This window comes from Centroberyx gerrardi, chromosome 16, assembly GCF_048128805.1.
Source record: "Centroberyx gerrardi isolate f3 chromosome 16, fCenGer3.hap1.cur.20231027, whole genome shotgun sequence".
NCBI lineage: Eukaryota > Metazoa > Chordata > Actinopteri > Beryciformes > Berycidae > Centroberyx > Centroberyx gerrardi.
Window position 1 is genome coordinate 25,957,970 of NC_136012.1, and position 53,237 is coordinate 26,011,206.

The 53,237-nt window shown below is 42.2% G+C and overlaps 1 protein-coding gene and 1 long non-coding RNA gene across 2 annotated transcripts; one reads left to right on the forward strand and one right to left on the reverse strand.

Annotated features, from left to right (window-relative positions):
* Positions 1 to 9,816: 9,816 nt before the first annotated feature.
* arhgef37 (Rho guanine nucleotide exchange factor (GEF) 37) lies at positions 9,817 to 41,441 on the forward strand. Its single transcript, XM_071920241.2, has 14 exons — positions 9,817 to 9,838; positions 12,441 to 12,988; positions 19,496 to 19,625; positions 22,314 to 22,461; positions 23,194 to 23,393; positions 24,018 to 24,148; positions 26,715 to 26,819; positions 28,962 to 29,075; positions 29,721 to 29,890; positions 30,529 to 30,676; positions 31,731 to 31,859; positions 34,997 to 35,192; positions 36,941 to 37,110; positions 41,223 to 41,441. Exons 1-14 carry the CDS (start codon positions 9,817 to 9,819, stop codon positions 41,439 to 41,441), a joined length of 2,430 nt encoding a protein of 809 aa, XP_071776342.2.
* A 4,268-nt stretch (positions 41,442 to 45,709) lies between these two features.
* On the reverse strand, positions 45,710 to 46,058 carry LOC139927947 (uncharacterized). Its single transcript, XR_011785365.2, has 2 exons — positions 45,953 to 46,058; positions 45,710 to 45,893 (listed from the first exon to the last, which is right to left on the reverse strand). It is a non-coding gene; the product is annotated as an uncharacterized LOC139927947 (long non-coding RNA).
* Between the last annotated feature and the right edge of the window lie 7,179 nt (positions 46,059 to 53,237).

Sequence of the window (53,237 nt, forward strand, 5' to 3'; positions counted from 1 at the left end):
CGTGCGTCACTTAAATGTTTAATTTGAGTTCGGATCTGTGGTTGGATTTAACACGCAGGAAAAATGGCATTTGGTGCATTTGAGCCCTCTGAAGATTATGGGAGGCGTGCTTGAAGGTGTCCACAATGCTCTCCACACCCTGTGAAATCCGAACACAATGCGAACCAGACCACCTCAGAATGTGGTTAATGCGTCAAAGCGTGATGGGATGCTAAAAGTCACACTGAAAAGACAAGTGTAACCACGGTCTTTGTTCCAAAACAGAGCATGGACTGGGATGTGAGGTTTGAATGAAATCTCAGCACCTGGCAAAGTCATTGGTATTGATCAACAACCTGATCAACCCTGCTGATTTATTATGGTAATTCTGTGCTGTGGCGCAGGAAAAAACGTACTTATATCTCCTTAAAGGGAACTGAACCTTGCCCTTCAATTTAACCTCCGGAGAAGCTCCTACGAACAGAGACCAAAGAAGAGGATGAGAAGTCAACAGAATGGTTCAATTAAAAGAACAATTCCACCGCTGGGTAGAAATACCACTACTTTATCCAGGCAAAGGTCCATGGACCAAATAACTGATGAGCTGTTTTCATCAAGACTACAGCTCTGCTATGATGACAGTCTGGTACTGATAGGAGTTCAGTCAGTTTCCCCTCTATTTCCAGCACAAGCAAGAATAGAGCTAATGTTAAGAATGAACACTTTCATAGTTCGATATCTAAATGAGAGCTGTTTGGCTCTGCAAGAGAAAAATAGTCTGAGTTCAGAACTTGAGAATACATTGTCTTTATAAGAGAGGTTATATTACTAATAATGTCTTTGGTCTGACTCCTACAGCTCCCCGTCAAAATGCTGGCATTTGGATAAAATGTCCTTGCAAGTCAAGAGACCGTTATAAATGAACTCCAAATAAAGCTATGCTTATATGTTTAGTTGTAATCAATTTTATTGTCCTTATCCTACAGAGAAACAAAGAGGTTATATGATGTCTACAATGTCCACATACACTGAAGTGGTTATATACAGTATATGCCTGCCTGCCAGGATATATCTGGGTTAGGGTTAGGGCTTGTATTTTGACAGCCTAGATGATGAGAATCATGAAAATTTCAAAATATTGTTTCAGGAGTCATTTTTCCTGACAAAATCACACACTGCAACTTTAATTAACTTTAAGAGCAAATATAATTTCACAAAATTTTGACAGTGTACATTGGACTGTAAGTTAAACCCACTACATGCAGAATGTTTACCTCAATATATCATTCTCCAATTAATTTTGATAACATAATGACTGTAGAAAAATGATACCACCTTGTAGTAAAATTGGTTTATTCTGTGTTGCTTTCTCTGTGTTCATTCTGTGTCTCCCTGGGAACGACTGAAGTTACTACAGTCCTGGAGTAATCAGGATAAACACATCATGTATGTCAAGAATAGAGCATTCCACTGTATTGCAGGTCTGGTAGATTATCTGTCTTTCAGCAGTGTATCATAGTAACCTGTTAGCCAAAATGTTTTGTTAGCATTGCCCAAACTTGATCATTTCCATGTGTTAAGCAAAACTGCTAAACTGCTTTCCCAGATAAAATTGACCCGTCGGCATGCAATTGTGAGCTCAATCTAGTTGTAACTAAATGTTCAGCAGCAAATATATTTTTTTATCACACAGGTACAAATACACACTACTAGGCTACTAAAGTTACTACTAGTAGGCTACTGCTACTAGTACTTTTACTGCTGCTACTACTACTATTGCTTCTACTACTACTACTACTTTTACTACTATTACTGCTACTGCTACTAGACTCTACCCTGTTAATAATGATTTTTATTGGTTAGTCATTTCTCAACAGGAGCTGTAAGTCTCCTCTGAAACACTAGATGGCGCTATCAGACAGCTCCACCCTTTTCTTTTATCAGTATGAAGCTGAAGCCTCAGAAACAAACTCAACAGGCAGAACTGTGTCAAACTACAAGGGCCATGGATTAATGGTGCAGTGTAGGAGCTGAAAACTTAATTGTAACTGAATATCTTCCATGATAAATGTTTGAAGATGGACCCCAAATATATTTTTTTCATGTGTCATTTCTGTGTTCAATTTGCTCGGTATGGTTGCATGATTTCATACTGTATACTGATAGTAGTATTTATTTATTTCTATTACCTAATATTTACTTTTACATCCCGGTTAGGTCACAGCGACTGCTAGTCCTCATGGGATCCACACCCATATTAATACCCTAATTGTTTTCTTAGGTTTTATGGTGTTAAATGATCACTGAAAGCATTACAAGTCAGTGAAAGCAACATACACTACCAGTCAAAAGTTTTGACACACCACATATTTCATTATTTCTACTATTTTCCACATTTTAGAAATAAATAAAGACATCAAAACGATGAAATAACACAAATGGAATTATGCAGTGACCAAAAAAAGTGTTAAACAAATCAAAACTATCTTATATCTGTCTAAGAAACACATTTCAAGCATTTAAGCATAAGCCTTTAGATAAAAATGGCTTCATAGCATCAGGTGTGTCCAAACTTTTGACTGGTTGTGTATGTTCGTGAATAACTCACGCAACATCAATTAGGCTTTTATTCTGGAAAATCCCACGGAAGCAACATATTTTCGTCAATATAAGGCTTTTATTTTGAAAAGCGCTGACCGGAAGTCGTCTTGTTCATTGATCCTTGTTGCGGGATTGACGCACCGGCTGACAGACAACAGGTGAGCGCGAGTTCAATGTCATCGGCAGAAACACGGAGCTCGGGAAAATACAGCGGGATTAAATACGTGACGAGAGGACGGAAACAGCAAGGTATTTAAATGTTTTCTTACATTTTCTTGTCAGGAGCTGCTGGCTTTTCTCCAAAACACAAGGCAGCAGCAGCCAGCACGCAGCAGGCTTTACCTCAACGGTACACACTGTCAAACGAAACCAGGTTTATCCCCCTTTTGTGGCTTTTTGTTGACGAAATCCAGTTTAAAATGACATTTCCATGAAATAGCCACCTGTTGCAGTTGCACCTGAGAGCGTTAATTGAGGAAAATGCCGCCGCCATACGAAACATACATTTCACATAGGCTATACTTCAGAATATAACACATTTCATATACAACAAATGTATATTTTGGATATACTTGCTAATGTATGTTGTCAACATTAGATGTATTTCAGTCTCGAAGATATATCTCCAATATATCTACATGCCCAAATGCATGTTTTACCATTTTTTTGCACATTTTGAAACATATTTTGAAACATATTCTGAAATATATGTGAATATATTGTTTTGTGGTATGGGCAGCTATTAAATGCATTTACAGTTATCCAGTGAGTGGGATTTTCCAGTGTGATTAAAAGCAAGTGTATAACAGCCTAAAGACAGACTAAAACTACATGAGAGATAACCAGAGGCAGACACAGATGGAGTGGTAAACAGACAGTGTACTGACGTGTAAAAGGATGTTTAGTCTGTAATTTTGTTTTATTTTGATTCTCCAGAGATCAGGCAGCAGATGCAGCCATGTCTTCTCCTCCTCCCACTGCTGCTGCTGTCCTGAATGGAAGTGGGTTGAGAGAAGAAACATAACACATATGGGTAAGAATGTTATTATTGATGATGATGATGATTTTGGGCACCAGCCTGGTGGGTTTTGCTGACTGCCATACCTTATTCCTTATACCATAGTCTTTCCTTCTTTGTGTTGTTTTAGGATTCCCAAATTTAAGTGCAACCAAACCACAAATTAATTTATCCCTACCGCCGTAATTTGCTGAATATGCATAAATAACCTTTATTTATTTATTGATTAGGTTTGGTTCAACTTATTGATGTTGAAATATACAGTATGTTTGGTATACTTGCATGTATATCGGCTATTGACCCAGACCCAGTTTATGCACTTTTACAGTTAGGTGTCTCCTGTTCGTTTTTAATCTCATGACTGTTGTTGACTATTTGCTGAGTCGTGTTGTGTGTGATTTGTGTACTGTGTTCTTTAAACTTTTGTAAACCTGCTTGCAAAGCAAAATTCACCTTGGGCACAAAACAAGTATTGAATTGAATTATACATGAACCTCAGTTCAAATGCTAGCAGAAAGGACACCAGTTAGCACGAGTTCAAACAAAAAAAAAAACTGGGCTGGAATCAGTCCCCTTGCTGCCAAAATCTCTAACCTGGCAGGATGACAGGTTACCAGTAAACAAGCTACTTTTGAGTCATGTGACTTTTGTTTACTAGCCCTGGTTTGCTTGCAGTTGGGCATTGTAAACGAACCAAATGCAACAAATGCAAAAACTTCTCCACTATAGTTCGGACCAAAGAGACCAAAGACCAAAGAAAACAAACTGTAGGTGTGATCGCACCGTAATCTGCCGTCACTCACGGTCGTCTTTAAAATAATCCTTTACTCAGTTTGACCCGCTGAGGAGAATCCCTCGTTTGATGTAGTGGATACAGGCAACTTTGCAGCAAACTGAGAATGTAACAGGGAGGAGATTTAACGCTGACAGAGCAGACAGGACGCTGTCATCTCTGCCTTCAGCTTCAACATGGTCGTCTTTCTTCAGGCTTTAGCTGCCAACATGGCCATCATACACACTTGCCAACTTTTCTGTAAATCGTACAACTGACGATGCACGATTTGCAGAAGTGGGGACTCGACTTGAGTCACATCACGTGTGTTTTTTCTGGCTCGCTCCCTGGTGTGAATCATAGCAGCTTCTCTATAGCACATCACCACAGTCGGCCTATTTCTGTGTGTGACGACACACGTGCGATAGCCACGAACCGGTCCAACCCTACAATTACAGTAAACAGACTTTAGCTCTCCCTTCAATCTGCCGGCCCAGTCATCACTCCACCCAGACTCTTCTCTTCTCCCTCCTAGCTCTCCTATAGCAGATTGATCTCCCGACTCCAGTCAAGACAAACAGTCACTCTCTATTTGCTGCTGGAACCTGAAAACACACCTTTTTCAAGAAATACTTAAAGCTGTACTCGCCAACGTTAGACCTTCTCCTCTCTCTCGTCACTTTGGTTTCCTTTGGTATAAAGTGACGTTTACTGACCTCACCGTAAAGGATTTCTGGGTATTGAAGTCTGCGATATTCAGTTTTAACATCCCCCTCTCCCATAAAAAGCATTTCTTGCCTCTCTCCTCAGCTCTTAATTCTCTTATTCCTTTCCCTATCACTTCTCTATCATATATGATCATTCTAGGGTTGCGGGAATATTTTGTTTCATCCGTTATTCAGGGGGCTTTGTCTCTGACTTTTGACCTTCTTACTGTTGCTTCCTCTTCCTTTTTGTAATCTAGGAATATGGGTTTTGCACTGCTTCTAAGTCACTAGATAAGCATGTCAGCTCTTCGTCATTATCATCACTACCGTGAGTCAGCTGATCAGGAATCCCGCGCTGCAGCATTCCTCCCTGACATACCGATCTGATGAACCGGATCAGCTGCCTCGCTGCAGGCTGACCGACTCTCCCTGCACTGAATTCCTTCACTGTCTCAGGCCTTGTTGACACAATTCTGATGTATTAAACACTCTTGGGTCATAGAGATATACTAAGAGGGCCATTTGAGTCTCTGTGTGTGTTGTCCACCATTGTTTTTATAGGGAAAAAAGTGTAAAAAATGTGTGTAGTGTATGTGTTGTGGGGATTACAAAATGCATCCTCCTTATTCTTAAAGTCCTATATCATGGAAAACAGGATTCCCTTTGCCTCTGTGATGATAAAGGAGTTGGATGGTCTATCTAAACATGGTGAAAGTATCAAAACGCACGGTCGCCAACTAAATCCACACAATCCATATTAGAAAAGCGAGCCTCTAAACGAGCCGTTTGGACTTCCGTAACTTTGTGGCGTCACAAAGGTTCGCTCATTATCATTTCTGTAAGAAATAATAGACTAACAAAGTGTTTTTTTCAAAGCGGTTGAGCGGTTGTCATCGTTTATTAACCAGAGAGTTTTCCCTACCTGTAGCCGCCGGGCCGCGGCGTCTCACGTTTCACTCTTGAAACGGTTAGCCAATCGGAACAGAGGGGTCGTTAATATTAATGAGCCTTAAAGACACGGCGACAGAAACAGCCTGTTCTTGGTAAGGCTCAGAGAGATGCTGGAAAATGAACGTGGAGAAATGGATTGAGAGTGTTTTTGGTTCATGACACCACACACACAGCTTTGAATGGACCTCAAGACAGAAAATAAAACACATATGGGACCTTTAAATGTACAGGAACACAGTTTACCTCCCTACCTTCTCTGTTATTAAAGATGCACTAGGCAACTTTCCACATTGGCAGCCCCAAATTATACTTTATATAATAAAGTAACATTTCAAACAATCATGGAAATATATATAGTAAACAAATTACAGTGTTGCCCTGAATTAGGTTTCTCAGCAAATATGTGCTGTTCCTTGGCAACAACCAGATTAGCACTATGTTGGAGTTGTGGGGTGAAGAAACCCACTTCGACAAACAATGTGCGTATAATGTAAATTTTTAAATTAATTTGTTGCCCTGGAAAAGTTGGCAAGTTTGTATGACGGCCATGTTGGCGTCTTCCTGCTGCCGGCCCGGTGACAAACAGCTAAACACTGCAGAGAGATGACAGTGTTGAAAATGAAGGCAGAGATGATGACAGCGTCCTGTCTGCTCTGTCGACACTAAATACGAGAGATTTTCTGGATTACTGCAGGACTACCAGGAGCGATGACAGGTTCATTTTACGCTGTGCAGCCAAACTATATGAGATCGCTGAACCTGACTGAGGTGGTTACACTTTGCCCAGCTGAGACCTCGTCGTTACCCCTCGACAGATCATTTTTTACTTTACTTTCAAGTTTGCCATGAGGTAAATCAAGGATTTTTTTCTATAACTTTGCATTCACTTCAATAAGTAAAAGCATAATTTAACCAGGCTGTTGGTGTCAATGTTAAGGCATTAAAATAGAATTTGTGGAGTCATGATTTTATTACTGTGGGGATATTTGATTCCCTCTGCACTTTGGATATTCTGAGTGAGACAGATTAGTTTAATCGAATCAGTCTGTTTTTTATTTTGTTTTGAAGATGGAGAGTGTTGCTGTTTGGGTTTCTTCCTGAATTCTGCTATTAAGATGGATCAAGGATGTTGTAGCTTGTGTTGTTGCACCTAACCTAAACCTACAACCCATCGCTGAATGCAACAAATCCAGGCTTATCAAAAGGCATTCTGGGAAACGTAGGAAATCACTAACTGAAGTAGAAGTAGACGAGACAGGTTGAGGGAAAGTGGGTTCACTAAGAAGGTAAATGAGAACACTTCATCACAAAATAACTCCTGGAATGCACTGAACATCACAAATTGATGATATAGAAAAGTGTAAATAAAAGTGTTTATCTCCCCACTTTTTCCCTACTTTTGAAATCTAAAATGTGAAATCTAAAATGCAACTTTTTGTTCAGTTTGTGTAATATTGCTGTGTTGATATGTTGAATACAAAGTGAATGATGCTGTTGTCCAGTCCTGACTGATTAACTGTATACTAACTAGTTGCTGCTCAGTGGCCATATGTTTTCTAAAACAATAAACTTTTTTCCTGAACTAAATAAACTTTTAAACACTTTAAATCTGCCATAAATCTTTTTGTTCCAATTGAAAAAATCCAATGCAAGGAAACACAGATGATTTTATCTTGAGCCAGAAAATCCAGACAATTACTTGGCAATAGGTTGAGGATGGGACGTCCCGCGGTGCCTTTGTTTCCTGTGAGAGGGGAACTTCAATCACTCCGTCTCTCTGTCTTCAATGGTCGGTTTAGTCTCTTTAGTTTCTTGAAGCCTCTCAGGCTCTCGTCTGATTGGTCCGTCGTTCCAGAGTGAAAGCTTCTCAGCCAATCCGCTACCGCCTGGGCAAGCGTCACTTCCCATTCCCACCAGCTGCTGCAGTCAATCAGCTTATTCAGCAGCGTGTGTGTGTGTGTGTGTGTGTGTGTGTGGCTTAACCATCCTGCCAAAGCGCCCCTCCTTCCTCCCCCCACCCCTCTTTTTCCTCTACAAAACAGCTTGCTGACCCTCCTTTCCACTCCCATCCCCCTTTCCTCTCTCACACACACTCACACACATTCACAAACATTCACTCACACACTCCTGCCACATGAGGCCCAGCAGCAGCCTGCTGTGTGTGAGTCACTGGAGAAAGTTACACCAGCGTGTGTGTGTGTGTGTGTGTTTGTCTGTTTGCCAGGCAGGCGGCCTCTCCACTGCAGCAGATTCTGCTTTAGCGCTGGGACACAGCAGAGCGAGAGAGAGAGAGAGAGAGAGAAGGGAGATCGAGGTCTGCTGCAGCTGAATCAGGGATTCTGCACAAGGTAATGATAACAGGGTCTCATGTTATGGTTGTGTGATGATACTCTGTCACTCACACACACACACACACATACACACACACACTGTTGTTGCTGGGATGAGCTTGCTGTGGTTTCGGTTTGGATGATGACTTGTGGGCAACAGATGTCGCAACCTGGAGTTGTGGCTCTTGTTTGGGGATGTGAAGAAACGGCTTGTGTCAGGGTGAGGCTTACCTCTATCTGTTTATCTGCTGTGTGTTTGTAGCAACTTTTACATCGAATATAGTTTACAAGCTAAAATTCTGTTGTGTTCACTCAAATCTCAACTCGACTTTGGACGACCATTTGCTGCTAAAACCAAAAAAACTTCATGGAGGGAAAAAGGCAGATAAATCAACTTTGTGAGAGAAGGACGGGACAGTCTGCAGTTTGTACTTTAAATAAACTAGTTAAAGTACACCAGTGTCATTTAGAGTTATAACCCATTTACTACATTTAGCCCAATCATTTTGCAGTGCATGAGGTATGTCATTAGGTCATTTTTAAAATAGAAACTTTACAAACCTAGCTTGAAATTAACTGCTGTCCCGGCTAAGAAAGATGGTCGAAATAAGAAGATTCGGATGTGACAGTAAAGTGTGTAAGGCGACATGTTTTTGAGGAATTATTTCCATTTCTTCCTGTGGATGTCAGCTGATTGACAGGAAGCAGAGCGAAACGTAACGCAGCGCTGAGATGAAAACACTCAACTCAGCTCAATGAAATAAGGAGAAAACAGAAAGTTTGACCGAACCAAATTCTGGCTTCATGTTCACTGTGATGGATTCTCTCGCTCTGTGGAAGTTGTTTTTCATACTGGACAAGAATGAATGGCAGCAAATGGCTTCTTCTGAAGGGAAGAAAACAAACGCTGATATCTGCAACTATGCTGACTGTGTGCAGAAACCAGAGAGGAACCTGCACCGCTGGCACAAACTTATAAAAAACATCCGTACTATCCTTTTAAATGGAATGAAAAGCTTGTTGTCTTAGCCACAGCGGCATCAGTAACAGCTTTAATAAGCTTCCTCAAAGTAAATCAAATTAGAATCACTTTGTGCACCAAGTACAGTAAATGTACAAGAATGTGTCTTCGTGACATCGGTGCAGGAACGTATCGAGACATGTCATGTGTCATGTGGAGACATAAGTATATAGTTACAAGGACAACAGGAAAAAGGAAGTAAAGTAGAACCCGCAGTCTGCTCACATGGTACCTTTATTTTTTCTCAAGTTACAGAAACGTTTCCTTGGATTCTATTTCAGCCCGGGCAGCTTTAAGTGATGTGCGGAAAACAGGACTTCATATTCAGAGCAAGGGGACAGACAGATATAAGACAGATGGCAGATTATACATTGCATGCTACATTCATACAAAGTAAAGCATTCTTTTGCTGTGTGCAGCCAGTCAGGCAGTGTGGTATGCAGTGGGCTGCAGCTGGAGGTGAGAGTCCAGCAGTGCAGTGGAGCAACATGCTGTCAGACAGCTGTGCTGAGTAGTAGGAACGGGACAATATGTTTATCTCACTATACGAATGGATATGTGATATGTATGGAAGCCCATTCCCGCCACTCAATAAAATAAAAAACGACTCAATTCTGACTTTATATCTCGGAATTCTGACTTTATTTCTCAGAATTCTGACTTTTTTTTCTCACAATTCTGACTTTTTATCTCAGAATTCTGACTTTATTTCTGAGAATTCTGACTTTATATCTCAGAATTCTGACTTTGTATCTCGGAATTCTGACTTTGTATCTCGGAATTCCGAGATATAAAGTCAGAATTCTGAGAAATAAATCAGAAGTGGAAGAACTAAAGTCAGAATTCTGAGAAAAAAAGTCAGAATTCTGAGATATAAAGTCAGAATTCTGAGATATAAAGTCAGCATTTAGTCACTTTTTATTTTATTGAGTGGCGGGAATGGGCGTCCATAGATATGGGGTTCAGGATTTGACACAATCACAATCCGATGAAACAAATATTCAGAGTGTGACTGTGCAGAATTATGTTTATTTCTGAGCTACACATCTTTTTAGCGATGGTATTGGCTTGCTAGAATGTAAACAACAATTTAAAAATGTCATTACAGAGTGCAAATAATATAATTTGGATGGAGAGCTTGTGAAATTGTGAAGGGCAAAAACGATTCATTTTTCTGCCCCACGAAACGTATTGTCACATTTTTGTACTGTGATATATTGAATTTTGATGTATAGTTCCATCCCCTACTGAGTGGGATGGAAATACATGGAAGACGTTCTGAGCCCTGTGGATCATAGGCAGAGATGCTAAGAGAGGCTAAATCGGTGTCGTGAATAAAGCCTTACACAGACGTTATAATTAAATCACAGAGTCGAGGATGGAAGAGTCATCACAGTTTGTCCTTTTAAACTACCAAACGCTGTTCAGCTGAACCATGTAACAGCTAATTGTCAGAACTGAAGCAGCATTAGCCGCTCTGTAAGCAGCTTGCTGGCCTCCTGGTGGGCTGAACACATGCTGTTCCAGCTCACAGACTCCATGACAATACATTTCCCTTCCCTGCATGTTTCTGTGGAGGCAACAATACAAACAAGGCCATCTAATCCACACTCTGCCTCTGTTTCTATTGGCTTATGCAGTTACAGAGGCGGATTTACACAGGCAACACTTTAAAGTTGTAACCCGTGACATCTTTTTTTATTTTTATAATTTAGTCTCCATCTTTACTGCTCAGCGCTCATCTCTGTGGTGTTTCTGCACTGCACTTCCCAGAGATCGCCTGTCAATCAAACAATGTGGGCGGAGCTTAGATGTTCTGTTGATGCAGTTTGAGTTTCTCTTTTCTCTGTCTGTTCAGCCATGGTGGCTATCACTGCTCATGGTAACCACCCAGTTCTTCTTCTACTGTTTATTCCAAACAAACTGCTAACGCTGCTGCTGGAAATGTAAAACGCTTCACTTCCTCTGAGCTAGAGGTTTTTTCCTAGGAAAGACCGGGTGTTTAGAACAGCAAATGTAAAAGTTTTCATGAACTGGATATAGGTTGAATCACCTTTATGTTATATCAGTTGGTGATAGAAAGTAGCAAAACGAACATTATTTATATGAAAATGGCATTAAAGGCATTTTAGATGGGTAGTTTTTCATGACAACTTTTTTTCCAAAGTCTACTAAGTTATCCACATTAACTTTGTCCTTGTTGTCCATGTGATATGTTCCTAAGAATTGGAAACCGTATTCTTCGAGCAGCAAGTAATGCCACACTATCCGATAGCAGCAGTGCTGATACAGGATAGATGCAGCGTTGAAGTGCTTCTACAGTGGCTACAACTGCAGTATCCCTCCTGACTGTTGCTGGTTGCCTTTTCTCATCATTTTTACTATCTCTGTATGGAGTTGTGCAACACAGCCCTTCCCTTCCTGACTCAGTTAGTCTATGTTCACACCACAGGCCTTCATGTGTCTGAATCGCTGCTCATATCTGATGTTTTTGGCTGACGTTTCATATCTATTCTAGGATGTAACAAGGTATCTGATGCACTTAGAACTGACGTCAACAAGACATGCATGCACAGAGTAACGATAACAAAAGATGTCACATTTTTTTGTACCTACGCTCAAACTAATTTTGGTGTGACTTTGAGCTTTGACTGAATTCCGGCGTCTTAAAATAACAATCAAGTCGGCTATCTGTCTTTCTTTCCGTTGTTGTATTGAAACAAGTGTAAATATAGCCAAAGAATGATGGAGGAAAACTAACACTTTAAGGCTCAATACAAAACTACATTAATTCTTAAGATGGCTGTTTATTGCATGAAATTGCAATCCAAACCAAGACCAAGGGGTTCAGCTTTTGTTTGTCCACGCCTGACTAAACCCCAAAATTGCTGATAATTTCCTGATGATAAAATGCTGTTATCTTATTGGAGATATAGACTTGGCAATAAATGTAAAGAAGCCACAGACCCTGTTTCTTATGATGTGGTATTATCTGCAAGTGCAAAGTATAATTGTCCAGCATTAACACGGTGTCTAAACAGTGTTTTTCCTCTCCCAACAGTGATCTCCTCCATCATGGAGGTTCCCCGGAGGCCTCAGCCAGCCTCCCTCAAACTGCCTCTCCCCAAGCCGGCCTCCTCCGACCGCTCTCCCCTCGGAGCCGTGGAGAAGCGCACCGAGAAAGATCCGGTGAAAGAAAAACAGCGAGAGAGGAAGGACGGCAGTGTAGAGGAAGAAGCGGCTCAAGTCGGAGAAGCGGCGTTCAATCCGGAGGAGGAGACGATAGAGTCGGACGTATCTGTGTTTGTGGAGGCGCCGTCCGAAGCCTCGGAGAGAGACGAGGAACTTTTAGATACAAACATTTCCCCTGTGGAGGCAAATTCCAAACTTTCCTCACATGATAGATGCTCAGTAGCAGAGGAGGAGAAGTCACCGGAGGAGGTCGAGGAGGCCAGAAAGCGATCTGAAGAGGAGGAAGCGGCAGCTAAGGAGCGGGCGGCCCAGAGACAGCTGCTGGCTATAGAGGAGCTAGTCCAGACCGAGAGGAATTACCTTCGACTGCTGCAAGTCAGCACCGTCACCATCAGGAGCAACCTGCAGAAACTACAGGTATGGATGGAGTGTGTGTGTGGTCCTGTGTAGCTGAACAGGTAGAGCGTTGCAACACTGGCATAGACACAGTGCCATGTTAGTGCCATGTAGAGCTGCATGATTACGGGAAAAAAATGCTAATCCTGATTTTTTTTCTAAATGTTATGAACACGAATATTTGCCTGGGTTTCAGGAAACCGAGGCAAAGTTGTAGTGTGTTTTAAAGTGTTTAAAACCGTTGTCACAACCTGGCTCGTAAGGCCATGACAAAAGTGGGAGACACACCGTTTTCAAAGGTTAAACAAAGTAATTTATTTTAACAAACTGAAACCAATTAAACTCATACCAAAACATATGGAGTGTGGAGGTCAGTGAAGTCAGTAGTGTAGGGTGTGCATGAGTGCAGGTAGTGTGTGAGTGTTGAGAGGTGCATATAAACAAAGTAAAAGAAAGAACTAAAGAGGAAACTAAAACGGCCACAGCCAACCGGGAGCCTGCAAGGGAAAAAAGAGAGAGAGAGAGACGCCAACAAATATATATACACTGGAGACATCGGGCCCAGGTGTTCCCAGTTGATGCTGACGATCCCCTGCCCCTCCCACCAGGTATCTGAAACACAAATAGTCAAGACAGATGGCAGGAAAGGGCAGGGATCGTCACACCGTATAAACCATTTCCAAGTGCCATTTCCCACTATTTATATGGGATGGGTGTTTTAAGGGAGCTAAGCTAAATATTATGCTTTAGGTTCCCAGTACCAAGATGGAAAATCTGAGCAGGGAGGGAGCATGAGCCACGTTTTCCTCTCCCTCAGCAACTATCATCACAGTTCCCTTGAGCAAGGCACCTAACCCCAAACTGCAGCAGTGGAGCTTCTCAGTGACCAACAGTAGTGTGGTTGTGCTGAGCAGCTCCAAGGTGTGAATACATTGAGAAGTGTGAAGTAGAGCTTTGCATGCTCAGTCAACTTCGACACACTTTGAGGCTACATCCACACTAATATGTTTCGTTTTAAAACGCATAACTTTTGCTACGTTTGCGCCTAGCGTCCACACTACTCCGGCGTTTTCAAACCCCTAAAACAGAGACTTTTGAAAACGCTGCTGACGCCCTTTTTTTTTTTTTTTTTTATTAACAAAGGAATAATATACAAACATTCAGGTAAACAATAGCAGCACATATAGATCAAATTTAAGGACACAAATGTATATGAGGAACATAGAGGGAAAATTTAAAAGACAAGTACACATATACACAAATATAAACATATTTAGTCAGAGGTTTCAGGAAAAAAAGTTCCATAATGTTTCAATAGCTTATTACTTTTTTTGTTGTTTAATAAACTGAGTGATTTAAGTAGAGAATTCAGTTCTAGGAGAAAAGGTGAGATCTTAGGTAGTGATTTAGAAAACTTTTGTTTGTGAATAAAAAACTTTGCATATAGGATAATTAAATTAATCAGATATTCAAGAGCGCCATCATCTGGATTATCATAGTAACAGATAATATCCCTAAGATTAAAAGAGTAGACAGAGTTAGCAGCTTCAAAAAAGTGAGACTCTAGACCTGTCCAAACATTTCGGGATATTTCACAATCAAAAAATAGGTGAGAAATTGTTTCTATATTACGTTTGCAGAAAGTACAAGAAATATCAATGTCTGTAAATTTAGCAATAAAACAATTAGCAGGGTAACGCTGCTGACCCCGTTTTAGTTGGAAAACTTCGGGATTGCGTTTTAGTCTGGACGGGCGGAAACGGAGACTTTTGAAAACGATGGATTGACGCAGACACCCACGTTCGCTTCCTGATTGGGTCTTATCAGTCATGACGTGTCCTTCCCTGATTCGCCACGCCCCTATCACGTGACCCCTTTCCGGAAGAAAACAAACAACAACAGCCTTGACTACCAGTGGTTAATTCAACATGGAGAACGAATTACAGGCGTTGCTGACCTTGTTGTCTATGCTAGCAGCTGTTGTGCAGTTAAATTCAGAATTTTATAAAGCTGCTACAGCCTACATGCGCAGGAGGAAAGATATTATTCGAGCGATTTGCGACAGTTCCCGTGTCCAGCGGCGTTATCAGCCCTACATGCAGCGCCGGTTTTGGGTGAAGCCGGGAAGAACCAGTGCCTGGTGGGATAATTTTATCAATGAAGTTGTGGTTCCTGAGGAATGGCGAGAAAACTTTCAAATGTCCAGATCGGCCCTGATCAACCTCAGCGAAAGACTACGTCCGCATGTGGAAGGAGCAACGACAAACATGAGGGCGCCCGTGGATGTACTTAAGAAGGTAGCATGCACGTTGTATTACCTGAGTGACGAGGGAAAACTCCGGAAAACCGCTAATGCATTTGGACTATCCCGACAAGTTGTTTCAGTCATCATCCGGCAAGTCTGTAAGGCCATCACCGTCTTCCTGGGTCCAGACTTCATCAAAACACCGACTACAGAGCCCGAAGTGAAGGATCTTGTCGTCAACTTCTACCAAACACACGGTATGCCACAATGCTTGGGAGCAATTGACTGCACGCACATCGAAGTAAAACAACCCCAAGCTAAATCCACAGACTACATCAACAGAAAGGGGAAGCATACTTTGAATGTGCAAGCGTTGTGTGACTACAAGTGCTGTTTCATGGACGTTGTTGTCAAATGGCCGGGTAGCGTGCACGACGCGCGCATATTTGCCAACTCGAAATTGAGCGGCGACCTAAAAGATGGGACGATTCCCTCCTGCCCTGAAGTATTGGTGGAGGGCGAAGATGCTGTCCCTGTGTTTCTTCTGGGTGATCCGGCTTATCCCCTGATGCCGTACCTCATGAAGGAGTACCCCGGTGGCGGAGTTACCCCACAGGAGCGGTGTTACGGGCTGTCACTTCGCAAGGCACGCGTGGTGATCGACTGTTCATTCGCACGTTTGAAGGCGCGGTTTGCGGCTTTGAGGAGGGCGATGGACATAAACATGGAGGATCTTCCTTTTGTTATCTATGCTTGTTTTGTTCTGCACAACTACTGTGAAGTTCACAAAGAAACTGTAAACGAACAAAGCCTACATGCTGCTCTCCAGTACGACAGGGACTTCCAGCCACCCAGCAGAGCTGCTACTGTGAGAACAGACAGCAACGAAACAGAGGGGAAACGAGTGAGACGTGTGTTGACCAAATTTCTTGACCCATAATGTGGTAAAACTTTGATTTGTAACTGTTCATTTTTTAAAGTAAATTTGATGTGTGTGAGAGAGAGATAGAGCAAGACCTAGGCTATAGTAAGCTAGTAGTATTGGAGTATCTTTGTTGGTGGCTACTGTGTGCTACTGCAATTTCATTTACTGTTTCCATATTATTCCAATGTATCAATATTATTTTCTATATCAATATGTGTTTGTTGTTATATCACTACTGTAAATAAAACCACTTTTTTGTAACTGCATTTTTTTGTAACTGCGTTTGAAACTTTTTTTTTTTTTTTTCACTAAATTCATCTGAGTGAGAGTGCGTGTGTGGGAAAGATAGAGGTAGATCTTAGGTTAAGCATCAAACAAGACCTTTTATTATAGGAAGTACAATAGGAAGTATATAGAAGTATGAAAACAAGTGTCCAATATAAAGCAAGTGTGACAAAAACTTTGTATACATGTGCAAACTTTGTATACGTGTGCATCAAAATCAAAATATCAAATAACTATAAACATGCATTAAAGAGCAAAACAGGATTCAAAAGGTGCAAATGAACACCGCTTTAAAGTGTGAACCACAGCAAGAAGAGCTCTTTGGTCATTTACAGATAGGTATAGTCTCTGTAATCACTGTCCAGTGCAGGCGAACTGTACTCCCGGAGGGGCCTTGTTGTGGGCGTGTGCCCGTATGAATAGGTGGTCTGGTGAGTGGTGTGCGGTGGGTGTTGAGTCATATAATGAGTGGTACCTGAACCCACAATATGCTGCACCAGCAGCTCGATATTAGAGTTCAGATGGTCCATCGTAGATGACCACCGGCCCATTGTCTGCACAAGCTCCTCGTCGGTCGCCTCTAATCGTTGAAGGAGCCGCCTCTTAATGTCCAGATCCTCACATGCCCAGTGTACGTGAATGGTCATGTGATATGCGTTTTCAGGCGTGTTAGTATGGACGGAGATTATTTCTGAAACGCTCGTGTGGACGGAGATCGTTTTCATTTTAAAACGCCGTTTTAAAATGAAAACGTATTAGTGTGGATGTAGCCTGAAGAAGGCTGCTGGCCAAAACACTTGTGTATTTTGTTCCCCTTTTTGTTCTTTGCATACGCATTGTTTTGTGTGCGAACCTTTCTGTTTTTACCTTTAGCTCAGTCAACCTTCCTTTGACAAATAAAGGTTATAAAATGTCAATGTTTTACCCATACAGAAATTAGCTTAGTCTGATCTGCAGTTCAGTTCATGTGCATCCCAGCAACATCAGTCTCACCAGAACACCAGACCAGCTTTGGCCTAAATCATAGGATGGAAAGGGACTAAGGACTAGGAGAAATTCTCATTTTTGTGGACTAGGGACTAGGAGAAATTCTCACTTTTGGAAATCTTAGCCTGTGTCCGTACTCTGCAGGGCGGACGCTTGTTGTCCGGTTGAAGGACAGTCTCCCTCCTCCCTGCGCCCCCCTGCTGCCCCCCCCCCCCCGCTTCATGTATATCCTTCTGATAATGCAATACATAATTTAAAATCGAATAAATCCCATTGCACATTAAATAAAGAGTCATAAATTGAATGTTGAATTGGCGCAGCAGCATCCAGAGGAACTGTTAATGTTGAAGCTGTTCGGTGGTTTATTATCATTAGCTTTCATCACCTCTAAGGTATTGCCCATTACTGTTGAATAATCTTTTATTATTGCTGCGGTAATAAAACGAGGACTCGTAAAACAGAATGGAATTGGGCTTTATGGGGTGGAAGGACTGAGCTATGAATGAGCGCATGAACAATAAACCACCGAGAGAGAGGTAGATGATGGGAGAGAGAGAGAGATGGAAATGAAAAGGAAAAAGGAGTGGAAGTGGTAAACTATGGACTGATGAGGTAAGGAGGGAGTGGAACAAGGGGGAAAATGGGCGAATGGATGGTGAGATAGGACATAAAGAGAGAGATTTGTCTGGGTTATGTGGCGTTAGTCAAAGGTAATATTGAGAGAGCAAATGCAAATGTGTGATACAGTAATGGATGGGTGGAATTAAGGAGATGGTGATATGAAAGAGAGAGAGAGGTGTAAAAAGGTGAAGGACAAATACATGTAGAGGAATATGATTTTTCAGGGTTTTTTTTCAGGATTTTGGTTCTTTAACATACACCTTCCATTGATTTCTAATGGTAAATGACTATTTTCTGCCTTTTTGTGTCCCTTACCACCTCCCTGGTTGTAGCCGGAGAGAGAGGAGATGATAGATAGAGGAAAGGATCAGGGTCAAGGAGAGGGAGGGACGGCCGGGCGGAGAGAAACGTAGAATAAATATGGATGAATGATGCCATTGTCAGGCAGGAAAGTCGCTGGTTTGTTCTCTGTGGCGATGTGCAGATTGTTCAGTCTTCCAACACTAAGGGTGTCCACTGTTCTCCCATTAGAATAGAATGGAATAGAACAAAATGGGTCTTTATCAGCCGTGCGTTAGCATTTTTCTTGCACATCAAGAGAGCAGACATAACATGCATACATACATGCTCATTCATTGCATTAGTTAGACATTTATTATAACGTGTAAATCCATTTATTGCTTAAACTATACTGCAATTCATTAATTACACAACAGTTCATTCAGAAAGCATGACAACATCCTCAACAAAATTCACAAGTCGAATGTTTGTGTGAGTGAGGTGGCAAATCATAATCATACTTAAAAGTTAGCTTACATTTCACCAATGATTTTGCAGTCTGTGTAGATGAGTGCGTTGGTGCACATCATTTAGCCGGATGTCTGTGTTGTTTGTGCTGCGCTGCTGTAGCGTTCAGCCTCTGTTTGCTGGACAAATGTTTTGCCACACTGGACAGTCAGTCTCCCTTGGCTGCTTTGCACCAGTGAACTTATGCCAGTTGCACCCCAGATGTGATTTCACAGTTAACAGTTTGCCTCCGTTCAAGCGAGTGATTGCGTGCGCACGGCGTGATGGGATCGGTGACAACGTGAACCAGGCCCATGATGCGACAAGCAAAAGATGAGATGAGAGAACCAATCACATTTGGGCAAAAATCCAGTTGTCAAATTTTCCCCATCAGTAATTTTTTGTACCATGACAGTTTTTCAATTCTATTGTCCTTCCAAAAATACTAATTTGTGCAGGAAGAATAAAAATAAAATTATAAAAATAAAATTCCCAAGAGTGACAACTTATGATAGAGCAAAGCGAAGCGACCATGCCGAGTCTGCATGTACGGTTGAGTGCTAAACTACACGTGTAGGCAGAATGTCAGAGAGTTGGTTGTGAGTGTGCATGAAGGATATATCAGTAACATGTTTTTGGTGTGTGTGTGGGTGCTCCCCCCCCCCCCTCCCCCCCCCAGCCTCCTCTGGCCAACCTGGACAGCATGTTCCTGTACATCGAGGAGGTGATCGACGTGTCGGGGCGACTGCTCAGCCTGCTGGACCAGAAGCAGGTCCAGCCTGGAGATCCGCTCTTCCTGGAGACGCTCTGTAAGGGACACAACTGTCTTTGTTACACACACACACACACACACACACACACACACACACACACACACACACACACACACGCACGCTTGTCCCCCCATAATACACATAGCACATACCTGTAGGCTCTGAGCCACGCCTGAAATATTCATACAATCAAACCCAAATCTTTGTATCTGTGACTGGAAGTATTTTTATCTGGCTGGAATCCCATTTTTACCACCTGGACCTGAAAGTTTGTTGCCAGGCAATATCAGCCAAAAACTCCCCTCTGCTTATTGGCTGGAATTACCTTTGCTGCCTGGCAACATGAGCTTGTTCAACATTCCGCCAGGAAGCAGAGAGAACGCTGCTGATCTCAGGAACGCTGTTCTCTCTCTAGACAGATCAGATCGCTCTGTCCACACCAACAGGAAGGAAGTGAAGCCTTCACACCTCCTGTTATCACACATGCATGAGGGTATCTAGACGAGTTCACACCTACAATTCACATTCTGAGAAAGCCCTTTACACACACACACACACACACACACACACACACACACACACACACACACAGATCATTGTCAGGGCCATGGATACTTGGCAGCGTTCATTATGCCGTTTATTGCACAATAAAGCAAAGTCAGAGTGACAAAGTCGCAGCAGTAGAGTTTCTCTGTCCAAGTGTTTGACTAACGCAATATTTAATATTGTGGTGACAAGGGTATACTCCATGTTTTTAAGTCCAAGGAACACAACAGTAATAAGTCTTTGCATTTTTCTGCTAACCTTGATAATTTTGAGATGCATGTAAGTTTTTTTTTTAGACGTGTTTTAAAATTGTCAACTAAACTAAACAGGGAAAAATAATCCTGGCAGTCTTCTAGTTCACCTCACATGCAACTTCCTCGAATAAATAGGTGTGCCTGCATTCTTTCTGGAAAGATCAAACATGCTAGACTGACACATTCTTTATGGCTGTCTTAAGGGACATGACTTCCTCTTACAGAGAATACCACTCCTTTAAAAAAAAAATCACTATACTGTTGTCATGGCTGTGGTGAGGGACACATGGATGATTTTGGTAAATGGGTAAATTGACCAAAGGGCCAATCTGACAAAAACTTGGCGTAATCCTTTAAAGTGTAAGGGTCAAAGCAAGTGTGCCCCGACAAAAGACTTTTTTCACAAGCTGCCGTACTTCCGCAGGATATAGCTTGGTTCTCACCATTGCCAGCAATGTTAAAAAGCCAGTCTGTCATCACTTATTTTGTGTTTCAACATAATGTATAACACAATACAGGTGTTGTCAATGACATATCTTTCTGTTTCTGTTGTCAGATGACTGCGAACTATAAAAAAAAAAGTGATTTGATCGAGAGTCACACAATGCTAACAGTACAGAAATTAGCGTTAGCCTTGGTTAGCCAGTTAGCATGTTGTGACCCTCGATCACAGTTACTTGCGCAGTCGTCTGACAACAGAAACAGAAAGATATGTCATTGACAACACCTGTATTGTGTTATACATTATGTTGAAACACAAAATAAGTGATGACAGAGTTATGGGAGACAGAAAGTTTGCTTCTTAACATTGCTGGCAGCGGTGAGAACCGAGCTATATCCTGCAGTACGGCAGCCATGTTTGTGAAAAAGGTCTACAGATTCAACAAAATATTCCTCTTTACCATAGAACGATCATGGATAATAGCGAAGTGGGAAATCAAAACTTAGAAGAAAAGGTGGAAAGGATTTTTTATTTACACATCAAGACAGTTGTATATTAGCAAAAGTAGAAGAAGAAGACATGGGAAAGGGGTAAGAAAGTGAAAGTGAAGGATTGTTTTCCCACCTAACTCTAGACACCAGACTCTTGTCCAGACATGTCTAGACGCATGATGATCATAATGACACTTAACTGTTCAACTAGAGAGTGTGCTTCCAATCAAAATGGCAGTAGCTACACTGAAAGCATGACTTGTGTTTCACTAAATGGCTCCAAAATGAGCTATTTTTGCAGAGTTTGCGGAGTCGTACCCACTCATAGATGCACACAGCTGGATACTTGCAGGGTCCAGCTAACTCACTAGCAGTACTATTAGTCTCTGTGCCTGTTTGCATTTCAAAGTTGTGTTTTGGTCTCCTGACAATGCAAACTCAGGTCAAATGTATTCATAAAGCGCTTTTAACAAACAGGTTTCTCACAGTGTTTTACAGAAAAAACTAGACCAATTAAAGGGGGAAAAAAAGTAACAAGGCAAGGCAAAGACCAAGTACATCTCAAACTCTAACTGACATTGGAGGCAAGTGTTTATGTATAATTTGATAAGACGGACATCATTGTAAACAAAATTGTAAAATAGATATGGAGATTTTGTTCAATGACAATCTCAAAATATGTGGTTTGGGTGGGAGTCTACAACTGGGGTTTTCTACCCCACTTGTGTGTTATTCTATATTATTATATCTATACAGTACAGAGCTAAACGCAGTAAGTTCAATCTTGGTTAAAAATTAGATTTTGTCTTTTTTTGTCAGCGGAAGAAAAGAGAATAAAGAAAATCTCCTCTAACTTACAAAATCAAAGTTTAAAAGATCTTACAAGTCACTCGGCAGGGCAAAAGCCAGTTTCTTCTGTTTCACACTAAAAGAGCACCGTGTCAAGTTAAATCAAATCTCTAAAGTGTATATTTGTTTGTCTTTCTGGCAGGTGATTCGTTCCTCAGCCTGTCTTCAGACATCGAGGCGGCCTATAAGGAATACTTGGCCAACTACAACAACGTTACCGCTGTGGAGAACGACTACAAACAGAAGGAGGCGCTCTGGACCGAGATCGTCAGAGTCATCAAGACCTCAGCGTACGTTCAGATCATCTTCTGTTGTTTCCGACACTAATCATGCATACAGTCGTGGTGCAGCAAGACGATTTGGATAAAAGTGTCTACACCTCAGACGTGAAGATGTGAAAAAAAACTTTCTTCTTCAGGCATAAATAGAGTCCCTGCCTCGTCTAGGGTCCCAGGAAGTGTTCCATTCATTTTTAGCATTGAGGCATCATTTAAAAATAGCTGCAGCAAGTGGTTACAAATATGAATCTTTTTTTTTTAGCATAAAAGGCGTGATAGACATATCTTTGTAGGCCACTGCCACAGTGACAAGGATACAGCTCCACTGACGAAACGTACAATGTTATATGATTTTTTTCCTATTAAACATCGATTGCTGCACACCTAAATAGTCTTGATTGCGAGGGCAAAAAGAGAAAAAATATGCCAAAAATATCAAAAATGAAAACGAGGTGCAGGGTGGCTTTGTGGTTGGAGAGGCTGTCAACTTATTAAAAGGTCAGAGGCTTGATTCCTGTCCTCTAGCAAGACACTGAACCCCTAGCTAATTACTCATTGCAAGTTGATAAGAGCACCAGCAAAATGCCTAAAATGGAAAAAATGTCAAGTGGGTGAACAAAAGAGACACTCAATGCAGCAACTGCATTACAATACGCCACAGATTTACCGCTCACCTTTCGGTCATTACAGTATCATCAGGTGAGTGTTGAATGTTGCCGTTCCTCTCTCCGTTCCTCTGTCCAGGCCTGAGGTGAACGCCACCTCTCTGAGTTTCTTCCTGGTGATGCCGGTGCAGCGGATCGCCCGCTACCCGCTCCTCCTGCAGACCATCCAGAAACACACGGACCCGGCTCACCCTGCGTACTCGCTGCTGGAGCAGACCGCTCACACCGCCGTAGCCTTAAACTGCCGCATCAACGAGTACAAACGCTTCAGAGAAGTCGGTGAGAGGGATTACCGTCATGACTACCTGCTACTATCATATGATCTGATAGCAGTGAATGTGTAATGTAAAAAATACACCAATATGTACTGTGTAGCTCAATGGGTAGATAAAGCCACCAATGGGACTGTAAGGCCATTTCTGTAAAAGCAGCCACCAAAAGGCATGTGTTGCAGTGTTAAATAAGGAGGACTGATTATATTTGGGTTTTTTTATAATGTCTTTTTTACAATAAGACCACGACCATGATATATATATATATATATATATATATATATAGTAATGTTCCAGATGCAGCCAAAAAGGCAAGTTAACTTCAGCCAAGAGGCAGAAGTTAAGGCTATAAAATAAAGTGATAACAAGTGAATGCTTTATTTTAGTCTGATTTGTAAAGACAGATATAGTTCTTTTTCAAAATGAAGACAGTTACAGAAAGTGACGTTAGTGCAACAGATGCTGGTATAAGTAGGCTACAAGGGAAAGCTAATGTGACAACAGCAATATTGGAGTAGATCTGTTGCGTGTACAATGTCAAAACCCTGGGCACTGTCACCCCAAAAGTTGTATGCATCACTATCTTAACTCTAACTCTAACTCTTAACTGCCCCTTGTCTTTTGACTGTAGCTGACAAATACAAGAAGACGGAGACGCTGACCATCAAGGACAAGATCAACCGCCTCAACAGCCACAGCATCGCTAAGAAGACGGCAAGACTCAGCCAGCACATCAAACACGAGACTGGGATGGCAGCTAAGGTAGGCGAGCTAGAAGGACAACTCCTGCCATCGTGTGGAAACTTTGAAACTCTTGAGTTTTGCCATTTTCCATTTTCTTTTCTTACTTAAATTTGAAAGCTTATATGTTTCTTTGATGTTTGGATTGGTTTCATGGCCCTAAGACCCATGAAATCCATTCAAAGCACACGGTTAAAAACTTCAAAAAAATAACGGGGATAAGTGCGAAAAGGAGTTAGTTTTTCCTCAATTGCTGTACGGTGGATACTTTTGGAGGTCCAAGTATTTCCTCTAACAGCGGTGAAATGTAGCCACACAAAACCAATTCATAACCCGCCGTGAAAACAAGTCATTTTATCTCAAGTCCTGGAAGGTTTTTGGCCATCAGCAGCAAAATGTAGCTATGAGCACGACATGGCAAACACCTCAATAAAACCTCTTTCTCACTGTTATCTCAATTTTATCGCCCAGCAAATAAAAGACAGTACACACAAAGACTGTACACACATCTGTCATAATATAACCATATAGCTGTCTCTCTGTGCCATAAAGCTGTTCCCCTTGGACTCGACTAAAGTGGTGTTGACTACATCCCGGCTGACAGTTTAACATCACTTACTGCTTGTACACACAGCTGTTCTGACTGTTTGTGGGCGGCTACAGTTTTCACCAAGGAAAATATGCTATGTATTTATACAAATCATTTATTTTTTGCTGCTTTCATATTATCTTTCATAGCATTACGTCGTTTTGATGAGTTAACAAGCGCTACATAGGTAGCATTAATTGAAAATAAACCGAAAAAATTACTATCTTACCATCGACCCAAACAATGAATGCAGCTGTTGTCCAAGCATCGTTTTTGAGACGTTCATTCCTGTCGTCTTTAAAATAAAAGTTGTAGAGAAGCTTTGAATGTGTGTAATCAACTTCTCCGTTTTGCTGTTGCCAGGCAGAACTATTGTTCATGAAACTAAATCACATTGGTTGGGAAACGATGTATTGCAGAAAGTTGATGGCCGATAACCGTGAAAAGTTCAAATGTTGCCAAATTTTCTTGGCCGACTTCTTGCTGAGCGTCCGCACATCAAGGCAACAATCAACAAGGCAAAGTGTAACGTCAAAAATTCATCTCTGTCAGAAAGGGAAGATTTTTCGCAATTCCTGAAAAGTTGACATTGGGCAGCAGGGTGGCGTAGTGTGTAGGGAGACCTTGCTTCAACGGGAGGATCTGGGTTCAAGCCCGTAGTTTGACCCTGACCTCTGACCTCTGACCTCCCTGTCGAGGAGGGGGAAGAGAAGAGATCCCCAATGAGGATCAATGAAGTATCACATTACATTAATGTTCCTGGATGTTAATGACCCTAAGCTAAACTCTCTGGGCCACTGAGCCATAAAACCGTCTTCCAGTCCTCACCCTGCCTCCGGCTGCACCTCAGTAGTTAATAATTAACCAGAGCGGTGTTAAACCTGCAGAGAGAACAGATGATATGACCTGTTCATGAACTGGCTGTCTTTCTCTGGGCCGCTGCACCCGTGTTACACCTTGCTGCTTCACATAATGTGGACGACTCCCCAAGGCGCCATCCACTGCTGCGCTTACACTTGACATTTCAATATGGATTTTGAGATCTGATCAAAGAGTTTTTTTTGAGAACACATCTATAGACATCCACACTCGGCCTGAAAACGCCAGATATATCTGTATTTGTTTTAAATGTTACCGTCATCATTCTGTTTTCCCACTCTTGGTCTTTTTTCATGCTCATATGCGACTTTGCAGCTGGATTGCATGAAGAGTATGCAGAAATGTGATCACAGTGCGAGCCGAACCACTTCTAAATCAGATTTTGAGGCTCTACAAAACCCCAAACCCAATTTTTTTTGTGCATCCAGATCTGTCATTTAATGCTTTCTGTTGTGAGCGGACGATTTAAAAAGCTGCATTGAAACAACAAGTGTAACCTAAGAGGACAGAATGGAGCGGTGGCACCTACACTGTGTGCATGTAGTATTAATATTGAATGATGAATGTTGTAAGACTTTGTAGAAAGGCGGTGAAGCTCGGATGGGGAGCAGCTACATGGGTAGAAACCATGTTGACAAAATGCATCTGCCTATACAAACCTGTGTTCTTTAATCTTCATGGGGAATCTGAGGTTTTGTACTTAGGTTGATTTCATAGAACATGTCACTTTGCAAATGCTCTTGCAAATCTTAGGCTATTAAATCTTAAAATTACACGTGTAACATCATCCCAGCGGTTCTTAAACAATTCCAACCTGGCAACTAAATAAGGAATTCTCTCATCCTGGGACTCATGAAAATATACTGAACAAAAATATAAATGCGACATGTAAAGTTTTGGCCCCATGATTCATAAGATAAAATACTTGGGACTTGACATGAGACTTGTGCCTCAAGACTTGAGACTGACTTGGTCTCACCTCAGATAATTCTTGTGTTGGGAACCCACTGACCAAAGCCCAGTGAACGATTTTGAGTCCTGACACATTAAGAAAGAAACCAGCTTGTTATCCCGTCATTAGACAAATGTTCTGTATGTCTCCTCTGTGTTCTGTCCCAGCTGGTGGACGAGGAGTTTGACGCCCTGGAAGGTTTCTTTTACGTCTTGGAGAACGGGATCCTGGAGCTGCTGGAGAACGTGGAGACGTACCTGCACCATCTACAGGTAGGGGAGCAAATTTTGCACATAACATCCCTCTTTTTCAGCATCATCCCTCTTCACACTCACTTTCAGTTAGGGCTGGGCGATATTGCCAAAATCAAATATCACAATAATTTTGACCCAATACCTCGATATCGATAATGTGACGATATTTTGGGGATGACTTTCGGTGCTTTCAGAAGATATTTACACATGAGAAAATTATTAGCATTAGTGGGCTAATGTGCATGTGATGGTGAAGCAGGTAGAGGCATTCAATGTTCATTTCACTCTAGAGCGCTAGAACAGGCAAATAACAAGTTCAGAAATTGTATAACTATAAAAGATAACTGTAACGCAGCCTTTAAGACCAAGAAAAGACAACATTTAAGCTATATCACGATATTACGATAACCAAAATCCCAGAGGATCTCTAGTCTGATATCACAATATCGATATTATATCAATATATCGCCCAGCTCTACTTTCAGCTTTCTGGTCATTTTGGGGTTTAGTGCCTTGCTCAAAGACACCTCGACCGTAGTTCTTGAATGAAGGGAGTTCATATCTCTTCCCTCAGTCAGATTTTACCGGTCAGTCCATGGAAAACCTCACAAGTTACCAGTGGACAACATGCAGCTTTAAACTGGCAAAGTTATTCATGAGCAAGTTGCTGTGTGTTGATGAGTCAGCCGGTGTAAACTCAGACCTTCCTCCAGAGCCTGAGGTCAAACACGCAGGATTTTCTGCTGTGTACCTTTCCACTCTAAAATTATCCTCTGAGGAAACTGTGTTTTTTTTCCCCCTCCTCTTTTTATTCCTAACCAGAGGCGTCTCCTCTCAACAAGGATTAGCGTTGTATCCCCTTCTTTTTCACATTTTCCTACTTCTTTTATATACAGCCCTTTTTCTCATTTCCCCCCTTTCTGTTCTTATTTTCCTTCCTTCTTTTTCTCTCTCTCCTCTTCTCTCTACTGCTGTATCTGTTTCTCTGTTCTTATTTTTTTCAAAAGTTTAGTTTACAGTTTACCATTTAGGCATTTAGCTGATGCAATTTCAACAGTGACTTATTATAACTGCAACATGAACTCAGTTTAATTTTACATTAAAAGCACATGAAGCACTTTTATTAATGCAGCTCTTACATATTGATGTGTAACTTGTGTAGATGTGTAATTTGTGTAGTTGTAAATCCATTTTTCTACCTACTTTCTTCCTGTATGTCTTCCTTCCTTCCTTCCTTCCTTCCTTCCTTCCTTCCTTACCTTCCTTCCTTACGGTTGGGGTTGTTGTTCACAATTGTTTAATGTTTCTCTTGTATATTCATGGTGAGTATCACCAAGAAACACTCCCAACAAGCTGTGGTTTGTATGGGCCCAAAGATTCTTAGTCTGACCAGCAGCTAAAAAAAACCCCAAAAGTATTTATTTTATAATGATATGAAACAGAGAAAAGCTGCAAATCTTAGCATTTGTGAAGCTGTAACCAGCAAATTCTTGGTATTTTTACTTGATAAAAGACTAAAACAATTAATCTGTTGATCGATTTACCGATTAATCAATCTCGGAACCCATTGTCTATCGGTCTGACGACGATTAGACTCTGAGGGCGATGGCCAATATTTCGGGGTTTCCGGTGTAGCCATCGGACATCCAGGCCAAGACTTCCTCTTCCGTGCGCCGGTCATTGTTTACAGTCCGATTAGCAACTTGAGACGCGAGACTGGAGTTTAAGTTGAGAGACGACGTCTCATATGCAGATATCTGTTTATAGAGATTAGCCGAAATGTCGTCTGGACCTAAAACACCTACAAAAAGTATCGATGTTTGTGTATTGTGTGGAGAAACGTTCGACTCAAGTTGCTAATCGGACTGTAAACAATGACCGGCGCACGGAAGAGGAAGTCTTGGCCCGGCTGTCCGCTGGCTACACCGGAAACCCCGAAATATTGGCCGTCGCCCCCAGAGTCTAATCGTTGTCAGACCGATAGACGTTGGGTTCCGAGATTGCTGATTAATTGACTAATTGTTTCAGCACTAAAAATAAGTCAATGTTGGTTAATTCCATAATCCCACAATCAGCCTGTTAATCAGAAGTAGTCTAGGAATATAAAACCTGTGCAGGGTACAACAGTGTCACACTCAGCTCTTCTTCGTTGGTCTCCAGAGGTTCCTGGCCGCCAAAACAGAGGAGTTCGACTTGGACATGGACGGAGAGAAGCCGGCCGTGTCCTACAAGGAGATCACCACCGCTCTCAGACAATGGATACTTCCTACATTTGTGAGTCAAGTTGATATTTTGTTCTTGGCAGGGCGATGCAGGAAATACAGACTTAACACACTACACAATTAGATTTGTAAATTCCCATCAAAACCACATAGTTTCTTTGGGCCTCGTGAGGGGTTTCGTTCCAAAGCTACTGTTTACTTTCACAATAGACTGCAGGGGATACTGGCATTGAGTTGTGCTTGTCTAAGTGTTTCTCTCTGCTAGAGAGTCACATGTATTCTCCGAGGATTCATATTACACTTGTCACACCAGTGTCCGATTGGTATGCCGCTCTGTCCTCTTTGCCCTGTCTTTCCTGTCTATTAGTCCCTTCCTAGCCACCTTAACAGTCAGTTTAAGGATTGATTTAAAACATTTCTTGTTAACTGTCAAAGCCGTACATGGTTTGTCTCCAGCTTACATTTCAGAGCCGTCTATCGGCAGACAAAAGTCTTCTGAAGAACTAAAGGTGACTGAGCATTTGAAATCAAGGCCTAAACCTTGGAAGAATTTGCCTGGAGAAAGACATTCATCTAGATGTCCTGAACATCATTGAAAAGCCAGTTTATAGGATTTAGGCCTGAACACACATTCACAGAACACTTTGCCAATGTCGAACATAATTAACATGCAGATCACTCCTCTCCCTCCGTCCAGGAGAAGAGGATGCAGACGTTGATCCACAAGCCGCTGTGTGCGCTCCGTGACCTCCTGGTGGGCCCGAGGAACCTGATCAGGAAGAGGCTGGACAAGCTGCTCGACTACGAAATGATAGAAGCCAGATCCACTCTGAGCTACGAGGAGCAGGCTGTGGCCAACACATACAGGTACAGAGAGGGGGGAGGTTGGGATGGTGGCTGGAGGGACCGTCCCGTAACTGGAGGGGTCACAGGTTTGATCCGTGTAGATAGACGATGCATCCATCTCTGTTGAAGTCATGAGCAAGACACTGTCTGATATCCTCTCCTCTCCTTTCCTCTCTTCCTTTCTCCTCTCTCCTCTCCTCTCCTCTTCTCTTCGTTTCTCCTCTCTCCTCTCCTCGTCTTCATTTCTCCTCTCTCCTCTCTCCTCTCCTCTCCTTTGTTTCTCCTCTCTCCTTCTCTCTCCTCTCTCCTCCTCTCCTCTCCTCTCCTCTCCTCCTCTCTTTCCCTCTCCTCTCCTCCTCTCCTCTCCCCTCCTCTCCTCTCCTCTCTCCTCTCCTCCTCTCTCCCCTCCTCTTCTCTCCTCTCCTCTCTTCTTCTCCTCTCCTCTCTCCTCTCCTCTCCTCTCCTCCTCTTCATTTCTCCTCTCTCCCCTCCTCTCCTCTCTTTCCCTCTCCTCCTCTCCTCCTCTCCTCTCCTCTCCTCTCTCGTTTCCTCTCTCTCCCCTCTTCTCCTCCTCTCCTCCTCCTCTCTCCTCTCCTCTCCTCTTCTCCCCCCTCTTCTCCTCTTCTCCTCCTCTCTCCTCCTCTCCTCTCCTCTCTCAGGACGATCAACACGTTGCTCCTTAACGAACTCCCTCAGTTTAACGGCCTGGCTCTGCAGATGATGTGGAGCACGTTGGGGACGTTCAGCTGTCTGCATAAAGACTTGGCTTCAGACATGGAGCAGCTGTTTCAGGGCTTCGCACAGCAGGTAACAACACTATAAACACTATGATGTGAAATCCAGCGGGAATCGAACCCCTAACCCCCCGGCTGTGTTAGTGCCATGCTCTAAACAACACAGATAGTATGATCTGCACTCAAAAGGCAGGACACATGTTCCTTTTTTTACATTTAATCATTCAAGCCAACTTTCTGTCTCCTCCGACTCCCGTCTGTGATAATAATAATAATAATCGTAATAATAATAAACTTTATTTGTACAGCACTTTTCAAAAAGCAGAGTTTACAAAGTGCTTTACATAAAATTAAAAAAAATCAAAGCAATACACACGGTTCCATGTAAAACAATAAAAGTAGACACAACAAAACAGTAAAATAAACTAATAAGAATACCTAAATAAATGAAATTATAAGAGGGGCAATCACTTATTTTGTGTTTCAACATAGCGTATAACACAATACAGGTGTTGTCACTGACATGTCTTTATGTTTTTGTTGTCAGACGACTGCAAGACTATAAAAAGTGATTAGATCGAGGGTCATAAAATGCTAACTGGCTAACCAAGGGTCATTTCTGGGCTGTTCAAATCACTTTTTTTTTTAATAGTAAGTAAGTAAAGTTTATTTATATAGCACCTCTTGCAGTCATCTGACAACAGAAACATAAAGATATGTCAGTGACAACACCTGTATTGTGTTACGCACTATGTTGAAACACAAAATAAGGGATCACAGACAGAGTTATGGGTGACAGAAAGTTGGCTTTTTAACATTGCTGGCAATGGTGAGAACTGATCTATATCCTACTAAGACAAAGCGGAAGTATGTCAGCCATGTTTGTGAAAAGGGTTTATAGAAATCAGCTGAGTGTATTTTAGGTGGATGACTATGATTCTACATTACAGCCAATCGATGATCCTCCATACAATAATACACAATAAAGACATCAAGCCTTCACGACTTTTAAAGGATAAATTGAATTTTCGTTGTTGCTCTTCTAAACCTCTCCTCTTCCTGTGTTTCTCTCTCTCCCTCTTTCTCTCTCTCTCTCTCTCTCTTCCTCTCCCTCCATCTCCTTCCAGCTCCCTCACAGCTCTCTGGAGTCCGGTGCATTCTGGGAGTGGGCGGAGTGTGCGGCGCTGGAGGGGGCGAGGCGGCTGGAGACGGTGTGCCGAAACGTGGAGGAAACGCTCAATGCCCCCATCGTCCAGGTTGGTACCGATGGAGCTGGAGTAGTGTTGTTGCTCGGGAACAGTGGGGAGTAACTTGGGTGTGTGTGTGTGTGTGTGTGTGTGTGTGTATATTTACATGCATGTTCTTGTCCACCCACACCGCATACTGCTAGATACTCATTTGATAAACTTTCACTGTCGGTTTCCCCTTCCCTGTTCCTTTACCTCCTTGCTGAACTCAAAATCTTCTCAATGGTTTGTTCTGTTCTTGGTGCGATGAGCAGGCGGTGATTTAAATTTTTAAATTGTAAGTGCAAATTATTCCTATTTTTCCACCTGTATCAAAGGGGGCGTTGTTCGAACACCATGCTCTTGTTCTGCCTGCTTCTCATTCATACAGTTCTTACCTGGGAGCTGCCCAGTACAAAGGAAGATCCACTGGATTAGAGCTCCTTTCTATTAGACTTTATTTGATGCAGCGTTTCGATCCTAAGGTCTTCATTGTATTTGGCCGATGTAGACCTAAGGGTTGAAACGTCGTCAAATAAAGTCTAAAATAAGTGAGTTCTAATCCAGTTTTTGAACCACTTTTCATGTTTCTTTTGTCCAGCACCTGGCCTAAAAATAAGTTAGATATGCACACTTCTACTTTCCTGAGTCTCTCCTGCAGTGTCCACTGAGGCAGTTGGGGGTTTCAGTGCCTTGCTCAGGGGAACGTCAGTTGTTGAGGGAGGAGAGGAGAGTGTTTCTTTTTCACTTTCCCCACCCAGGTTTTCCCGTCCGACCTCACATTCAAACTGTCAGTCTTCCGGTGACAAACTCACCTGTCTAGACCCCTCTGGACACTGTACATATTAATATGCATGTTCAATGACGACCAATGATCAGCACTGTTGGGCGAAAACTTTGTAACTCCAATATTGGGGATTTTCATGTTTTAATTGAAGGATCACAAAGATAAGATTAAGATAAGATTATACATTTCTACAACCTGTGGGCTGACTAAACCCTTTAAAAACCCATTGGATAAACTCTAAAATGCATGAAAATGAGGCTATTTTTCTTAGTTCCTGAAGAGCTGACATTTTAGAGGTACAAGGTTTTCACCTGACAGCAGCAATATAACCTGGTTTTTGATTCAGTCTTGTGATTAAACGTTGAGGTGGGACTCAACAGGCTGTAAGTTGTTCACAATACCATCAACACAATAGTCAGTAAATCACCTGTCATTGGACGCCTGATCTGAATCGGAAATGCTTTTATTCACAAAGTACAGCAGGTGCACAAGGAATTTGAAGCGGTTAATTGGTGGCGACACGTCCAAAACATTCATACATTACCACAATACCACAAGTTCCACAATACAGGATTGACACACGAGATGCAGGATAAAACGTAGCCGGACAGACAAGACGTCCAGTATGACAGTAGACTGAATAGAAACTCACTACAATCAGGGATGTAGTAGAAAAAACTCACCTAAAATCAAGTTTACCAACCTTTATATTTGCAGAATAGAGTTTACCACCTTTTAGGCTGGCATGCATCTTATTGAGATAAATTCATAAGTAAGTAGTATCAAACTGATGTAAGTTACCTGAGGATACAGTCTTTTAAGGCAAAATAAAACAACATACATAAGTGCTTTTCTGAAAATAGAATTGGTCTTTGGTGGTTATACATTATTATACACTGGAATATTTGGTAACAGAGTGAGAGAGATGATGAACAAACATATTCTCATGAGGAAAATCTCTAGTTTGCATTCCTCATTTCCCCAAACATTCCTGATATGAAAATGTGTTTGTTTTGTGGTCCGGTGTCTATTGACATGTGATTATTGACCTGATAATCATCGTTCCTGTGCGAGGTGATTTCACTGCAGGCGTGTGGATCATTAGGCTGAACCAACACTCACTCTGACATGCGGCGCTGCTGCCTGCGTTTCCTGCTTGGCTTCATGTCAGATGTCATAAACTAGGTCAAATTCCTTCAACCCGCCAGGCAGCTTACATACATAACATAACTTATAACTGCATGAACTGGATGCACAGGTCGAATAATTTCTCATAAATCATGTTCCATATCAACAGCTTGGACATCAAGGAATATAGTGAGAGGATGGTGATAATGGTTTTTACATTTAAAGTGATAATGTGCAAGATTCTTCTAATAATATAACGATGTTGGTGTCCCATGGTTTAGAGCAAGTAAGAACTAAAAGGCTTGGTCGTCTGAGGACAGATTTTACAGAGGTGTCCTTCCTGTAAATATGACCCATTAGGTACATAAAGATCAGTTCCTATGTTCCAAGATGGCGATTGATAAGTCGTATAGGTATAGAGGTTTGTTTGTATAGTGGAATATGATAAAAGAATATTTCTGTTTTTTATGATTATCCTTAATTACCTTAATTTCTTTCTTTTTTAATGTCATTTTACGACACAAATTGTGCATTTCTTTGTGTTTTATGTGAAGCACATTGAATTTGCCTTGTGTATGAAATGTGCTATATAAATAAAGCGTGCCTTGCCTTGACTTGCCTATAGACACTCAGTGTAGACCGCAGCTAATATACGATAGCGAAACTTCCCAGTTAAAAAGAAAAAGAGCCACATCTTCATCGCTCCTCATCCTCGCTTCTCATCTTGGAGTGTTTTTCATCTTTGAAAGACAACGCCGCCGCTCACTCTAGTTTTGGCTCGGAGACGTTCGCTTTGGCTTTTTTTAGCAGCTTGCCTTCCTCCGAGCGGTTAATGTGTCATGGTGGCTGCCGCTGCTCATGCTAACTGCCCAGTTCTTCTTCTTCTGTTTATTCCAAACAAACCTCTGATGCTGCTGCCGGAAACGTAAAACGCATCACTTCCCGTGCGCCAGAGGAAAGAGGTACTCGCTCGTAGGTGTTTAGAACTGCAGATGTAAAAGCTTTTATGCTCTGGATATAGGTTGAATCCCTATTGTATGGTATCAGTTATTTATATGAAAAAGTTGTGGATTATGAGATGAGGAGATTTGTACTTTTTTGTCCTCAAAATTCACCAGTCACCGTTGCTATTTTACCAGCTGGATTTGCCTTTAGAATACTGAATATTGGTTCTGTTTATTCTAGTTCTATCCATCAAACACTTTATTCTACTCTATTCTAACGCTCTCCCTGCCTGTCTGTCTGCTCCCAGCCTCTGAGCCCGTCCTCTCAGCGCCGTCTGAAGCAGCTGACCCAGGCGCACGGCTCCGGGAAGATCTACCAGGTGACGGGCGCGGTGGTGGGCAGCCGGGACCTGGACCTGAACCTGGCCCGGGGCGAGCTGGTGGCCATCATCAGCGAGGCCGACAGCCGGGGAGATAAGAGACGATGGCTGGTCGACGCAGGGGGTAAGAACCAACCGGCTGCTGGGTCTCCATCTCTGTTGCTGTGGTGTTTCTGCACTGCACTTCCCACAGATCACCTGTCAATCAAACAGTGTGGGCGGAGCTTGGATTTTCTGTTGATGCAGTTTGAGTTTCTCTTTTCTTTGTCGCTGCTCATGCTAACTACCCAGTTCTTCTTCTTCTGTTAATTCCAAACAAACCGCCGTTGCTACAGACGGAAATGTAAAACGCCTCACTTATTGTGCAGCAGAGAATTTTTCCCAGGAAAGATATACCCAGTGAGTAGCAAATGTAAATGTTTTGTGAACTGGATATAGGTTGTTTATTCTTTATTCCAAACAAACTGTAAACGTGAAACTCATCTCTTCATGTGTGTATGTGGCTAAAGTTGAGACATGTTGACCTCCAAAACACTCCGCCTCCAAAACACAAGGTGCATAGTAGGGCTGGGCAATATATCGATATTATATCAATATCGTGATATGAGACTAGATATCGTCTTAGATTTTGGATATCGTAATATTGTGATATGGCATAAGTGTTGTCTTTTTCTGGTTTTAAAGGCTGCATTACAGTACAGTGATGTAATTTTCTGAACTTACCAGACTGTTCTAGCTGTTCTATTATTTGCCTTTACCCACTTAGTCATTATATCCACATTACTGATGATTATTTATCAAAAATCTCATTGTGTAAATATTTTGTGAAAGCACCAATAGTCATCCCTACAATATTGTTGCAATATCGATATCGAGGTATTAGGTCAAAAATATCATGATATTTGATTTTGTCCATATCGCCCAGCCCTAGTGCATAGTTTGGAGGAGACCAATAACTGAAAATAACTGGAAAAATAGGCACTGGCGCATTCAGAAATGCGTTCTGTGTGATAACCGCCTTACAGTTGAGAGGAAGAGTTGGTAGCCATCATCATCAAGTGGGGATCACAGACAATAAAAGGTCGATCCAGGGGGTAAAAACTGATGACCTACTGGTTAGAATGAATATGAGTTATATCTGATGGAAATACATTAAGAACAAGTTATCCTCTGGTTACTTTCCTAGACGGTTAACAGATTTAACAGAGGTTTATGTTAATGAGGGGAGAAAGAACCCAGAACTCAGTGGTTAACGATGTGATTTATATCAGAGGCAGGAGGGAAAGAAGAGAGAGGCAGACAAGAGGAGATAAACCGCTTGTCAGTGATCAGGAGGAGAGACAGACGCTGCTGATTCCTCAGAAGGAAATCCTCTGGTGCCAGTGCAGCTTTTCTGAAGTGCAGCTCATGGGAGCCGCCTGTTGGTTAATTACCGGTATTACAAAAACAAGCAAAGTGCAGGCAAATTTTGGTTGGTAAATTCTACTCAACCAGCCACTTTGGCAGCCTCCAAACCAGAACCCTGGGTTGGAGGCTGTATTCTATTCTCAAAATTTAGTTACTGGGAAAGTAGTTTTGCTGAATGTTGTGATACATCAGCTATTGTGGTCAGTGGACATAAAAAGTGAGTTTGTCGCCCTTTAAAAAGGTAGATTCCTGACCTTTAAGAGGTTAGATCCCTATTTTTTTTAATAACCATTGAAATTCATGTTGTTACAGTGTGTTAAGGTGTTACTGACTGAATGATGCAAAAGAAAATCATAAAAAATAATCATATTTGTACAAATTTTATTGTCGAGGGTGTAAAATGTATATCGTTACATCTTACTCTCAACACTCACCACACTTGCACTCTCTGTATGTGGCATCCAGGCAGAAGAGGCTACGCTCCGTCCTCCAAGCTGATTCGCTATCACCAGCCAACGGAGGACCCGCCCCCTTCGCCCCACCTGACCCTGCCAGAGGGCGGGGCCGGGGTCAGAAGACACTCCTACACCCCGGGGAGCCAGCCAATGACGGCCATGAGACTGCCCTGCCTCCAGGTGACTGACAGAGTTATACAGGGGGGAATGTGGGTGCACTTGTTTAACGGTTCCTGCGTGGTCAGGCGGTGAAGGACCGGCTGGGTGGAGTTTGCGTTTGGCAGCAGGTTTCTGACCTTCAATCAGCAGCGAACACCAGCCAACAGCCAAAACAGAATCTGACCCAAAAAAATAATTGCAATTCAGAGGCCAACTGTATCCAAACTCCATGTACGTTTCCTCATTTCTTGAGTTGTTAAAATTTGTTTTTTTCCGAAATACCTCATAAGAAAACCATGTAGATATTCACCATTGTTGTTGTTGTTTATTTGTTTATTTTTCTTGCCTAGTTGCACTAAATTGCATAAAGGCAAAACTATGGCAAATAATTGAATAAAACACGAGGCTGAACACTCTTCATTCACATTCAAATCATCCAATCATGTAGGTTGTTTTTGAGTTTTTAGGACATTATTAAGAATAATACATGATATGAAATTCATTTTTACACCACAGGTTCCCCCTATAGAATAGATGACCTGATTAGATTCTGCATAAATTAACATATTAATGAGGAAAAACAGATTTCCTTAAAACTACTATAACTCCTTAATGAACTCCTTTTTAAGATGCGGAGTTCATATTAATACCATGCATGTGTTAGGTGAAGACAAGTATGTTGACATAGGAATAATTGCTAATTGTGCATCAATTAGTGTGACTCATTAGCATAAGTGGTTATGTTTAATATATCATGGTGATTATGGCGGGACATTAGGCAGCTTAATTGCCTCTTGTTTACAAAAACGTAAGACTTGCTAATTTGAATAGGAATATACCAGAGTTACACTGGATGTGATGCTGTTCAGGTTCCTGAGTGTGTGTGTGTGTGTGTGTGTGTGTGTGTGTGTGTGTGTGTGTGTGTTAATTTTCTAAATTAAACGTTACAGGTTCTCTGTGTGTCTGAGGAATGACTGATCGATGTGACAGCTTTCCGCTACACACACATCAATCAGACGCCTGGTCGTGAGTGTGTGTGTGTGTGAGTGTGTGTGTGTGTGTGTGTGTGTGTGAGTGAGTGTGTGTGTGTGAGTGTATGAGAGAGAGACAGGAAGCCCTTGAGCGTCTGTTGGTGTGTGAGTGTATTTATGTATATGCGTATATGTGTGAAAGAGGGCATTCTTGAATGTGTTCGAGAGAGATAGCCTGTGTGTGTATGTGTGTATGTAAGAGAGAGACTTAGTGTGTGTGTGTGTGTATGTGATAGAGAGAGATAGTGTATGTGTGTGTGCGTGTTTTAACGGAAAGGTCCATAATTAGCTGTTTAACCTTGTAGGCTGGGTTACTGTGTTAAGGGTCGAGCCTCGTTTCATCAGTTAATTTATGCGATGCAGCTCTCCAGGCTGTGATAGAGAGACAGAGAGAGAGACAGAGAGAGTGTGTGTGTGTGTGTGTGAGAGAGAGAGAGATAGTGTGTGTGTGTGAGAGTGAGTTGTGTGTGTGTGTGAGAGAGAGAGAGAGAGAGAGAGAAAGAAAGAGACAGCCTTTGAGTTTGATTTGCATTAGAAACGCATGTGTGAGAGAGGGGAGTGTCAATGCCCATAAATTTCTGATGGTTATATGTGTGTGTGTGTGTGTGTGTGTGTGTGTGTGTGGGCCTGTAATTGTGTGTGTTAAATAGAATGTGTGTGTGTGTGGGTGTGTGTACGTGAGAGAGTTGAAGACAGAGATTTACTGTGTTATGGTGTGTGTGTGTGAGAAAGGGGGGTTGCGTAGATGTGTGTGTGTGATGCATGTGCAAACCAGTGGATGTGTGTGTAGAGAGACATTTCTTGAGCATGTGTGAGAGATAGATTGTGTGTGTGTGTGTGTGTGTGTGTGTGTGTGTGTGTGATATGCCTGTAAAAGTGACTGATTGTTCCAGTGACCTTAAAGAGGCGTTTTTTCACCCCATCACCCATGACCCTGACTCTGCTCATATACACACACACACACACACACACACATACACACACACTCTCTCTCTCTCTCTCTCTCTCTCTCTCTCTCTCTCTCTCTCTCTCTCTCCTTCCACCCTCATTCCTCCGCCATTTAACCTATTTGTCACCCATCCTTTACCTTCAGTAACACCCATCTCTCATTCTCTCTCTTTCTTTCTTTCTTTCTTTCTTTCTTTCTTTCTCTCTCTCATATGTGAAATAGCTAATAGATTAATGTCAATATTAAGTATAGAAGAGTATACCATAGAGAGTATAGTATAATAGAAAATACAGTAAAATATATCAAATAAAAGAAAATGTAGCGGAGTATGCTGATGTGTAATATGCAAACAGGTTTAAGCAAACAGATTACTCACTCTCTCTCTCTCTCTCTCTCTCTCTCTCTCTCTCTCCCTCTTTCTCTCTCTCTCCCCTTCTTCCACCCTCATTCCTCCACCATTTATTTAACCTCTGTCACTCGCCCCTTCCATCCTTTACCTTCAGTAACACCCATCTCTCTCTCTCTCTCCCTCTCTCTCTCTCTTTCTCTCTCTCTCTCTCTCTCTCTCTCTCTCTCTTTCTTTCTCTCTCTCTCTCTCCCTCCCTCTCTCTCTCTCCCCTTCTTCCACCCTCATTCCTCCACCATTTATTTAACCTCTGCCATTCGCCCCTTCCATCCTTTACCTTCAGCAACACCCATCTCTCTCTCTCTCTCCCTCTCTCTCTCTCTCTCTCTCTCTCTCTCTCTCTCTCTCTCATACTTGTGGCTCCACCATATTGTCATGACCATATTCTACCACTAAGAGGTGCTGTTTAGCCGCTTCTCGACCATATCTCAGCTGCAGCTAACGTTCGCCCGGATCCAACAACGTGAATCACTCTTCAGCCGATAGCCATGACCGTTTTTTTTTTATTTTTTTATTTTTTTGTCATGTTTCTACTCAGCAAAATGCTAATTAAATGCTAATTGGTGAAGATCGTCGGGGCAGAGCCAGTGTCGCAGCAGAGAGGTGAGGTGAGGTGAGGAGGTTGTTAATGACGGCGAGCAGCAGGCTAAACCCAGCTATTAGCACTGCTGGGACTCTCTGTCATGTCAATACCCAACTGGGCTCATTAGGAGGCTGTCAGTCTGTGTGTGTGTGTGTGTGTGTGTGTGTGTGTGTGTTAGCATCGTGATGAGATGGGATTTGTCAGGACAAAACTAGTGGACGTGACCTTTTCAGAGTATGTTACAATGGTTTGCAGTTGTGTGTGTGTGTGTGTGTGTGTGTGTGTGTGTGTGTGTGTTCATGCCTGCATCTAGTCGTGTGTCATGTTCATATCATTTTCTACCCTTGGAGCTATAACAGGACCACAATTTTAACAATGTCTTGTAAACTGCTGTGTGTGTGTGTGTGTGTGTGTGTGTGTGTACACTACATGGAGGAGAAACCCCAGGTCTGAACACCATCTGAGTGCATCACAGCAGCAGAAATAAACCTAAAACAACAATATACTTTGGTGGCGGTTAATTTACCTAGTAGTATATACAGTATAAATGGAACATATCAAAATATTCATGTAAAAGTACTGTTACTCCGCTGGAATTTTAAATACTAAAATTCAAAATACTAAGGAAAATAATGGGAGGAGGGAAACCACTTGTAATGCAGAAAGTAAGAAAATTTATTCAAGCTTAACATCGCAAAAGTGCTGCTTGAGGAAGATTACTGACTGGAAACACATTGCCAAGTGTGCATTAAACCAGCGATAAGTGTTCCACAGCTTTCTAACGCAGTGTTTTTGCGATGTTAATATATTTGAGCATTTAATGTTAGTTAACGTAACGTTTCCTCCACATGGTTTCACAGGTTTCATGCAGATGCAGTTTATGATTAGCCAGTTTCTGAGATTTGTGCTTTGAAATGGATGTATTTTAAAATGTGGAATTATAATACTTCAGGCCAAACATAGTTAATTGAAATTAAAACTACTGACTTCACTAAATACTAAAAAAGTACAAGTAAGCTACACAAAAAAGCTCAATTACAGTAATGAGAGCAATATAAGTCTTCACTTCCACCCTTGTGTACAGTATGTAATCTAATGAATATATGTGGAAAACTGGTATATTGTATACAACTCACAATTCAAACCATCCCATCTCTCTCCCAGGTATTTGCGGGGTACGACTTCACGGCGAGGGGCAGCCATGAGGTTTCCCTGCGGGCCGGAGACCCGGTGCGGGTCCTGGAGCCGCACGACAAGAGAGGGAACCCCGAGTGGAGCCTGGTGGAGGCCCGGGGGGGGCAGAGGGGGTACGTCCCCTCCAACTACCTGGCCATCATGCCCATGACCCCCGTGACACCCAGCACCCACCAACCCTACCGCTAGGAGGCAAGGACGGAGGGAAGGAAGGGAAGGAGGGAGAGAGGAAGGACAGAGGGAGGGAGAATAACAGCAGCATATATCAACATATATAAATATAAATAGGCTTTGACCGATATGGGTTTTTGAAGGCCGATATTTTCGTATTGGAGCTGCCGACCGCCGATATTTTGTGCTGATATTCAATATCTTTAAATTTTTCAATTTTCAGGCCAAAACATTACAAGTATTCAGTGTTTTCACCAGAGTTTTATTCTTATCAGGGTGGAAAAGCCTCTGAAACAGCTCATGGGACACTAAAACTCTCCACTGAAACCCAGACTAATTCAATTCTGTTAGTGTTAGTAGTTCTTTAAGGCAGTGTGACCCATACCACCTATTCAGTGGGATATTCTGGGATACATTACTGCCTTTTAAAATGAAGAATTAATAACTGTACCTTCATCATATCGGTAGTGGACACCAATATCTGATATTTCATGAAAGCCCAGTATCGACCCAATATATCAGCAAACAGATATATCGGTCTAATCCTAATAGTGACCATTGGTTGTTGTGGTTTCCGATGCAAAACCTCATGTTATACAACGGCTTGTTTCAATCATGATATCTGACTGAAAACGCCTTAAAATCATGCTGTGATTCCCTGGTTGCTATGCAAATTCTCATGGTAACCAAGAAGCTAGTTTGCGATGTTTGTTGCTTTCTCCTTTTTTTTTTAAATCTTATTTATGTCCACTGCTTTGGAGAAAACCTTTCAGTCAGTACACATGCATTAGCAACCGTTGTATAAAAAGCCGTAATACCCTTGAAAGCGTTATTTACCGGGGTTATGGGCACTTGAGAGCTGCTGATGGGACTCTGCTGCGCCTCATGCCCATTATCACACTGAGGAACAGCCTCTCTGGTGTTGCTGCTGTGAGAACCCACGGTCGCTATGGTGATAGATGCTGCTGTTTCTCCCTCCTCCCTCCTTGGAATGACTGTCTGAGAGGCTTTAGCCACTAATTCTGTCCACAAAGACGTTACTGTACAACACGGAGACCTCCGCTTCTGCAAGGTCATGAAACAGTAGCGTGTATCTGCACAGTGACTATCAGTTATTATAGCTTTCAATGCGAAAATCACTCTTAAAGCAGACATTGAAACCCTACAATAACCCTGTTATAACCGATGGCCACTGCGTTAACAGTAGAAAGGCCAAAGTTGACTGCTGTTTTGAATTTTACAAAAAAAAATCAGCTTTCAAAATGTCCCTCCATGACTTTTCCTCGACCCACTTTTTGTACAAACCAGTGTTATTACATTTTTAAAACCACACAAAGAAATAGTGGTTATAATTATATTCAGTTGAAGGCTTACCGGCCTTAAAACCTCCAAAATCCATTGGCCTTGTTAGTGTTAATATAGCCAATGTGATTCACTATTGATCCCGGATAAGGAGAAATGAGTCTTTTCTGCTGCCCCGCCTCCGCAGGACGGTCTCTAAGTAAAGTACTGTAAAGTTTTTGAGGCCAACGCCGCTCAGCAGCAGAGACTGATGGGAGAATAGTTTGGATCTGAAGTTTCAAGACGCTCTGCTCCTATCCCATGATCCTCTGCAGGAGAGGAGAACACTTGAATTGAAAGTGATAGACTGTCTTTCTGTGAGTGTGTGTGTGTGTCGGTGTGTTAGTGCGCATGCTGTGCAGAGTGCTACGCTGAGACGCAGAGAGAGCAAAAGTGTGTGTGTGCATCTGTTTGATAAGAAAATGGCTGACAGGTGTGTGTGTGTGTGTGTGTGTGTGTGTGTCAGAGAGTGTGTGTGTGTGTGTTGAGTCTGCTTCTTCTCACCTGGAGGCGGACGCACTGCTGTATCGGGACTGACAGTTACACCCCGAACTCATCATCTCAGAGTGTGTAATGTAATGTAAATGTAAAATGTCGGAGGTAAGGGAAAGAGACGAGAGGAAGAGGTGGAGAAGCGACAGAGTAGAAGGGAGAGAGAGAGAGAGAGAGGGGAATAAATAAAGAAAAATGGAGAGGAAAAAGGAAAAGAATAGTCAGCGAATCAGACGTTTGACAAAGCTTGACAGTTATCCTATTAGTCCTCTCTCTCTCTCTCTCTCTCTCTCTCTCTCTCTCTCTCTCTCTCTCTCTCTCTCTCTCTCTCTCTCTGTCTCTCTCTCTCTCTCTGCTCTTAAGCTGATTGAAATTCACTCTTCAGTACGTTTCCCTCTGCATCTGTTGAGACGATGTGCCGCTCCTGTGTCTTCCTTCACTCGGCTCCCATTAGACCAAGAGACTCGGGTTTCCCCCCTCCAGGTTCTGGGCTGAAAGGGTTTTAACTATTTTTTTTCAGTCTGGGAATTTTAAAACACGCTTCTATACTAGAAGGCAATCAGAGAGCGCAAACTTCCACCGAATGTTGAGAAATTCTCCAACTTGCCATTACACCCAAAGACGACATTCCTATCACTTAAATTTGAAGTTAAATTGATTTCTTGAGCCTGTAAACATACCGCTAGGATTTGAAATCAAGTCTCTATCTCCGTTAGTTTCACAGTTACAGCTAAAAATCAATAATCGTCTAATGGTGAAAATCTCAGATCCAGATCAACGCCAAAATCGAAACATTTGTTCCTTGACCCAAGGCCGATCTGTCCACCAAATTTCATGGAAATCCGTTCTAACTTTGATTAAATATCCTGCTGACAGACAGACAAACGGAGGCAAAAAACATAATCTCCTTTAGCAGAAGTGAAAATCATATTTTCTACCAACATCTTGTCTCACTACAGTCGTGTCTCGGCACGTTTGGACAGCAGTTACCAACTGTACCAGTTGCTTATGATGGACATGCAGCCATGTTGGAAGAGAGACAAAAGTTACAGATTTTTATGTTATCACTTCTTCCTCCTAGATTCAAAATTTCAAGATGCAACAGTTTTTCACCAAATCGACCAAGGATGCGAGGAATTTGTGTCAGTGTGTTCAGGACAGACACAAGACCTGATGTCACTTAATTTAATGTCAAAAATGAATACAGACTTTTTCTGTTTAATCAAATTTGATGGAATTTGGTGTCAGTGTAGATGGCTATGCATACTAAATTATAAATCTGTAATAACTCCCATCTTTCATACCTCTTTTGTTAGTCAAAGCTTTTCCAAAAATGCCCCAAAAATGTAAAAATTGACTTTTTTCAACCAGAAATACCCGAAGTAGGCACACCTACACCACATATTTTTCTTATTTGACTTGTTCTGAACTTGAATGTACCATTTATTTCATTCATCTCATTCTAGTTTTTACACTAGAGCTTTTTTCTTATTGTACCATTTTTTTACTCTGTGGTCACAAGATCTATTGAAGTGCTAAAAGTGTCAAAATAATGATCATTTCCCAGCGTTTCTCATATAATTCGAACATCCTATCACCTCAAAAGACAAAAGCCATTGTAGTTTTTTAGACTTTGTTTTCTTAGGGAGGAAGAGACGACATTACATTATCTCCCCTTTTTTGTCGTCGCTCTTCCAACATGGCGGCGTGTCCCTCGTGGCGGCTGGCAGTGACATTGCGCGCCCGGCCTCTGTTGTCACCGCAGCATGTTCTCGGTATAATTGAGTCCTTTCCTACTGGATTCTGCTGTTTCAGCTGTAGAGGATGTAAAGCAGAGACTGTGATACAGAGCCGCTCAGCTGGAGCCGAGCTGCTCTCATCGCTCTGAATGTCAGGACAGAGCAGAGCAGCAGGAGGGATGGAGAGGTGTGTGTGTGTGTGTGTGTGTGTGTGTGTGTGTGTGTGTGTGTGAGAGAGAGAGAGAGCACACCATGGTACTTCTATCCCTGTGAATACCAAATGTCCTCAAGGATAGGACGATGAAGTAGGACATTTTGGTCAGTCTTCTTCTACAAGAGACAAATTTGAGTTTAGGTTTAAAGGAGAAATCCACCCTAAAACACTTTAACACTGTTAAAAACAACTATTGCTGATGTATCTTGCATTCCTGGCTCCTTTTTAGTAGTTTGTCACGTCACCTCCAGATGTTTCCAGCAGCTACAGTGGAGTTTGATATGAGAAAATGTTTCAGGATGTAAAACATCAGCGGTAAACGTCAGGTTTTGGTGTCAGTCCCTCAGAATCAAAGAGCGAGGGCTTCTTTCTAGAGCCGCCATTTTTGCACCGAGAGACGTTCAACAATCATACAGGGAGAAATCCATCGTAGAAGAGGAGAGAGACCAGTTTCTCCACCCACAGGAGCAGGAGAGAGACCAGAATGCAATGCAGCCACATTTAGTTTTGAGTAAAGGGCGACTCTCACTTTTTCTTGACTGGAAAAGCTCTCACTCCCCTTTCGCTCTCCACACCTACAGTTAAAACCCACAGCTGCAAGCCATAACCCCGTTCTCTGAGGGTTGTCGAAAGGCATTCTGGGAAACGTAGGAAAAGTAGACGAGGCAGGCTGAGGGAAAGTGGCTTCACCAAAAAAAGTACACTTCATCACAAAACAACTCCTGGAATGTGTTGAGCATCACAGATCGATGAGATCTAGCAGTGGAAGAGGATCCAAAGATGTATTTTTGCATTCAAATCTTTCTTTTTGATTAGAGTTGGGATTAGTGGTTAGGGAATGAATGTGTGTGTGTGTGTGTGTGTGTGTGTGTGTGTGTGTGTGTGTGTGTGTGTGTGTGCACAGATGCTCAAAGGAAGCTGTGTTGCCTTTGACTGTTCCACCACTAGAGGGGGTAAGAGACCTAGGTTGGTTGCAGAGTGTGTTTGAGAGAGAGCCTATTTCATCACTATGTAACTGGAAACTGTGTGTGTGTGTGTGTGTGTGTGTGTGTGTGATGAGCGAATACCTTTGTCAGTATTGGTGCGTACCTACCGGAGCACAGCCAAGCCTGCAGATCATCCTGTACATACTGTTATCCTGTGATTTTACCCCTCTGTCATCCCAACATGTGCTGGTTTAACATGTTTAACCTGCTGTCCATCTGTTTTACAAGCTGTACAGCAGCTCTGTTGTAATTTATTGCTTTTTAACTGTATTTAGTTTTGTCGTTTTTTTTAACTTATTCGATGCCGCAGGGCTACGTGACCTGAGATGAGTCATGAAGTCTTTGAAGCGTTGCCAAAGATATGTTGAAACCACACACACAGACACATATAGAGATATATATATATATATATACACACATACACACACACACACACACGTGCAGCAGATGGGGAGTTTCTGCAGTGCAGCAGCAGTATCGGAGCAGAAATGAACTGACTGTGTGGCTTCAATAAAACTAAACCGAAACTTGTTCAGCGTCTTCATGTTGTTTCACACCACAAATCTTCCTATCAAACATTTTCACATTTAATAGATGCAGATATGACGGCCTGTACTAATGTTGAAATCACATGTAAATATAGCAGCTAAATGAAAGTTGAGGCTGCTATCTGCATCGTTTTGTGAAATCAGGATGAAAAACATCTTTCTGATATCAGATAACAGTTTCCAAACATGATTCTTTCGCCATAACATGTTAATATCATATTGTTGTCGTTTGGATGAGACTGCACACCTGATTTAAAGTCTTAGAGACAGCTGCAAAGAGACTAATGGAGCCAAGCCAGAGACAAGACAAAAAAAAAGAAGAAAACAAGTCCTGCACACTGCTTTAAATTGCAAAAATGACTTTATTCCAAGAAAACGAATACAACGTTTTGGCTAATTCACAGTATTCCAGTGATGTCACATGTATTTCCTATCAGTATGGTGCCATACAATATAAGCAGCTCATTGGCTGTGGCTGTCATTTGATTACAATCACCTGTTATTTTCGAACCAAGATGGCCGTGTGCCAATGGAACAGAATACTACGAATAAGACCTTCCTCAGGTATACAAAAAAAATGTCTTCAACCTGGAATTTATAGTGTGAGTGGTGAGTAGTGGTGAGTAAAATGGTGAGTAACTGAACATTTGAACGTTTGCATTGAGGTTGAACTTGGCCTCAATGCATGTCGCCATCTGTCTCATGTTTGTTGGCGTTTTGTAGTTTCACTTCTCACACTGTGGGAGACAGACAGGCAGGCTTGTGGCCGGAAGGTTGCCGGTTTGAAGCCCAGACCAGCTTCAGAAACCATCGTGGTAAAAGTGAACAAGACTCGCTCTCCTCTCCCTCAACAAATACCGACTTTGAGTTTTGGTCACCAATATTTCCACTTTCCCTACGGTTCCTTCTTTCAATAACCGAGAAGCCGCATAGCGTACACAGATTTGTATGCGGCAACATGTTCGACTGTTTGTCTATTTTGGGAAAGTTCATCTTTGTTGTTGCCTCTTCCTGTATGACTTAACTGTTCAGGAAACACAGCACCGAGCTCAGCAAGTCTTCCCTGGAGAAATAACAGTCCAGGAACAGTGTTGACAGCGTTCCTCATCTTCCTCACACACACACACTACCAAACCCAAACAGCTATTTTGTATTTTCCTCTGCCTGTCATCTGATGTTAGCGAGGTGCTTTCACCTGTTCTGCTCTGTGTGCCGTCAGCAGACTGTAAAACTAAGAACCGCTCACTTTGTAATGCTAACAGACTGACAGAAACCCAGCCGGTTATCTGTACCTGCAGGTTTGTTTGCCTATTATTAGTACCGTTTTAGTAGCTTTTTATGTTCACTTCATTTGCATAAATGATAAAAAAAAACACTGGAAAAACAAGAAAAGAAATGCAAACTGAGTTAAGTGAGACAAAGAACCCCCGGGGTTTAAAATATAATCCCACCCTCAAAAGAGGAAAAAATGAAGATGACAAAGACATAAATGAAAACTCAAAATGGAGATGAAAGGTACAAAAACAAACAAAACACACAAGTTTCATGTAAGTAACATGATTTATTATAAATGTCTCAACTCTCAAACTTTTTTTTTGAGAGATGCGACCAGAACAGATGAGACACGGACTTCAGCCACTTCTGTGAAGGTAAGAAAACTGTTAACTTCACTAGAGCTTATTCTTATTCTATAATGTTAAATTAAAGAGAGATACTGACACGTTAATCTGATTGCTAACCACGTTGTTAGCCTACAGTTTGCTAATTAGCATGAATGCTCTGAAGCTTCACCAACAGTATCTGTTAGCAGCTGATAGCATAAAGATGGCTGGACATTATTTAACGTTAACGCCATTTAACCTTCACAGCAGACCGGTCACATCCCAAAAAGAAGTTTACCAGTTAACAAATTTGTCACTCAAAATTTACTCTTTTTTTCCCTGAATTTATCAGGCAATATTTGGAAAATATAAATGATTCTGTCCTCAAAAAAAAAAAACTATTTTATGAGCAAATGTCTATGACTATGACTCCTAACTTTAATACTAACCCATAATGTGCTTCACTTTCATGCCAGCAGTCAATATGGGAGAGTGGGTGTCATTTATTTATTTATTTTTAAATGGTGATATCTCATTTTGGAATGAAACTCAAGGTAAGTTTCAAACTCAGGCTTCAAAAACTAAGGAACAAACTTCCCATCCGCTACAATACAAACTGCTGCAGGCTTTTAAAGCTAACTGACTTCTCCTTCTTCATAGATTCCTTGGTCATGTGTGTGTGAGCATGCATGCATGTGTCTCCAGCATTATTCTGCACACATGTAGCTAACCTCAGCTCCGGCGCTGTGTGTGTCGAGTGTGTGTTGAGTGTGTGTTGAGTGTGTTTTCCCAGCAGATGAGAGCAGAGTGTCTCCACAGGAGCGTCGGCCGCTTCAGAGGGCAGCGGAGTGTGAGCTGGAGAGCTGGTTTGGGCTTTTAGAGTGGCACTTAGTGTACAAATGCTGCCGCTATGTGTGTGTGTGTGTGTGTGTGTGTGTGTGTGTGTGGAAGTACATGAAAGCCCACTGTGTGCATGTTTGCGTGAATGTAGATATGCATGGATGCGTATTTTGCCTCTGTGTGTGTGTATCAGTGTCGATGTGGACATATGCTTGAATATCTTGTGTGTGTGTGTGTGTGTGTGTGTGTGTGTGTGTGTGTGTGTGGCAAACATTCCCATTTCCTCTGTTTTGATCCTCTATCAACATGTGTGTCAGCTCAAGCGCTTGCACATATTAGCATGTGCTCAATCCTAACAGTGGCATGAAGGTGTGTGTGTGTGTTTGTGTGTGTGTGTGTGTGTGTGTGTGTGTGTGTCGGTGCTCATTAATGCTTACGTCAGCTAAAATTTTTTTTCTGTCAGCAGAGGTTTGATGCAGTAGAATGCCTTGAGGCGTCTGATATCCTCTGAATGACTGTGTGTGTGTGTGTGTGTGTGTGTGTGTGTGTGTGTATCCTTGCGTATATGCAAGTATGTGCCTTTCAGTGTGTGTGTGGGAGGATGCATATGCCTGTGTGTGTGTGTGTGTGTGTGAGCAGTGTAACAGTGAACAGATCCCAGGCTATAAATATCGTGTCCTCTAGCTGAGGCCGAGCTAAAAATAGGCACACAGCTCACGCTGCCACCTGGTGGACGACAGCAGAATGAACTCAGGAACCAGAGGAGATTTCAGGTTTGCTTTATTTCCCCGTACAAAATTATATTAAAAAAAATGAGAAATTGAGCATCTAATCTTTGTGTGTGGGGTGAGAAAGGAAATTTTAAAAATGTCTCACCCCAAAAGAAGAGGGGAGCTAGGCAACAGAATGCAAATTACATCAAACGTTAACATGGAGGAGAACGAATAAAATGCATATTTAAGTAAAAGGAAATAAAAACAGTAAAGAAAATAAAATTGAATAATTAAAATAGCTCTGATGCATGAGAAAGAGTGTGTTCTTTTACTGGTAGAGTGTGTGAGTGTGTGTGTGTGTGTTGATAAAGACGGGGAGAGAATGAGTGTTGTGTGTGTTTAAGGACTTTAATTAAAATTCTTCATTCCACCAGCATGTTTTGTCTCATCCTGGTTGGGAAGATTGTGTGTGTGTGTGTGTGTGTGTGTGTGTGTGTGTGTGTGTGTGTAGAGCGACAACGGTCAACCAAACTATTCATGTTGCTAATGGCAGCCTCAGGGAGAGAGAGAGCCATCTGCGCCTCTGCTGTGTGTGTGTGTGTGTGTGTGTGTGTGTGTCACACACTACTAGACTAGCTGGTTTATTTACTGCTGATCCTTAATTTAGTGGTTTACAGTCAAAGCAGATGAACGAGAGAGATAAAATAGTAACACACGCCTGAACACACACACACACACACACACACACGCCGGAGTGGCTCTGACACACTCCACTCCACACAGTCAACTCTGTCACATCACAACACACTTGTGAGCTAGGTGTAAAGTGTGTGTGCATGTGTGTGTGTAGGTGTGTGTGTGTGTGTGTGTGTGTGTGTGTGTGTGTGTGTGTCTCAGTCCAGCCCAGCAGCTCTCCATCTCCTCAGGGGGTTTGACTTTAGCTGCTCCTAATTTCAGACATCAGCTGTCTCTCTCTCTCTCTCTCTCTCTCTCTCTCTCTCTCTCTCTCTCTCTCTCTCTCTCTCTCTCTCTCTCTCTCTCTCACACACACACACACACACACACACACACACACAAATCCAAGTCTTCCTGTATAGATCTCCTTCCCTTTTGGATGCATTCTCCCTCTCACTCTCTCCACACACACACACACACACACACACACACACAGTATTTGTATCAGTTGGGAATTAGGCTACATTAGTGGCACCATTTAAAGATTTAAAGGTGCTGTGTGTCACATTTTAACATCAATAAATCATCACCACATCCATTTTGAGACTTTAGTATAATTCCAGTAAACAAACCAGAGCATCAGTGGTCTCTCTCAGCCTCTACTCTGCATCCTCCATAGTTTCTCCACCTGGTGGATCTGGAGGGAAATCTGCTGGATCGCTTTACGGCACAAAACAGGAAGAGGTTCTTCTTCTGTTCTTCCAGAGCAAACGGAGCTAAAGCTGAAAGAGTTTCTGGCAGCAGATGGTGGAAGGAGGGAAAGGAGCGATGGAGAAATCACTTCCAACATGTTGATCCTCTTCAGGGAGGGGGGAAGGAACGGGGCTGATGGGAAATGTAGTCTTAATGTGGAGAAACACTAGCACTAACAATACTACTGGTGTGAGATAGACAAGACCAATCAGCTCCAACATGCTCTCATTTGTTTACGGTAATTATACCAAGATGTCACAATTAATTTGACAATGATATATTGATGTTTAAAAATGCAACACGCAGCACCATTAATAGAAATATGGCCTTGTTTTATCATCTGTTTCTGCAGATGTCACTGGGGCGATGGAGCTCATTTGTTGTCTGGAAAGAGAGGAAATAATGACCACACATGTTTGTGTTGCAGAAAAATGCAAGTTCAGACAACTTTTTTTCTCTCAAACCCACATGAGTGCCTGGACTTGGGTTTTTAATGCCATGAAAACATATTTGTAGTCATAATATTTCTTCTTCTTCTTCTTCTTCTTCTTGCCAGTACAGTTCCTGGCCTCCAGCCTGTGGCTGTTTGGGGAAACCTGAACGCTGCTCGTGTCTTTCCTCTAACTGTTTGTCATCTTATTGGTTTTTTTTTCCATTTTCATGTTTCATCCGTACAATTTGTATTTTATCTCTCTTTTCAATTTTTATCATATGTGAACATTGAACCTATTGAAATTATCTCTGATTACTAACTTCCTTTTAGGCATTTTCAGGTAAGTTGTTTGTACTTGTGGTTTATTTTACTGAAGTGCAACAAGTGTGAAATGTTGCATAATGTAAAATATAATCTAAATAAATATTTAACCTAAGAAATAAAATGAAAGAATGTATAAAATAGTTTACAATTTGGAAATTCAGCTTTTTGCCCTTTATGTTGTTCTTTTGAATATGTCTTGAATATTTCTGCATATTTTGTATATTTTACATATTGTGAAACTATTATGTTGTCTGCCATGCATTTTCCTAATATAGCCTACATGGACTGGCTTCAGGATGGGCTTGTGTTTTTTTCTGGGGGGGATCGTTTACACGTTAGTCGCCATGGTAACACCTCCACCAGTTGCCTTTAGCATAAATCACATAAAGCGGTGGGGGCTCCGGTCCCGGGCCTGACAGGGAGGAGCGGAGAGGAGAGGAGAGGAGAGGAGAGGAGTGGAGAGGAGAGGAGAGAGGAGGAGGAGGAGAGAGGAGGAGGAGAGGAGAGGAGAGAGGAGGAGAGGAGTGGAGAGGAGAGGAGGAGAGGAGAGGAGTGGAGAGGAGAGGAGAGGAGAGGAGGAGAGGAGAGGAGAGGAGAGGAGAGGAGAGGAGAGGAGGAGAGCCGAGAGGAGAGGAGAGGAGAGGAGGAGAGGAGGAGGAGAGGAGCGGAGAGGAGGAGAGGACAGGAGAGGAGATGAGAAAGGAAGAGAGGAGAGGAAAGGAGAAAGGAGGAGAGGAGAGCAGAGGAGAAAGGAAGAGGGGAGAGGAGAAATGAGAGGAGAAAGGAGGAGAGGAGAGGGGAAAGGAGGAAAAAGGAGGAGAGAGAGGAGAGACAAGGAGAGGAGAGAAGAGAGAAGGAGAGGAGAGAGAAGGAGAGGAGAGAGGAGGAGGAGGAGGAGAGAGGAGGAGGAGAGGAGAGAGGAGGAGGAGGAGGAGAGAGGAGGAGGAAAGGAGAGGAGCGACCTGTTCCTGGAAGCTTTGTTGGGACTGTTTACCATCCAGTTTCTACGAGCTGCTTTTCCCCCCGACCGGCTCCTCTTCCTCTAAACCTTCCCTTTAAGGTTTCTGAGAACTACGAGTCACATAACTATACATTACAGACTGACAGACACACCACCGACCCACACACACGCACACACACACACACACACACACA

Coding starts and splice junctions, on each gene's coding strand:
- arhgef37 (XM_071920241.2), top strand. CDS start 9,817: ATGCAGTGGGCTGCAGCTGGAG. Junction 24,149..26,714: donor AGACTGGGATGGCAGCTAAG/GTAGGCGAGCTA, acceptor GTTCTGTCCCAG/CTGGTGGACGAGGAGTTTGA. Junction 29,076..29,720: donor AATGGATACTTCCTACATTT/GTGAGTCAAGTT, acceptor CCCTCCGTCCAG/GAGAAGAGGATGCAGACGTT.